The sequence below is a fragment of the Callospermophilus lateralis genome, chromosome 2, assembly GCF_048772815.1.
Source record: "Callospermophilus lateralis isolate mCalLat2 chromosome 2, mCalLat2.hap1, whole genome shotgun sequence".
In the NCBI taxonomy this organism is placed as follows: domain Eukaryota; kingdom Metazoa; phylum Chordata; class Mammalia; order Rodentia; family Sciuridae; genus Callospermophilus; species Callospermophilus lateralis.
Window position 1 is genome coordinate 157,349,346 of NC_135306.1, and position 72,089 is coordinate 157,421,434.

The 72,089-nt window shown below is 35.3% G+C and overlaps 3 protein-coding genes and 1 pseudogene across 3 annotated transcripts; 2 read left to right on the plus strand and 2 right to left on the minus strand.

The window, feature by feature from the left end:
* Positions 1–3,250: 3,250 nt before the first annotated feature.
* On the minus strand, positions 3,251–4,196 carry LOC143391485 (olfactory receptor 5P76-like). Its single transcript, XM_076844185.1, has one exon. It carries the CDS (start codon positions 4,193–4,195, stop codon positions 3,251–3,253), a length of 945 nt encoding a protein of 314 aa, XP_076700300.1. The 5' UTR covers position 4,196.
* Positions 4,197–21,165: 16,969 nt separating this feature from the next.
* Positions 21,166–22,111, minus strand: LOC143391486 (olfactory receptor 5P76). Its single transcript, XM_076844186.2, has one exon. The coding sequence runs from the start codon at positions 22,108–22,110 to the stop codon at positions 21,166–21,168; it is 945 nt and encodes a 314-aa protein (XP_076700301.2). The 5' UTR covers position 22,111.
* Positions 22,112–35,286: 13,175 nt separating this feature from the next.
* On the plus strand, positions 35,287–36,253 carry LOC143391487 (olfactory receptor 10T2-like; annotated as a pseudogene).
* Positions 36,254–52,942: 16,689 nt separating this feature from the next.
* Positions 52,943–53,878, plus strand: LOC143391488 (olfactory receptor 5M5-like). The gene has a single exon (XM_076844189.2). The coding sequence runs from the start codon at positions 52,943–52,945 to the stop codon at positions 53,876–53,878; it is 936 nt and encodes a 311-aa protein (XP_076700304.2).
* The last annotated feature ends 18,211 nt before the right edge of the window (positions 53,879–72,089 follow it).

The following is a 72,089-nucleotide window of genomic DNA, read 5'->3' on the forward strand; positions in this document are numbered from 1 at the left end:
TATTGAAATGAAGACAAATCATTAATTTTTAGCATTTTCCTAGTGCATGAATTTAAGTTTATAATTTTTTTTATAAAATTGTATACCCAATCACAAGTTTATATATATGCATATATATAATTTTCTGATTATTCATTTGTGTCCTAATATCTATTTTGAATTTCTTCTTTGACATGTGGAATATTTAATGGTATATTAATTTATTTGCCAATAAAAGGAGGTTTTCTAGTTATCTTTTTGTTGATGTCTGGCTTTTTTGTACTATAGAATTGAAAATTGAAACCTTTTAAAACAAGTTGTGACTTATGCCCATTACCAATTCTAGGTCAATTTTTAAAAATATATTTTGTTTATTCTTTGCTATAGGTTGGTGTGCTTCAATATATTCTACATATTTTTGGTAAACTATTTTTATTGCTTCTTTTTAGTTATACATGACAATAGGAGTCATTTTGACATAATGATGAAAGCATGGAATATAATTTGTTCTAATTCAATGTGGTCATGAGTACTTTCCCTTCCTCTCCCCTCATTCTCTTTACTCTGTTGATCTTTCTGCTATTTATTCAGAGTTTTTTTTTTTTTTAACTAGGGCCTTGCTGATATACATGATAGTGAGATTCACTGTGGTATATTCATATATGTACATTCTAATTAGGTCAGATTCATTCCACTGTCCTTCTCTGTCCTATCTCTTCTTCCTTCCCTTTATTCCCCTTTGTCTACTCTACTGATCTTTCTTCTATTCTTTTTCAGCCCCTCCCCATTATTTTGGATTAGCTTCTGCATATTAGAGAAAACTTCAACCTTTGACTTTTGGGGACCGTCTTATTTCCCCTAGTGTGATAAGTCTTCAGTTTCATCCATTTACTAGCAAATGTCATAATTTCATTCTTTTTATGGATGAGTAATACTCCACTGTGTATATATGCCACATTTCCTTTATCTATTCATATGTTGAAGGGCACCTATGTTGATTCTCCACTTGGCTATTGTGAATTGTGCTCTTATTAATGTTGTCTATTGTAGTTCAGACTTTTTACACTGTGCTACTTAAAAATTGGTGTAAAATTCTTTTCTGAAAAATGTATCAAGCGGATATGGTGGCTCACACCTGTAATCCCAACAGCTTGGGAGGCTGAGACTGAAGGAGTGCAAATTAAAAGTCAGCCTCAGCAATTCAGCAAGACCCTGTCTCAAAAAAACTATATCAGATTATTACCTTTTATATTTCATTTACCTGAGAGGGGAGTTTTAGTTTTTCCTTAGCTATTACGTTTTTCCTGCCAAGAAGGTTAATATGTGGCAATAACACTGATGAAGTTATAGAAAAATTACTGTAAAATGCATCAACAGCCAAAAACTTACGGTTTTGTTTAACCATTATTTTCTGCATAACTTCATTATTAATAGCTATATTATTTTGGAAAAAGATTTGAGACTGTTCCACAAAAAAAATTACAGAAATGTGAAGATTATAGTGCCTCTTTTATAAAACCTGAAGTTGTTTTATAATTTCTCTGAGAACCATGTATTTGCACACAGAAAAGTGACCTATTTCTCAGATAACAGCATTCAAGGTCTTATATTCTGCCTATGAACCATAATGGATTCTTATACAGTATATTTGTTCAGAATTATAAATCAAAACTGTATAACATTTATGATGCCTGATAATGTGCATTGTACCCTTTAAGAAAAAATGGTTAACAAAATATTTTGTCTTCTCTAAATTTCCATCAATTCCTACTTCCAAAGCATTTTCAGCCTATTTTGTTTTCTGTGAGTCAATTTGACCTTGACTGAATTTCCCACAAATCCTAAGAAACTAAAATATCAAATAGTCAGGTTTTTTGCTCATTGTTTATAACAAAACATTCTAGAATGTCATTGTCAGAGTAATTTTTATTAAACAGAGACAATACCTGTGTAAAAAATGTTTATTAATTGTAAATTGCATCTGGACTGAGAGGACAATACACAAAACACATTCTGTTTTATGCCATATTCTTTCCAGCGTGTGCTGATTTTAACTATAAGCAGCCCTTGCAAGGACTCCAGAACTACCTCTAACATTATAGAATAAACTGGTTCAAGTTAAGGTCATAAGGTTTCTAAGCAAGGATGCTCTTCTGCCTGTACTATCACATGAAATCCTATGTAAAAATCCTCAGCATTATGATACCAGAGGAGCAAACCTGGTATAAGTCTGTGGGTGTGGTGAAGTTTTCAGTTATGAAGTTCTTTATGAATGTTCTGCATGCTTTTTAGTTTGGTTTGTTCTCTGTGATAATATACATTTCAAGTGATCTTTTAGCATTTTACTCTAAGTAATATTATAGTGTATGTTAATTAATTCCCACATTTCAAATCTTTGTGATTTTGTTTATACTGTCCATTATTTCTATTGATTGCTACTTCAAAAGCATTTCCAGCAGATTTTGTTTTCTGTGAGTCAATTTGAATTCTTAATTTTAAAATTTGATTTAGTTTTATTAACGGCAACTCACTATGAATCCTTGAATACTATAACATCTGAAAATTGGACTCTTATATTTACTGAGAAGTTCTACTGTAGAGAATCAGATGTGACTGTGTTACTATTACTGTCCTTGATGGAGTCTGCCTGCAAATGGGATATTCTGTCAAGGTATAGGTAGGTAACAGCAGAAATGCTTGAAAAGGAGGTGTCTGTTCTCATTGGGAGGGCCTGCTCGCAAACTAGAGGCTCCTTCAAGGTTTAGATAAGGTAACAGTGGACATGCTTGAAAACAAGGTGTCTACTGTCCTTGGGAGGACTTGCCTGCAAACGGGATGTTCTGCCAAGTGGGCTAAAAGGGCGCTAAGAAAATTTTTTTATCTGTTCTTAACAAAGAAGAGAACACAACATGCTCCAGGCCAAAAGCAGATTAGCCATGAGAAGCTGGTCACTTCTGATTAAAAAGTAAAACTTCTGTAAGCTATGTTTAATTAGCTGAAAGACCTGATTTATTGCTGTTGGAAGGCTGCCTTCTTTGTTCACAATACTATAAAAAGATTGCTATATACAATAAAGGACTTGTTTTCTTCTGCCGCTTTGCTTGCTCTGCTTCTTCTTTCTTTCTCATGCTGACCTGCGAGTGAATTACTGCAACACTCTACACTGAATATGATGTCGAAAAATATATTTCAAACACAAACATTCAGTTTCTATTCATTATATCTCTGGAACATTTTTACTATATCAAGCCTGAAAAAATAGAAGATATCACTAAGAAAATATTTTTCTGCTAAGCTCTCTCTTCAGAGCTCCCTTAATCTCCTGGTTCCTAAGACTATAGATGAGAGGGTTCAGCATGGGGATCACCACCATGTAGAACACAGACACCACCTTGTTCTGGTCAGTGGAATAGTTGGACCTGGGCATCACATAAATGAAGGTAATGGTCCCATAGAACAGAGTGACTGCAGTGAGGTGGGAGGTGCAGGTGGAGAAGGCCTTGTGGCGCCCCTCAGTGGAGCTCATCCTCAGGATGGTGATGACGATGTAGATGTAGGAAATGGCAATGACAAACACAGTGACCACAATGATGGAGCCAGCAGAAAATGTGGAAACAATTGCAGAGACACCAACATCAGAACAGGAGAGCTCAACTAATGGAGCAAAATCACAGAAAAAATGGTTGACTCGATTTGGTCCACAGAAGAGCAAAGAAAAGAAAGAAATGACAAAGGAGGAAGCATTGAGGAAACCCCCTGTATAAGTCACTACAAATAACTGGAGACAGACTTGTGTGGACATTTTGGTGGAGTAAAGCAGTGGGTTGCAGATTGCCACAAAGCGATCATAGGCCATGGCAGCCAGAAGGAAGCACTCCACTGTTCCAAAGAACACTGCTGAACCAAGCTGGGTGGCACATCCAACATAGGAGATGGCATTCCTCTCCACCAGGAAGTTTACAAGCATATTGGGTGTGACAGAAGACGAATAGCCTATGTCAGCAGAAGCTAAATGGCTCAGAAAAAAGAACATGGGGTGATGGAGCTGAGAAGAGACTCTGATGAGAATGATCGTGCTGAGATTGCCACAGATGGTCACCAGGTAGATGCACAGGATGATCACAAAGAGGAGGACTCGGAGGACTGGATCCTCAGTTAAGCCCAATAGAATGAACTCTGTCACTGCAGAGTGGTTCCCATTGACCAGGGAATCCATGGGACAGTGGCTGCTGAAAAATGACCTGTGGGGAAACACGACATGAAAGTGTTTATAAACATGATGGTTTCATTTTCATTAATGTATAGGGAAGTAAATAAAGATGATCAAGGGCCAATACTTATTTATGTGCAATGGTGACTTAATCAGTGATTTTAAGTTAGTTTTAGTAGAAACTCCAGAAAAACTTTTTCATATAATGTCTTTTCTTTTTCCTATATTATATGGTTTCAAAAAAATCATTCTATAAGGCAGATGAAAATAACAAAAATGAATGCTAAATATATTAGGAAAAAAGAATATTCATTTTTTTCTTTCTTTTCATAGATTTTTCCAAGAATGCAAGGATGACTTCAATAATAGCTAAACTTTATTACTTTATTACCTTTCTTAATTGGCATTAAGAAAATATATATATATATATATATATATATATATATATATATATGACTTATATGTATTGATTATTATATTTTAAGTATATTATAAATTTGCTGGGTGATTTGTATGTATTTAAAGTTAAAAATATTGTTGCATTAAGTGTTTTAGAATATCAATACAATTCCTATGGAAAAAAGACTGATAAATTTATTTAATAAATCACATCATTTTCTACTGCTTTCTAATGATTTCTAATTTGGATTTGGTAGTATGAAATAATATTATTATCAACATAATATACAGCTGAATAAAACATAGAATTAAAAGAAGAATCACAAAACTTCTGACCAGGTTAACCTCCTCTCCAAGTTTACTGAGTATATACACCAAGCTTTTTCTAGGATTACCTCCTAACTAACAGTCAGATGCAAAAACACAAGAAGATATTCTGGAAAGATTTTTTTCTCCTTACATTTTAAAATATTCAATCTAAATACTAAGGAATTCCCAAAACATCTCAACATTGGTAGAGTGCCACCTTTGCATAGTGTTGAAAGACCATAAGTTTCTGTCTTATGGGTAGAGAACAAGGATTTCTGATAACTTGGGCTGTGACTATTTCTTCCTTCCCCTGAAACTAATGGTGAAAAAAGAGAAAATCAGCCAATATTGCCCACTAGCTCATTGGTTGATTACACCTGTTCTCTTTCCACACTACCCTTTCTGAGCACAGATAATTTTAGAGAAAAAAGTTTTCTCAAATTGTACATGAAGTTCAATACATCAGAATCATAAACAAAAGTAAAAGTCTTATATCAGATTAATAAACAAAAGTCAAAAATCTTACCTTTTGAAATGAGAACTCATTCATATTTTAGTAATAGACCAAAACCATTGTGGTTATATAGCTCTTTTCATTTTGTTCTCAGCTGGGGATAAATCTCTAAAGACACTAGAGATTCATATGTGAATTCAAAGGCATCACAGAGTATCATTATTTTCTGTAGTAGATATTGAGAAGTTCAATTCAAACATAAAAACAACCAATTCTTCAAGATTCTGTCAATTCTCAAGTGGTCAATTTGTTCTTTTGTTTTTTCTACCTGCATAGTTCTGTAACCTTTGTTTAATAATTACTAAAGAGCATTATATGACAAATTATCTTATACATAAATATTAGTTCCAAATGAACTCTGATATTTCTGATTAAGAAATACTCAGTGTTGTATTTCAGATATAAAATGCTAACCTTAGCTATTGATCATTCAATATGTGTTTATTGACAAATATTGTGTATTGATATCTGTAACACATGCCATTAAATAGTTGGGGAACCGGAGGTGAAACTGCAAGTAAAGTTGAATTTTAAGTAATAAGTATTTAAAGTCATGTACATTAATTGCAGAGCAAAAGTAGGAAAATAACTGTCTTGAGAGTTGTATAAAAAATACACATTTTTAAAAGATGTTTGGATGACTTCCAGATAAGAAAGATTCTCAAAACATTGCTTCTTGAGTAGTTCCTTGTGGTGTAGCTAGTTCATGGTGGAACACAGGAATCTTCTACCTGAAGACTCAGTCTTACCCACATGTTCTTAATAATTTTAATGTGAGAATCTCCTATCTCAACCTCTGAAACCTCTCATTTGAGGAACGATTTTACCACCACTAATATAATAATAAATAATATTCACATGGAGCTCACTTTATGACAATCACTATGCTGAACATTTTATATATATTTAATTCTCACAACAGTTTCATCGAGTAGGAACTTCTATTATCCTTATTTTTTCTGGTAGTACTGGGAACTAAACCCACATGCACCCTACCACAGAGTTGTATCCCTAACCCTCTGTTATATTTTTATTTTTAGGTTGTGTTTCACTAAGATCCTGAAACTGGCCTCAAACTTTCAATCCTTCAGCCTCAGCCTCATGAGTTACTTGGATTAAAGGCATGCATCATTGTGAACAGCTTATTATCCTCATTTTTCAAGTGAGAGAATGGAGACTGAAGAATCCATACAACCTATTCTACAAGATTCCACCTCACCTTGTTAGATTCCTTCTTCTGGTACCATCCAGCAAAGTGTCTACTTCCAAGCTCCCCTCTTTCTCTGAAGCTTACAACCTTCTGGGAGACCATCAGCCACCTATACAGTCCCTATGCAAGACTTTCTAGATGTGGAAGCAGCTAAGATCCCTGAGCACAACCCCAAATAATGTAGACTGGAATGTAGTGCGTACATATAACCTTAGCTTTCAGATGGACAATTCTGGAAATCCATCCTAAGTTTCCACCTTGTCACAGTTGAATCAAGTTGCAGTTGTTTCAGTTATGTTGTTGATTAAACAACTAGGAAGATGGACATCAGGGGACAATGAATCTCTCACTTGCAAGAATGGATAAAGAGAATCTAAAATGGTGAATACTTTGATATAAAAATCTATTGTATACACTTTAATTTCTTTAAGGTACATAAAAGTCTGCATATTATTTGCATGTATATTATTTGCATATATAATGTTATATGATATTGTATAATATTGATATATTTATGTAGACACATGCAAGAGATACAACAATAACCTAATCAAATAGAATGAGATATACCATATACCAGGATTGGAAAACCCAGTATCACTAAGATGCCAATCCTCAAAAAAATTAATGTGGAGATTCAATGCAAAGTAAGTCATGTTTTAGAAGGACTTTTTCTGTAAATTAGGAAGATTATTTGTGTAGATGTGCGAACCAGTCAGAATAATGAGAGCTGTTTAATGAACCAAGAACAAGTTATGGGGGATTTGCACTGCATGCCTTCAGATATTACAGTAGACAAAAAGCCAGATAAATAATTTAAAGGTTGATATATAAAATGACTAAGGACCTAAAAGTATATATATGAAATGAACTAAGAAAGAAAATACGGGAAGTGGAAGATCATTTCAATAAATAGTTATTGTTATCAAGAATCAAACAGATATCATTGAAATAAAATAATTTACCAAATTAAAATTTAATGAAAAGTATCACTAATAGTTTAGATGATGCAGAAGACAGATTTTTCAGATATCAAAGACAAGATGTAAAATCTTTAAAAATTTGGCACTAAAAATGATAATAGACCATGACCAAGATATTCAGGAAATATGGAACAATATGAAGAGACTAGATCTAAGGATCATTGGCATCAAGGAATAAAGTGAGATACAAACTAAAAACATGTATAAACCTTATAATAGAAAAATTTTCAAACCTGGAAAATGAGATGGATATTCAAATATATAAGATATTCAGAACTTCAAATAGATGAGATCATGAAAAATCCTCTTAAAGGTACATTATAATTATAATATCTAATAAACAGAACAAGAATTGAGTTTTAAAAACTGACAGACAAAAACAGAAGGTCACATTTAGATGTGAATGAATATGAATCACCACTGATTTTTCAGCCCAGACTTTAAAAGCTAAGAAGGCTTTGGAATAATATACACAAAATTTGAAAGATTATACTTGCCAACCAAGATTGCTTTATTCAACAAAAATATCCTTCAAATGGAAGGTGAAATAAAAACCTTCCATGATAAGCAGAAACTAAAAGAAATTTATGACTACTAAACAGACACTACAACAAATGCTTAAAGAAATATTTCATGCAGAGGAAATGCAAGCCAAACTTCAAAGAGAGCAAATGAGGGAATCCCATCAGAAAAGTAGCTTAGTGAAGGAAACCCAAGTGTAAATAAAACATTACAAATAAATCAAAATGACAGGAAATAATAATCATCTCTCTATGATGACACTGTAATGGTCTCAATTCTAAATTAAAAGATGTAGATGGCTGAGTGGGTTAAAAAAACAGGACCCAACCTTATTTTTTAAATTTTTTTCATTAGTTGCTCAAAACATTACAATGATCTTGACACATCATACAAGGACCCAACCTTTTGTTGTTTAATAGAGACTCACTTTATAAGCAAAGACACACAGGCTGAATATGAAAGGTTGGGAAAAAATATACCATGCAAATAGAGTAGCTTCTCTCATATTTGACAAAGCAGATTTCAAGCTAAAATTAATCATAAGAAACAAGGAAGATCACTTCATACTGGTAAAGGAGTCTATCCAACAAGAAAATATAATGATTGTAGATATTTATGCCTAAATGTTAGTGCACCTATTTACATAAAATAAACACTATTAGATACAGTAATACTGTATTATTGTACACCTCTCTCACCAATAGGTCATTCAGACACAAACTAAGTTCAGACTCTTCAGACCTAAAAATATTATCATCAAATGAACCTTAAGGACATCTATAGAATAGTTTGTCTATCAACAACTGATTTCAGTATCTTCTCAGCTACACATGAAAACTTCTCCAAAATTAACCATATTTTAGGATTCAGAGCAAGTCTTAGTCAACCCAAAAAAAACCCAAAATAATAATTTCATGTATTTTATCAGATCATAATAGAATGAAAATAGAAGTCAGTAGCAAAATTAAAACCACAATCATATTAACACATAGTAATTGAAACACTTTTGAATGAGGAATGACTCAGAGAAAAAAATCAGGTGAGAAATTTTTTTAAATTTTAGAAATGAACAAATCAGAGATAGAAGATATCAAAATCCTTGAAACACTATGAAGGCATTTCTGAGGAGAATGTCTAGAGCATTGAGTGCATACATTAAGAAAAAAAGAATTATCTCAAATAAATGACCTAATATTACATCTCAAGGCTCTAGAAAAGCAAGAACAAATAAATTCCAAAACTAATAGAAGACAGAAAATAATTAAGATTAGAGCCAAAATTAATGAAATTGAGAATTAAAAAATACAATGGATCAATTCAACAAAGTATTGGGTTCACTGAATAGATAAATAAGATTGATAAACCCTTAGCTAAAACAACAAGAAATAGAAAAAAGACCCAAATCAACAAAATTAAAGGTGAAGAAGGAGATATCACCAAAGACATTTTCTGAAATTCTAAGGATTGTAAGGAATTATTTTGAAAACTTATACTGCAATAAAATGGAAAATCTAGATAATAGTGGCAATTTCTAAACACATATGAATTACTAAATTGAAACAAGTGGATACAGAAAGGCTAAATAGACAAATAAGATTGAAGAGCAATTAAAACCCAACAAAATTAAAGCAGCAATAAAAACCTCCCAAGAAAGAAAAGCCCAGGACCAGATGAATTGTCAACTAAGTTCTACTAGATCTTTAAAGATGAATTGATGCCAATCTTTTTTTTGTTTTGTTTTGATTGATGACTTTCCTTTATTATGTTATATTTTATTAGTAAATACATTATTTAAGCAAATATTATGGGTTTTTTTTTGTTGTTAGAACAGAGTGCTGTTCTTTTTTTAAATTTTTACCATAATTTATTTATTTTTTTATTATAGCTGTTTCTTTTTTTTAATTGGTTGTTCAAAACATTACAAAGCTGATGATATATCATCTTTCATACATTTGACTCAATTGGGTTATGAACTCCCATTTTTACCCCAAATACATATTGCAGAATCACATCGGTTACACACTCACATTTTTACATAATGGCATATTAGTGACTGTTGTATTCTGCTACCTTTCCTATCCCCTACTATCCAATCTTCATCAAATTATTCCATGAAATAGAAAGGGAGGGAACACTCCCAAATTTATTCTATAAAGCCAGTAACATCCTTATCATCAAAATCAGATAAAGACACATCAGGAAAGAAAACTACAGACCAATAAACCCGATGAACATGGACATAAAAATTATTAATAAAATATTAGCAATCTGATCATAAGTTCAAAGTCAGCCTTAGCAACTTAGTGAGGTCCTAAGCAGTTTTCCAAGACCCTAACTAAAAATAAAACATAAAAAGGGCTAAGAATGTGAATCAGTGGTTAAGCATCTCTGGGTTTAATCCCTGGTGCCAAAAAATTTCCATGCATTGGCAATCTGCATTTAAAAACACATTAATCTGGGCACAGTGACACACTCCTGTAATCCCAGCAACTCGGGAGGCTGAGACAGGAGGATCACAAGTTCAAAGCCAGCCTTAGCAACTGTGAGGTTCTAAGCAACTCAGTGAGACCCTATCTCTAAAAAAAAAATACAAAACAGGGGTGGAGATGTGGCTCAGTGGTTGAATGCCCCTCAGTTCAGTCCCTGGTACCTCCCCCAACCAAAAAAAAAAAAAAAAACCACATTAAGAAGATTGTACACCATGATCAAGTTTATTTCACTTGAGGATTGCAAGGTTGGTTCAACATATGCAAATCAAGAAATTTAATTCATCACAAAAATAGAATCAAGGTCCAAAATCTCATGATCATCTCAATAAATATAGAAAAAGCCTTCAACAAAGTCTAGCCACCATTCATGTCAAAAACACTGGGAAAACTAGGAGTTGAAGGAATATACCTCAAAACTAAAGGTTGTATATAGTAAACTCGAAGCCAACATCATACTCAATGGAGAAAAACTGAAACTCTATCCTCTAAAATTTGGAAGCAGACAAGTATAACCACTCTAACCACTTCTATTCATACAGTTCTTGAAATTCTAGGCAGAGCAATCAAATAAGAAAAGGAAATGAAAGGTATACAAATAGGAAATGAAGAAGTCAAAGTATCTTTTTTTCTGATAATCTGATTCTATACTTCAAAGACCCAAAACACTCTACCAAGAGACTTCTAGAATTAATAGACAAATTCAACAAAGTAGCAGAATACAAGATCAATACACAAAAATCAATCACTATATTTTAATAATAGATCTGCTAAGAAAGTAATCAGGAAAACAATTATATACACAATACTCTCAAACAACAAACAAACAAACCTTTGGAATAAATCTAACCAAAGGGGTAAGAGTACTTTACAGTGAAAATTATAGAACACTAAAAAAAATTGAAGAAAACACATGAAGATACAAATATCTCTCATGATCTTAGTTAGACAGAATTAACATTGTCAAAGTAAACATACTAATTCAAAAACACATTAATCTTGGCACAGTGGCACACTGTGTTACGGAGAGTCAAGGCAATCCTCATCAAAATACCAATGTTCTTCACCAAACTAGAAAAATAGTCCAAAAATGCATTTGGAAGAAGAAAAGAGACAGAATATGCAAAGCTATCCTGAGAAAGAAGAGCAATTCTTCAGACACCACAATAAAAACCCTCAAATTATACTATAGATCTACAATTAAAAAAAAAAAACAACAACAACACATAGCATGGCACTGGCATCAAAACAGATGTGAAGACCAATGAAATAGAATAGAAGACTCAAAGGCAAATATACAGTCATCTGATGCTTCACACAGTTGCCAAAAACATATATTAGAGAAAACAGCATTTTTAACGAATGGTTCTGGGAAAACTGGATATCCATATGTAGAATAAATGAAACTAGATCCCTGTCACCCTGCACAAAAATTAACTCAAAGTAGATCAAAGACCAGAAATACTGCAGCTGCTAGAAGAAAACATACAGTCTACTCCCTATCATATTGGCACAGGCACTGATCTCCTTAGTAAGATCCCTAAAATTTAAGGAATAAAATCAAGAATCAATAAGTGGGATGGCTTCAATTAAAAAGCCTCTGAACAGCAAAAGAAATAACTAAGATTGTGGAAGTTCAGCCTGCAGGATACAAGATATTTGCTAGCTACTCTTCTTACAGGAGATTAATAACCAGAATATATTTAAAACTCCAAACTTTAAAAACCCACTAAATAACCCAGACAATAAATTGAGAAAATGAACTAGATAGTCATTTCTCAAGAAGAAATGCCAGTGTCCAATAAATAGATGTTAAAATGTTCAACATTCTTAGCAACCAGAATAATTCAAATCAAAACTATATTGAGATTTCACCTTACTCCATTTGGAATGGAAATCATTAATAATAATAATAATAATAATAATAATAAAAAATGCGGGCAAGGATGTGCAGAAAAAGCACACTTTTGGTGGAACTGCAAGTTAGTATAACCATTATGGAAATCATTATGAAGATTCTTCAAAAGACCAGGGATGAAACCATTATGTATGACCCAGCTTATTCCATACCTTGGTATTTATCCAAAAGAACTACAATCAGCATACTGTAAGGATACCTGCATATCAATGTTTATAGTAGCATAATCACAATCGCAAAGTTATGGAACCAACCTAGATGTCCCTCAATAGAAAAATATAAAGAAAATGTCATTTTACTCACCCATAAATAAGATGAAATTATGTCATTTGCTGCTAAATGGACAAATCTGGAGGACATCATGCTGAGTAAATTAAGCAGATGCGTAAAGTCAAGGGTGGAATGATTTCCTTTAATATATAGAACCTAGAAAGAAATATGGATTTTTTTAATGGTGGGGGAGATCCTATTAAAATACAAGGCAGATAAGAGGAGTGAAGGAAGGGGAATAAGGGAGAGAGATAATGGATGGAAAATGGAAGGAATAGCAGAATGAAATTAACCAAACTGTCATAAGCATGTATGAACACATCACAGTGAATTCCACTTTTATGTATAACTATAATGCACCAATTAAAAAATAAATTCGTAAAGAAGACTTACTACAAATCGAAAGTGATCGACACAGTATGATACTGGTGACATGAAAACATAAAGATCACAGGAACATAAAAGACAGTCCTAAAATAGATCCACTTATATATTATTATACCTTTGATGCTGGATAAATGTTAATGGCAGTTCAGTAGAGAAAGAGGCAATTCAATGGCCATAGATTTTACAGCATATATTACTTGAACAATTTCATACCCACATGGAAAAAATGAACAACATCACTTAAATCATACCAAACACAAAAATTAACTCAAAATGTTTCATAGACACAAAGATGAAAGATAAAACTATAAGGTTTCTAGAGCTAAATACAAGAAAAAAAATCTTCATAATTTTAGAGCTTGCAAGAATTTTTCAGATAAAGAAAATAAAATGATATATTAGAGTTTATTCAAATATTAACAGTTTGCCCTTAAAACATAAAAACAGAAAACTAAAAAGGAAAAATTTGTTTATAATAACTACATATAACAATGAGCTTACACATAGAATGTATAAGAAACACTTAGAACTGAAGAATAAGACAACAAACAACCTAATTTTTTAAATGGGAGAAATGTACATATGACCAATAGAACATGAGAAGACACTTGATATTATAATTTATCAGATAAGTATAAATTGATGTGACAAAGAGATATCTATATAACTGTTATGATAATTAAAATCAAAGAACAATACCAAATGTGACATTTTGAGCAACTAGGAGTCTCAACATGACCCATGGGAATATAAAACTATACAGCCACTTTAGAAAGCTACTTTGCAATTTTTAAAAAATATAAACATATACAACCTGAGGACCCAGCATGCCTGTTTCTTGTATTTACCTATGACAAGGTAAGACATATCATGCACACACTATCTGAAAGTTCATAGTACCAGATTTATTAACAGAGGACCCCAACTGAATAACCTCAAGCCAGTAACAAGTAAATTACAGAAACACGATATACCTATTTAAGGGGACTCTACTGAGCAATAAAAAGAATCAAATTAATGATGACATGAATGAATCTCAAAATCATTATGCTAGTAAAAGAAATCAGACACAACGAAGCATGTCATACGTGATGATTTTGAGTTCTAAAACTCAAAGTTATAAAACTTTGTAGGAAAAGCAAATCAATCTATATTATCTAGAAGTAAAAACTATAGGTACCTGGAACCAGGGCAGAGGGAAGCAAAAAATGCACATAGATATGAGGAATATTCAGAGGGTAATAGAAATGTTTTAAAAAGTTATTGAAATGGATAATAAAGAGGTTTAGTATAAGAAAAAAATCTTTCTAGAACAACTTCATCAATTATATTGAATTATTTTTGCATCTAAGAAAAAAAGGGCTTTTAAAAATCAAACAAGTTATTGCTACCCACAACAGACTGACATGAATTTTCCATCTACTTTCTCCTTTTGACCCCTTTTCTAAACTCATATTTTCTGTTTTGTGATAGCAGCTGGTAAAAATGATTTAAAAGTTTTGAAGCTATTTGCTGCTATTGTGCTTAAAGGGTAATTGAATTATTCTTTCCTGCTTTAACTTTTTTTTTTACATATTAGTTAATTATAAACTCAAGTTCCTCTTTTTCTGCTCTGAAGATGCTTGAAGATGAATTCCACAAAGGCAAACATCTGTCTGTTTGACACTTACATTTCTGACAGACTAGAACAGTGCCTGGAATGTAATTTCAAAATGAATAAATGAGTGAATGGATGAAATAACTTCTTCTCTAGGTTACTACTTCCAGAAATACAGTTAAAAGTTTTATTTTAAAATGTAACTGGCATATATTTTTTCATAAATGATGGGATAGGATGAAGATAAAGCAAACAGAGAGATTACTGATTCAGGATAGCCACAGAGCTGCAGCATCAACATGTACCCTATCTATCTTGGGCACATTTTAACACAGACCATATAAAATCAGTGTGAACTCAGACTTCATGAACCATCCTCAAAATAGAGGCATAAGAAAAATATATCAATGCCTAGTAATGAGGACCAATTAGCAAGGAGCAGAAATTCTAGTACCACAAGGAACAAGTACAATATAATCCATAGCTAGAAATTCAAATCCTATGACTATATAACTGGCAATGATGGTTGAGTATTATTATAGTTGTTTCCTCAGAGAGAAGAAATCAGGTCCAGCAATCAGAATCAATACTTGTACTTCATTTTATTTTTAAAATTTGAGTCTGCATAATAAAGGACATAAATTATTATGTTGATTGGCACTCCATCGTCTGACAAGTTCTCCAAAAGGAGAGGAAAATGATCTAGTGAAGGAGCAATATCAGGGGAATCCAGTAAAGATGAGAGAAGCATGACAAGGCATCAGGAGACTCTAGATGAAGATACACAATCAACTGAAGTGCACCTTCAGTCGCAGCCCACAGGGAACAGTGGAGCATGAAAGTAACTCAGAGTGGTCCAACCTTGTAGCAATAGGGTATTTTGTTACTGTTGGTTTTAAATCACTGTATTATTCAGCAGGTGGCTATGAGTCATTCTGGTGTAATGACATTCATTTCTGGATTTTCCAGTCAGTGGTGCTCCTTTTCATCAAGAGCAATTAAAAAAAAAAAAAAAAAGAAAAAGAAAAAGAAAATTGCTGTTGATGCAAGGAATTGGATGGTAAGAAGCTTGAGGATATGTTCCCTGCCCTCATAAGATAGGTCCAAAAAGGCAAAAAAAAAACCAAAAAAAAAAAAAACCAAAAACAGGTAATCTTAGCATTGAAAAATTCAAATTAATTGTTACGTACAGTGACTAGTCCAATGTACTAATCAGCTTTGAGGTTTTGGTACTCAGTGGAGTCCATCCCAAGTGTCCCTCCTAATACACTTCCTTCTTAATAGCTGTGCTTTCTGTCTTTATTATTATACATTATGCAAGTAAGTGATTCTTGGAGAAGATGGAATTTGTGCTAGTCAAGACTTGGAATTAGCTACCAGCAAAACAGCTGTGCTCAGAAGGAATATAAGACAGAACAAGGAAAATGTAGAATCCAATCAAGAAAAACTATGTTCAGTAGATTATTATTTAGCCACAAAAAAGAAATCCTGTCATTTGCAACCAAATGAATGGTGTTATGGAGGATGTAAATGGTGTTATGAAGGCAGATCATTATGTTAAGTGAACTAAGCCAGGTACAAAAAGAAAAGTACTATACGATCTCACATATGGAATATAAAAGCTGGTCCCATAGAAGTTGACAGTAGAATGGTAGTTACAGGAGACTGGAGAAAGTAGAGGAAGGGGAAAACTTGGGAGAGATGCATCAACGGATACTGAGCTATAGTTATATAGGACTAAAAAAATTCAGGTGTGCTATTGCATGGTAGAGTGGCTATACATAATGATAATATACTACTTGTTTCAAAAGGCTAGGAAAAAGGATTTTTAGAAATAATGAAGTCTTAAGGGAACATATATGTCTCATCTGACTTCAACAACATAAAATGTACATATGTCAAAATACCACATGGTACCCCAAAAATGTGAACAATTTTTATATTTTTTGTGTGTTACTCAAAAAATAAATTTAAATAAAAGAGTTTTTAAAAGATTACTTTTTAAAAATAAAAACACTTTTTAAAAAGATAAAAAGTGTTGACTGGTTTGCATAAGATATGAAATTTTGAGGACAAATGATGGAGATGAGACTTGGTAATGCAGATGATAGAGAATTTGAGGGACAAGATGATGAGAGAAGCAATTAGTAGCCATTTTCAGATGTCACAGCATGACTAGGGATTTAGATAAAAGGGAATATTCTTTTTAACAAGAGTCTTCTAGAGCAGAGTTGCTTCAAAAGAAAGCAGTAATAAGGATCATACAGAGTGTTCATTTTCTTCCTACCATTTTTGTTAGTTTCTCCTGGGAATAGTCTAAGGATACCTCATTCCTTTGCCTTGTGATTAGAGCAGAAGAGAACTGAAGGACTTCGAAATTTTTCAGAATCATAAAATAAATGGTAGTAAGCAGAGAGTAAATATGCCAGCTGGAATCACTTTCATGCCATGATGCCTTTTTAACAAGCTCATTTTCAGTCATTTCCATAGTCATTCAGAAGAATAAGAACAAACTTGTCAAAAACTCCTATTATATGTCAGAATTTTAAAAGCACACGTGTGGACATTTCAATAGAGGATACAGTCACAGACACAAGACTTCTGGTATCTAAAGCAGTCTCCGGAGAATCATCTCCAGTGGCCCTAGGACTTTCATTAAAATCCTCATGGCTCTAAGCTGTACCTTAAGGAATGAAGAAGACACTAAGTTTAAGTTACAAGAGACTCCAATTTCAGAAGGGACTCCACATATATTCAAAGGGGAAAACTGCCTTAAAATTTAACCCTGAGTTACAACATATATGAAATCACAGGAAGAGCCACAGAAAGCAACCTCTAAGGTGTGAGAGTAAATTCTTCCTACAGCTTAGTTACCTCCTAACTCCAAAAGACTGGAAGGGGATTCTCTTTCTATACAAGGTGGCAATAAAAAAGGGTTTGTTAGGCTGGGATATAGCTCAGTTGATAAAGTGCTGGCCTCACATGCAGAAGGCCCTGGGTTCAATCCCAAGCATCACAAAAAAGGAGGGGGGATGGTTTTCACTTTTTACAATTAGCATTATTCTGTGTCATCAAATAATCAAATACTGATGAGAATTTGTACCTTCACAGAAGGCATTGAAAAAACTGTGGGCATTATGGAGACAAACTGGAAATTAAGAAACTTGTCAGGTCTTTATTCTTGGTAGAGTTGAAACAAAAAAAATGCAGGGTATAAGTTTTGAAAAACTGAAAACAGAGAATAAGATGACAAAACCCAGGTATAGAAAGAAGGGAAGGTCAGGAAAATAAATAGAAGGGTTGAAGCACTCTTACAGACATCTCGTTTCCAATGGCTTCCAGGGTCATTGAGATAAATGGAAATAATAACATGTTGACAAATCCCCTATCACTGCTGTGCTTGAATATTATGAGCAAAGCAGGATTTACCATCAGCATATATAAGAAAATATCATAATTATCCAAAGTTCTCAAGCAAAATTACTGATAAAGCTTGTGCAAATGATACATATTGTTCTATCCTTGAGATTTCTCTCCTTGGGGAGACTTCTCAAGAGCAGTGGTGTAAGTGGAGATGGATTTTTTGACAATGTTCTTCTAGCAATTCTGATATGTCCCCTAGTAGAAGAGCACTCAGGTAGATCAAGTGTGGTTTGATGCTACTGCAAACAGGGGTTGTATTTAAAATGCAAAACTAGTTTCTTTCTTCTTGGCTTTAAATAATCACTGCTGGCTTTGAGGAAGATTTTTTTTTTTTTTAAATAAAGGAAAGCACCTATACCTTCTTTCAGAAGTGCTAGGTGACAGGATTCTTAGAACTCTTTGGAGAACATCCAACTATCTTCAGTATGTCTCAGAATAAAATAAAGGCTAAATCTATCATAGAATGTATTGGGAAGGAATTTGTAAATATGCTTGATTTCTGGAGGATATGGGACTCCATATTTTTCCAACAGCTACTGCACTAATCTTAGGCAAAAATGTACACTCTCTCAAGTTAGGAAGTAAGATGACAGAGACAACATTTTAAAATGAGACTCTTTCCTGCTTTATCCAGATGTCAAACTTGTGGGGGGGGGGGAAACTTTTTTATTATCTCAATGCCCTAAAGTAAGTATGCTCTGGAGGTGCACCTACTGCCCATATCCCCTTGGCAAATCAATCAACTCTCCAGTTTCATTTCAAACAATCATTTTAATAGGATTTCTCTCTTGGAGTAGCTATGAGGATATATGAGACAGCATGCCTGAAGGATGCATAAAGATTAGAAGTTATTAACATTGCATAGCATGTGAGCAAAGGGAATGCAAAAGGCATCTATAATGAAGTGATAGAGCATGATGATAGATTTGATAAAGAACAGCTCCTAGTGGGAGTGGGAGACAGGAGGCAAGAGGCTATGCAAAAATCTAAATGACTAAGAGAGCAGAATAGAGGAGACATTTTGAGTTAGGATCCCTCAGTGTAGAAAATGTGAACAATAAGAGAAACTGAGTTTTCTAATGAATTGAAGCAAGGGCCTGGAAAATGTGTAAAACTCTGGAAGTAAATGAAGGAGGGGAAGGAAACAGGCAGAGAAAACACCATATGCCAAGGAGCAGCCATCTAAAGTATTAGGGTGTATTTGGAAAATGGAGGACACTATTGTCTCACTAAACGTAGAGTAGGTAGAGGTATCTGGTAGAGCTGATGTGTCTTGCTATCAGTTTGTGAAGTGCACTGAAGCTCACACTGGGGTATTTAAATTTCCTCCTATCAGCAGTGTATAGTCAGGCACTGTTGTTGACACAGTGGTGATTTAATATATCCTGTATTTAGGAATCCAGCATCTGGTCACAGTGTGGTTACATGAAATGAAACCATAAGACCCTTGGTACACACAATGAAGGAGGTGCCCCATTCATCTTACGGGGAGGATTCAAGGCAGTAGCAGATGGATTTGAAAAACAGACACAGGAGCCCAGACATCTGGAATTCGGGAAATGACTTCATGAATGTAGAAAAGAGTCAAAGAAACAGAGTATGACATAAGTTCTCTGTCTAGTGGTACATAGGAAACTCAAGAAAGAGGACATGTCCGGTTATGCTCTGGAAATCTTGCATTTAATACATGAAAGACATTCTGACATTGGCGATGTACCAGAGGAAATTTAAGTGTTTTTTCATAAAGAGTGTCATTGGGGAGTGGTACAAAATAATAGTAACTGAAACAATAAGAATGCAAAACATTTTCCTTTAGAGGTTAATAGACTGGGAATCCTTCAGAGGGAAGTGTGTGGGAAGTGCTTTTTAACCTCCTTGTCCCACAACAGGCTGAATTCTCTGAGAATTATTGTTTTTGTTTTACACAGATCTTAGAAGCTCAGAAACCCTGCTCATTCCAACAGAGGAATTCAGCTAGTTTGACCTGATAGAGGAATTCAGAATAGTCAGGAGTGGCTTCTCATGTTCCTCTTTTAGGACCCCACAAATGAGGCCAAAGGTAGAGGCCAGAAACACAGACCAAAATTTTATCGATCCACAGAGCCCATCCCCACAGACAATCATTTTACCAGAGGAATATTTCATGCAATTTTATTGTTTTCTTGGACTTTGTAATGTCTTTCACAATGTACACAGTCATAGCTAAAGCTCTCAAGTTTATCTCAGGATAAGCTGATGTTGAAATGGACACAGGATTGTAGTATGTATTAGACATCTTTCTATTACATAACAAATAGCTGAGGTAATTATCTTAAGAGTGGAAAAGGTGTTTGGCTTGGCTCATTGTTTTGGAGATTTCAGTTAGGGATCAGTTGGCTCCATTGCTTTGGTACTGTGACAGTGTATCCTGGCTGGTATTTGAATTTGCATCAGAGTAAACTGTTCACCTCATGATCAGTCAATGACAGAAGAGAGATAGGAGATATGGTCCCACTACCCCTTTGAGGGCATGGCCCCAGTGAGCTAAAGATGTCCCATTTGGCTGCATTCTTAAAGTTTCCGCCATTTCCTAATAGAACACCAAAGGGATCAAGCCTTCACTACAGGAGCCTTTGCAGGACACTTAACATCCCAGCTATAGCAGGAGTGATGACTTGTTTTTTATGTCAGACAACAATGTTTTGAAAAAATATGAATACAACTTTAAAAGGATTTTCAGCAGATTTTGTGAGCCAATTTGTGTTCTAACTTTAAATTTGATTTGATTTTATTAAAGGTAACTCACTATGAGCTACTGACCTACAATGTCATCTGAAAATTGAAATTGTTCACTGAAGAGCTCCAGACTGGATAATGACATGTTAATAGATAGAGTTCAATTGCAGGCACTCATTTCCTTTTATAATTAAAACTATGGGATATTTTATTATGTCAAGTTGAATAAAATAGAAGTAATAACTAAGAAAAAATTTTCCTGCCAAGCTGTCTCTTCAGAGCTCCCTTAATCTCCTGGTTCCTGAGACTGTAAATGAGGGGATTCAGCATGGGGATCACCACCATGTAGAACACAGACACCACCTTGTTCTGGTCAGTGGAGTAGCTGGACTTGGGCATCACATAAATGAAGGTAATGGTCCCATAGAACAGAGTGACTGCAGTGAGGTGGGAGGTGCAGGTGGAGAAGGCCTTGTGGCGCCCCTCAGTGGAGCGCATCCTCAGGATGGTGATGATGATGTAGATGTAGGAGACGGCAATGACAAACACAGTGACCACAATAATGGAGCCAGCAGAAAATGAAGGAACAACCGAGGGAACACTGACATCAGAACAGGAGAGCTTAACTAATGGAGCAAAATCACAGAAAAAATGGTTGACTCGATTTGGTCCACAGAAGAGCAAAGAAAAGAAAGAAATGACAAAGGAGGAAGCATTGAGGAAACCCCCTGTATAAGCCACTACAAATAACTGGAGACAGACTTGTGTGGACATTTTGGTGGAGTAAAGCAGTGGGTTGCAGATTGCCACAAAGCGATCATAGGCCATGGCAGCCAGAAGGAAGCACTCCACTGTCCCAAAGAACACTGCTGAACCAAGCTGGATGGCACATCCAAGGTAGGAGATGGCATTCCTCTTCACCAGGAAGTTTACAAGCATATTGGGTGTGACAGAAGACGAATAGCCTATGTCAGCAGAAGCTAAATGGCTCAGAAAAAAGTACATGGGGTGATGGAGCTGAGAAGAGACTCTGATGAGAATGATTGTGCTGAGATTGCCACAGATGGTCACCAGGTAGATGCACAGGATGAGAACAAAGAGGAAGACTCGGAGGACTGGATCCTCAGTTAAGCCCAATAGAATGAACTCTGTCACTGCAGAGTGGTTCCCATTGACCAGGGAATCCATGGGACAGTGGCTGCTGAAAAATGACCTGTGGGGAAACACGACATGAAAGTATTTATAAACATGATGGTTTCATTTTCATTAATGTATATGTGAAGTAAATAAAGATGGTCAAATACCAATAGTTATTTATGTGCAATAAATTACTGACCCTATCAGTAATTTTAAGTTGCTTCTAGCAGAAATGCCCCAAAATTTTTTTATATAATCTTTTTTTCATATATTATATGGTTTCCAAAAATACACCTAAAGAAGATTTAAAGCCAAACAAAATACATAACAGATGAAAATGACAAAAGTGAATGCTGAATATATTAGGAAAAAACATACGTAGAGTTTGAAAGACTGTAATTCTAGGTAATATTTATTACATGCTTCCTAATTCTTAGCTGTATGCTAAGAATTATATATATACATATTTGTTTATATATAGTTATTACATTATTCATATACTATTAATCGCTTTTGTTATTTCTAGATTAATTAATAGAGTCTGAATGATATTATGTAACTTGCACAAAGTTACATATCAAATCATCAAATCAGAATATGAACTCTAGGAAATATGATTGTCCATTGTTTTAGTAACTATGTAATGATATCATTTAATACTAGTGAGCATGTAGTCCATTATGCCTGGTAATGAATGAACAGGAAGTTCTGTTAAGCCTCCTTGTAATTGAAGTGCAACAGGATTGCCTAGGTTACTAAATACTTCACAATATGTATAAGTTAAATATGACCATTTTTTAAAAAGAAGCTATAAGTTTGTTCTTCATAAGTGAGACATGAATTTCACATTAGGGTTATAAATGAGGTTGCCTATTATAAACTTTATAAAAAATTTTTTATATATTTGAAGTTGAAAATATTTTTTACTAAGTAGCTTAAAGTATCATAATCACTGTGAAATGGGCGTGATTGAGAGTATATAAATATAATATTCTAGTAAATCAAATCACTTCCTACTATAACTGAAATTTTGTAGCATAAAATAATATCATTGTCAACATACTATATATAGTTTAATAAAGTATAGATAAAAAACTTAAGAAGAATCAAGCTAGGGGCCCAGGTTGACCACCTTCTTTAAATTCTCTGATGGTAAATACACCAAGCTTTTTCTAAAGTTTGCCTTGAAACTAAAGCATCCAGATGCTAAACAAAGTATTTATGCAAAGAATTTTTTCTTTACATTTTTAGATCATCAATGTAAATATTTAAAAATGCCAAAGGATCTCAACATTAGCATTCTGGTAAAGTGCCAAGTTTGCATAGTGCTAAAAGACTTATGTGTAAAGAACAAGAAGATAATGCTAAGTGAAGTTAGCCAATCCCCAAAAAACAAATGCCAAATGTTTTCTTTGATATATGGAAGCTTATTCATAGTGGGATGGGGGGCATTAAAGGAATAGACAAACTCTAGATAGGGTAGAGGGGTGGGAGGGGAAGAGAGGGGGCATGGGGTAATTAATGATGGTTGAATGTGATGATCATTGTTATCCAAAGTACATGTATGAGGACATGAATTGGTGTGAGTATACTAAGTATACAACCAGAGATATGAAAAATTGAGATATATATATATATATATATATATATATATATATAAAATAAGAGTTGTAATGACTTCCACTGTTATATATAAATAAATAAATAAATAAGTTTGAAGAGGAATTGTTAGCTCAACATTTACCATTTACTTATTTAGAATTGGCACCAATGTATTCTTCCTTGCTTGCTTAAAAACTGATTATTGTCAAATTTTTCTTTAAATTCCTATTTTATAAGAAAAAAAATCCAAAGCATTTGCATTATTTTTATTGATATTTGTTTGTTAACAAGACTGAATTTTTTTCTTTGGTTATGGCTCATCAATTTTTAATATATATATATATTTTTGCAAATGGAAAAAAAAAGAACAAGAATCTTGGTAATTTGAGCTGTGACTGTTTCTTCCTTCCCCTGAAACCAATGGTGAAAACAGAGAAAATCAGCCAATATTGCCCACTAGCTCATTGCTTAATTATACCTGCTCTCTTTCCACACTACTATTTGTGAGCACAGATAATTTTAGAGATTAAAGTTATATCTCAAATGGTAAATAAAAATCAATGCATCCGATTCATTAACAAAAGTCAAAGTCTTACCTCTTGAAATAAGAACTCATTCATCTTTCAGCAATAGACCAAAAACATAGTGGTTATATAGTTGTCTTTTACTTTTGTTCTCCTCTGGGGATAAATCTCTGAAGACACTAGAGATTCAAACGTGAATTCAAAGGTATCATAGAGTATCATTATTTTCTGTAGTAGATATTGAAAAGTTCAATTAAAAAAAAAACAACCAATGCTTCAATATTTTGTCAATTCTCAAGTGGTCAATTTGTTCATTTGTTTCTATATACCTGCATAATTTCACAATCTTTGTTTAATAATTACTAAAGAGTATAATATGTCTTATTCAAATTGTTTTATTCATAAACATTAGTTACAAGTGAACTGTGATATTTCTGATTAAGAAATACTCAGTGCTAAACTTCAGATATAAAATTCCAACCTTATCTTTGATCATTCAATATGTGTTTATTGATCATTATTGTGTATTGATATCTGTAACACATGCCATTATGTACCTTGGGGAATAGGATGTGAAACTTCAAGGAAAGTTGAATTTTAAGTAATAAATATTTTAAGTCATATACATTCATTGCAGAGTATATGTAAGTAAATAACTATCTTGAGAGTTATATAAAGAAGTACACATTTAAAAAAAGATGTTTGGATGACTTCCAGATAAGAAAGAGTCTCAAAGCACTGCTTCTTGAGTAGTGCCTTGTGGTGTAGCTGGTTCATAGTGAAATGCAAGAATCTTCAACTTGAAGACTTAATCTCACCCTCATTCTCCTACTAATTCTAATTTAAGAATCTCCCATTTCAACCTCTGAAAACTCTCATTTGAAGAGTGGGTTTACCACAACTTAGATAATAAGAACCAATACACACATAGAGCTCACTTTATGCCAATAACTATGATAAACATTTTACACTCATTTAATCCTCACAACAAATTGATGAGGTTGATACTTTTATTGTTCTCATTGTTTAAATGAGAGAACTGACACTGAAGAATTCAAACAATCTGTCCTAGACAGTTCCACCTCACTGTCAGATTCCTGCTTCCAGTACCATCCAGCAAAGTGTCTGCTTCCAGGTTCCGCTCTTCCTCTCTTTCTCTGAAGCTTATGACCTTCTGGGAGGCCATCAGCCAACTATTGAGTCTCTATGCAAGACTTTCCAGATATGGAAGCAGCTAAGGTCCCTGAGCACAGCCCCAAATAATGTAGGCTGGAATGCAGTGCATACACATAACCTTAGCTTTCAAATGGACAATTCTAGAAGTCCATCTCTGAGTTTCTACCTTGGCACAGTTGAACCAAGTTGCAGTTGCTCCAGCTATGACTTGGATTATACAACCAGGAAAGTGGACACCAGGAGAAGAATAGATCTCTTACTTGCAAGAATGGATAATCTAAAATGCTGAATATCTTGTTAATGTAAAAATCTATTGTAGTCCTTTCCATTCCCTTAAGATAAATAAAACTCAGGGTGGGGTTGTGGCTCAGAGGTAGAGTGCTTGCCCAGCATGTGTGAGGCACTGGGTTCGATTCTCAGCACCACATAAAAATAAAATAAAGGTATTATGACCTCCTATAACTAAAAACAAATAAATACATATTTTAAAAATGAATAAAACTCACCAAATAAACAATTTATATTATTGCCTTGTGGTATATTTTTGGAGAAGTATGTCAGATATAACAATGATAACATAAAGGTAGCATGAAAAAAATAAAAATATAAAGTCTCAGAATCTTTATGTTTCATAAAATTACTACACTATCAACTGTACATAAGCTGTGAAAATTTAAAAACATAAATTATAATCTTGAGAAAAATCATTTTAAAAGTAATGCAAAGAAATATGACTAAAATATCAGAAGACAAATGAAAATGGAAGTAAAAAATTTTAAATTATCCAAAAGAGGGCAGGAAATGGAAAGAGAAAAATTAAAAGTCTGATCAGGAATATCTATTAATACATATCAATCGATATCACTCTTAATGGTGAAGTACTAAATATCTTCTATCTTTGTTGGGGTAAAAGGTAATAAAGTCTACCCTTAACACACTTTTATTCAATATTATAGTGGAGGTGTCAGATATTGAATTAAGTTAATTAACAGCAATGTAAAAAAACACAAAGATTAAACAGAAAAAAGTAAAACTCTCCATTTGTACACAGTTGTTTTTGCAGGAAATTCTAAGAAATCTAAAATATATACTAAAACTTAATCAGTAAGATAACACAATAAAACCATCAAAAATGTCCAAGCAATTTTATTTTTTTTATTATTTTTTTTTTTGGTGGTGCTGGGGATTGAACTCAAGGCCTTGTGCATGCGAGGCAAGCACTCTACCCACTGAGCTACATCCTCAGCCCCCCAAGCAATTTTATTTTTATGGGCTACTATCAAAACAGAAAACAATTATATTTATAATACAACAAAAACATAAATATTTAGGAATAAATTTACAAACATCTGTGAAAATCCTGCTCACTTGCCGCAGTCTCTGGCTGGGCACAAATCACGAGCCACCACACAGCTTGTAGATTCAAACAGCAATTCTTTATTCCCGAACTCACACCGGCCGTCTACAAACACGTTCTGGGGGAATCCACGTTCTCTGCCCAAATCCACTCTCTGCCCAAATCCACTCCACTGGGCTTCTGTCTCCCAAAATATACTGTCTGACCCTAAGAACTCAAGAGAAACTCAGCAGCAGGATACGCCCTATTCTAAAGGGGGAACACCCTAATCTCCTATTATGCTAAACCGCCCTATTCTAAAGGGGGAACACCCTAATCTCCTATTATGCTAAACCGCCCTATTCTAAAGGGGTAACACCCTAAACACAGATCCGCCCTGGTCCTTGAGCAAGGTCACCTTACATGCAATGTCCTGCAAAATGTCCTATTTCCATGAGTCCTTCCACTAAAGAAACATGGGGGTACGCTGGCATGGAAATTGTCATACCTACTTGGCTGTAGGCTCCCAGGACTCACTAACAATTTTAAAGAAAAATTAAAGAAGAGCTAATTAAATAGAAAGAGATATACCACATTCATGGGATAGAAATCAATATCATTAAGTTGTCAATGCTTCAAAAATTGATCTATAAATTCAATGCAATGTGATTAATATTCTAAAGGCACTTTTTGTATAAATTAGCAAGGTAATTCTGTATAGATTGCAAACCAAACAGAATAGTGAGAGCAAGTTTAGAAAACTCACAAGTTTACAGGATTCACATTGCATGACTTCAACATAACTACCTTTATGTTATCATTGTTATATCCGACATACTTCTCCAAAAATATACCACAAGGCAATAATATAAATTGTTTATTTGGTGAGTTTTATTCATTTTTTAAAATATCTATTTATTTATTACCACAACCTAAATTTATCAAGACATATGATATTGGTGAAATCACAGACATACAGATCACAGGAACAGAAAAGACAATCCAAAATACGTCCATGTTTATACCATGTTTATATCTGACCTTTGTTTTGGGACAAATGTAAAGACAATTCAGTGGAGAAAGAGTTTTTAGCATATATTACTTAGACAACTACATACCCATGTGGAAAAAATGAATAACTATTAACTCATACAAACCACAAAAATTGAATTAAGATATTGCATACATAAATATTAAAGACAAAATTAAAATATTTTTTCCATTAAATATATAAGAAAATATAATTTTAGAAATTGCAAAAATAAAAGAAATTAAAATGACATATTATATTTTGTTAAAATGTAAAATGTTGGCTCCTCAAACAAAAAAATGAAAAACTGAAAAGGAAAAGCAAACATTTGCAATATATATGTGACAATGAGCTTGTATATAGAATCCATAAAGAAATCTTAGAATTGAATAATAAGATAATAAAGAACCCATATTTTTTAAAATGGGGGAAATATTTCAACAGGTACTTCATAATAGGGTATACACCTGACCAATAACACAATTAGAACTTCAGTAAGTCCTAAATAATTGTTCCAGATATTTAATTTGATAAGCTGTACCTATTAGCTTTGAGGTTTTGGAACCCAGCGGAGCCCATCCAAAGTGCTCCTCCTAATAGACTTCCTTCTTAATGACCATAATTTCTTTTTTATTATTTCTTACATACATCACAATAGAGGAGTGCATTACATTCATAATTTTTTTGCATTGCAATTCTTAATATACCTTTATGCCACAATTTATCAAATCTCTGTTTGTATAAAAGGTATGCTGACAGCAGATTCACATCTTCATACATGAATTTTGTATGATGATGACCATAATTTCTGTTTTTTGTTATTACATATTATGCAAGTAAGAGCATCTTGGTTGATATGGCATTTGTGTTGAATAATTAATGATTGGCAAAATTTGAGATTAGTCAAGTTCCAAACATCTTTCTAGATGTAAGAAATATGACAACAAGAAAAATGCAGAATTCAGTCAAGAGATACTGTGTTCAATGGAATACCATTTGATCATGAAAAAGATAAAATCCCGTCATTTGTGACAACATACATGGTATTATGTATGCAGGCTGTAAAAGGTGTTATGCAGACAGATAATTGTGTTAAGTGAACTAAGCCAGGCACAGAAAGACAAGTACTATAGGATCTCGGTCATACACAGACTATAAAAAGTTGGTCCCATAGAAGTTGAAGTATGAATAGTGGTTACAGGATGCAAGAGGGAAAGTGGAAGAGATTTATCAATGGATACTAAGTTATACTTAAATCGGAATAAGAAATTCTGTTGTGATATTGCACTGTAGAGAGACCATATATAATAATAATATAATATATATTCCAAAAAGCTAGAAAAATGATTTTGAAAGTTTTTACCATAAAGAAATGATGAATGTTGGAGGAGATGGATGTCTTATCTGATTTCAACAATATACAATATACATATGTAGCCAAAAGCCACATGGTACTCCACAAATATGAACAATTACTATGATCTTATGTATTACTCAAAAATAAATTTAAGAAGTTTTTAAAAATATTTTTTTAAAGATAAAAAGTGTTGACTGGTTTGCCATAAAATGTAAAATTTGAGAACAAATGTTGGATAGAAGACTTGATAATACATTGGGTTGAAGATAAGACAGATGATAAATAATTTGAGGGACAAGATGATGAGAGAAGCAATTAAGAGCCATTTGCAGATGTCACAAATGTCATTGTATAACTGCAGATTTGGATAAAAGTGAATATTCTTTGTAGGCAAAGTCTTCTACAGCAGAGTTGCTCCAAGATAAAGCAGTAACAAGATTCATACTGAGTGTTCATTTTCTTCCTACCTACCTTCACTTGTTTCTCCTGGGAATAGTCTCATGACAACTCATTTTTCTGCCCTGTGAATAGAGTATTAGAGAACGGAAGGACTTTGAAACTTTTCAGAATCATAAAATAAAGATAGTAACTGAGAGTAAATACGTGTGCTGGAATCACTTTTATGACAAGATATCTTTATAACAATTCATTTTGAATAAGAACAAACTTATCAAAAAATCCCATTATATGTTAGAGTTTTTAAAGCACATGTGTGGACATTACAATAGAGGATAGAGCCACAGACACAAGACTTCTGGTATCTAAATCAGTCTCAGGAGAATAGTCTCCAGTGGCCCCAGGACTCTCATTAAAATCTTCATGGTTCCAAGTTCCACCCTAAGGAATGAAGAAGACACTAACTTTAAGTTACAAGAGACTCCAATTTCAGAGGGGACTCAACACAGACATTCAAAGGGGAAAACTGCCTTAAAACTTATCCCTGAGTTATAACATATATGAAATCCAGAAGAGCCACAGAAGGCAACCCCTGAGTTGTGAGACTATACTCTTCCTACAGCTTAGTTACCTCTCCTAACTTCAAAAGGCTGGGAGGTGATTCTCTTTCTTTGCAAGGTGGGAATAAAGGGAGTTTATTTTTTCACTTCTTATAATAGACATTATTCTATGCCTTTAAATAATATAAGGCCTATGAGTGTGATAGAAGGTATTGAAATATCTGTGGAAACAGGTAAGTTGTAAATTAAGGATATTGCCAATTCATTCTTGGTAAAGATGAAAATTGTATGGGGAAAAGACTGTAAGAACTGAAAACACAAAATAAGATGGCAAAACTCAGCTGTATAAAGATGGTAAGGTGGGGAAAACAAATAGAAAGTTTGACACAGTGTTACAGTCATCTTGTTCTCCAGTGGCTGCCAAGGTCACTGGGATGATTAAAATAATGTCATACTGACAAAGCTCCTATCACTTTTGTACTTGAATAGTATGAGCAAAGCAGGATTTATCATCAGCATATATGACACGGATCATAAATCAAAGACTGTTTAACCAAATTCACTGATGAAGATTGTGTAAACTACACATACCCTGATATCTTTGAATCTTCTCTCCATGAACTCTTCAAGAGCTTGTGATAAGTATGAGTGATGCTGAAGTTTGAAGAATTTTTTTCAGCCTGTTTGTTTTTCACCATTCATTCAATTGAGCAAAAATGGGGAAAACATCAATCCGTGCATTCACATTACTAAGTGATATGATTCGGAGATGTTTATAGCAGTACATTTCATGTTTATAGCAGTACAACTCACAATAGCCAAGTTAAAGAATCAACCTAGGTGTCCATCAATAGATGAATGGATAAAGAAAATGTGGTATATATACACAACAGAATTGTAGTCATTCATAAAGAAGAATGAAATGTTGGCATTTGCAGAAAAGGGGGTATAATTGCAGAATATCATTTTATGCAAAATAAGAAGACTCAGAAAATTAATGCACTTATGTTATTTTACATGTTTCTTTTCTACAGAATCCAGAGAGGAAAAGGCAGGGTAGCGGGGGAGGGATCTTATGAAAATAGAAGGGAGATCAGTAAAGTAGATAAAGGGAATTAGGAAAAGACAGGAGGAACTGGGAATGAAATTGATTGAAGTATGTCATGTGCATGTATGAATATGTCACAATGAAACCCACTGTTGTGTATAATTATTGTGCACCAATTTAAAATTGCCTAAGATAACCCAAGCAATAAAGAAACTTCCAATTTCTCAGAAAACTGCTTATAAAAATAAATAAATAGCCAAGTGCGGTGGCACACACCTGTAATCCCAGCAGTTCAGGAGGCTGAGACAGGAGGATCACAAGTTGAAAACCAGCTTCAGCAATTGCGAGGCACTATGCAACTCAGTGAGACCCTGTCTCTAAATAAAATACAATAGGGCTGAGGGTGGGGCTCAGTAGCCGAGTGCATATATACATATATAAAGAAAGAAAGAAAATTGCCTTAGACAAGAAAGTCAATGGCAATATTGACTAATAACATAACTTAGGTCAGTAAAGTCAGCAGAAGTAAAAACTATCCATTTGGAGAACATCCAGCTATCATCAGTATGTGTCAAAAAGTATTTACTAATACACTTAAGTAAAAATCCTGGAAGCATTTCTGGAGAATATGGGATTCTGTATGTTTCCAATAGCACAATTCTTAGTCAAATATCTACATTAACTGACTTTGACTGTATAATGAGGGATGCAACATTTTAAAACTAGTCTGTCTCTTCCCTGCCTTATACAGATGTCAAGATATGAAAACAAACTTTTTTGATTTTTTTCCATTCTCATCACAGTACAATAGGTTGGGAAACAAGAAGAAATGACAACACTGCCAGGGAGAGTTGAGAGGCTTCCCAGGGCAAGTGACATTTGAATGGTCTTTTCAGTACAGTTAGGTTTTCATCCAGGCCAAAAAAAAAAAAAAAAAAAAAAAGACAGAATGAACATTTTAAGTAAGACAAACAAGATGTGCAAAGTAGAAGAACGAGGAACTGACTTCCTGAATTTGGAAAACAACAGACTATTCTCACACAGGGGAGGCTGACAGCAGGAAATGAAGAGGGACAGGTGAGACCTTGAACCCATGCTACAGTGAGTACACATGTGGAAACTTAAAATCAACTAGCCATGCAAGTGGTTCTTCATACTCTCAACACTCTGCAGCAAGTATGCTCTGGAGGTGCACCTACTGCCCACGTCACCTTGGCAAATCAAGCACGTCTCCAGTTTCATTTCAAACAAGACCATCTTAATAGCATTTATATCTTAGGGTAGCTATGAGGATCTATGAGACAGCATAGCTGAAGCATGCATACAGATTAGAAGTTATTAGCATTTTATGGCATGTGAGCAAAGGGAACTCGAAAGGCATCTATAATGAGTGATAGAACATGATGATAGACTTGATATAGAATAGCTCCCAGACAGGAGGCAAGAGGTGGTGCAAAAATCTAAATGACCTTTTGAGCCTAGAAAAAGTGGACAATAAGAGAAACTGAGTTGTCCAAAGAATTGAAGCAAGGACCTGGAAAACATGTAAAACTCTGATAGAAAGTACAATGAAGGAAGGAAAGGAAGCAGGCAGAGAGAACACCATATGCCAAGGAGCAGTCATCTAAAGGATCAGGGTGTATTTGAAAAATAGAGGACGTATTGTCCCACTTAAACACAGGGCAGGTAGAGGCTGAGCCAGGAGATTTATCTTGCTATCAGTTTGTGAAATGCACTGAAGCTCACGCTGGGGTATTTGAATTTCCTCCTATCAGCAGTATATAGCCAGGCACTGTTGTTGACAGAGCAAATATAGCCTGTATTTAGGAATCCAGCATCTGGTCACATAAAATGAACCTGTAAGAAAGAGACTTGTGACACACAATGAAGGAGGTGCTCAATTTATCTTATAGGGAGGCTTCAAGGCAGTAGCAGTGGGATTTAAAAAACAGACATAAGGAGTCCAGACATCTGGAATTCTGGAAGTGATTTCATGGATGAGAAAAAGTAAAAAACAGAGCTCATGATAGCTCTCTGATATCTACAAATAGCTCAAATAGGAAACTCAGGAGGAAGGATATGACTGGTTCTGCTTTGAAAATTTTGCACTGAAAATCTGGTGTTGGAGAGATTCCAGGAGAAATTTTAAGTATTTTTTCATAGAGACTGGAATTAGAGGGTGGTAAAAAAATAAGTGGTAACCCAAACAATAAGAGTGGAAAAGATATTCCTGTAAAGGTTACTATAATCGACTGGGAACCTTCAGAGGAAAGACTCTTTGTGGAATGGTCTCAAAGAGAAGCTGTGTGAGTCTTGGTTCAAGATTGCTTGAGTAGACCTGTGGCCCACCTTCAGGTCTTTATGGTAGCTGAGACTTGTGTCTATAATGTTCTCTCCCCTAATCTTTATGTATTGTTTACAGATTGTCATTCGCCTCTCATTTAAGTATATCGCATCCTCAGAGAGGGCTTCCCTGACTCCATAAACAACAAGAGTGATACACTCCCATTTGACAGAGGTGCTACATGTCTGGTACCAATGTGTTTCCCATGCAATGAATCTAATGGCATATCATAGACATTAGTCAATAGACATTGAATGAATTCATGACATTTGATAGCCAATTAAACACTCCATACCTCACTTTCATCTTTTGTAAATCCAAATGATAATTCCCACTTCACAGACATGTGAGGATTATGTGAGGTAGAGTTGCCTAACCCCAGCATGTTTTCTGGCACATTACCAGTATTGAATAGTTGCTAGTTAACTACTGTTCTATTCTATAGCCAAAACCAAATAGAAAACATCAGCTCTTCAAATAACAATATAGTTTCGTCTTTTGTCTTCTTTTTCCTTAATCTTTATAAATCCTATATTTACAGTGTCTCTTTCTCTCTCCCTCTCTCTCTCTCCCTTCCCCCACACCTCCATTTTCCACCCCTGCTTTCTTATTATTTTTCTTTCCCTCATCTTTGTTCCAGAAGTTAAAATCAAAATTCTTTGGAGATTCATCATATTGGTTTCCTGCCTGTGTCTCCCACATGAACTGATATTTGATGAATAAATGAAATAGAAATGTGACTTGAAAAACTGATCTAAGGAATTTGAGTCTATTCCTTTCAGGTCTTGAATGCAAGGACCATTTACCAAGCATACTAGTTAGAAAATATCCTGGAGATTCTACCCAAAATTCAAAAGTTGATCCAGATATCATGACCAGAATATGACATTTTGGAGTGAGATAGTATCTTCAAATTCATTTGACTCCAAGGTAGCCCATTATATTTTATGAGGCTGTTTGAAAAGAATTTTGATGAAAATTTCCTAAGAACTTTAAAATCATTGATGTGTTTTAAGAACTTGTTAAGAACTACTAATAGAGTATATTACAAGCATCAAATATTATCATGGACCTGAACCCAGCAGAAGTAGCAAGTTAAGTACATTTATCAGGTCTAGTAATTTTCACAATGGAATCACTCTGGAAGCCACTGGATGGTGGGGTGCTCTGATTTAAACAGAATTGCACTGAGAACAATATCAAAGTTCTTTTAGAAATTTTCACTGATGTCTTCAAAATGTTTAAATGTTACACACATCATTTTAAATAACTTAAATGACTGAGTTATTTTATTTATTCAACTCCAAGTGCCAGTGTACCATTAGATTACAAGAAGTATTTGAAAAATATGGTATCACAAAACCAGTGGATGAAAGCAAAGAGATTTTATTCATATTTTCCCTCTTCCATGCAGATCCTAAATGGAGAAGGGAAGGATCAAGAGCAGCTGTATGAGTAAAATCCAAGAAGATATTTGGTCCCTCTCTGTGGCGTAATAATTCTGTGCTAGAATCATCACTTGAGCTCCTGACCTTGATTACAGTTAGGTATATTTAACTCCTTCTTTTCCAGCTCTTTCTTAAGAATTGTCTTACCAAAAGTCTGGTATGGTGGCACATGCCTATAGTTGCAGCTACTTGGGAGGCTGAGGCAGGAGGATTGCTTGAGCTCACAAGTTTGAGACCAGCCTATGCAACATAGTGAGACTCCAACCAAAAGAAAGAGAGAAAATGAGTCTAACACTTGCTCTAGATTAATGTACAGGTGACATCAATACAGCTTTTTATGAACATCTCAGAGTCTTGACCTCAAGCACATATACACCTACCATGTAAAGTTACTCCCACCAAGAAGATGGGCAATCACTCAGCAGTAAGCACATTCCTTCTGTGGGGATTTTCCAGTTTCCCAGACCTGCAGAATCTCCTCTTTGTAGTGATTTTTCTCTTCCCATGTGACCATCCTACTTGCAAATGTGTCCATAATGGTGGCCATCAAGTTCAGTCACAACCTCCACACCCCCATGTACTTTTTCCTCTTTGGTCTGTCCTTTTCAGAAACCTGTACCACGATGGTGATCATCCCCCGTATGCTAGTGGACTTGCTCTCAGAGAGCAAGACGATTTCTCTTCCTGAGTGTGCCACCCAGATGTTTTTCTTCTTTGGCTTGGGAGGCAATAACTGCTTCATTTTGTCTGCCATGTCCTATGACCGTTACACTGCCATCCACAACCCACTTCATTATCCCATCCTGATGACAAGAAAGTTCTGTTTCCAGCTCATGATGACTTCTTGTATGGTTGGGTTCTTGGTTTCTCTGTGCATCACCATCATTATATTCAACTTCTCTTTTTGTGACTCTTACATCATCCAGCACTTCTTCTGTGACATCTTGCCCGTGGCCAGCCTTGCTTGTGATTACAATTCCTATCATGCAATGGCTATTTTTATGTTCTCTGCCTTCGTGTTGGTGGGCAGCTTTATTTTAATTTTGATATCCTACATCTTCATTTTGTCCACAGTTTTGAAAATGCCTTCTACAAAGGGGAGGTATAAGGTCTTCTCGACTTGTTCCTCTCACCTCACCGTGGTGTCCATTCACTATGGATTTGCTTGTTATATCTACCTGAGACCAAAAAACATCAGCTCCTTCCGTGAAGACATGCTGATGGCCGTGACATACACAGTGCTGACACCTCTGCTGAACCCCATCGTCTACAGTCTAAGGAACAAAGAAATGAAGATAGCCCTTAGGAAAGTACTAGGCAGTGGCAATAGGTTTATTTTTTAGATGGTAAATAAAAGAGCCCTGAACATTTAAAAGAAAATTACAGAATGTTGATAAATAAAAAAATGGGAGTTCATAACCCACTTGAATCTAATGTATGAAATATGATATGTCAAGAGCTTTGTAATGTTTTGAACAATCAATAAAAAAAAACACAAAAAAAGTGGATGAAGTGGAATACATCTAATAAAAACCACAACTTTTGTACAAAGCAACTTAAATATTATCTGATTACCTGATATGTCCTTGGTTTACCATTTTTCTACTACAAACATAACACAATTTTAAAATATTTTCCAACATTATAATACATATGCACATATAAATGTAATAAATATAACAAACATATTTGGAACATAGGACTTTCATAATAGCAGTTGCCTATAGGGAAGGAAGAAAATTATAAGATTGTCTAAAATTTGAATGGCAGTATATTGATTGGGGATCCAGTCATAGTGTATTTATTCTTTATCAAGTCCCAAATATCCAGATATTTTATTCATTTTAAATATCTTAAAGGGTTGAATTATTTTATTTTCATAAAATAACATTCTTTTATTCTCTCGTGAAATAGCTCAGAGTTAACTTCATTTTATGTTTTATTTTTCTTCTGACTTATTCCATGGGTAACAGGGCAAAAGACCTGGGATAATTTTCTTTCTTTTTTTTTTTTTTAAGAGAGAGAGTGCGAGAGAGAGAGAGAGAGGAAGAGAGATAATTTTAATATTTATTTTTTAGTTTTTGGAGGACACAACATCTTTGTTTGTATGTGGTGCTGAGGATTGAACCCGGGCCGCACACTTGCCAAGCGAGAGCACTACCGCTTGAGCTACATCCCCAGCCCGAGAACAAATTCTATTATATGTGTTTCTATAATCACAGTGGTTTTATCAGAATAAAAACAAAATTTTATGGACATCCCAGTGAGTTCTAGAATCAGGAGAAGGATGGTTGAGGAGGAGATACTAGCCTCACCTCCCTTAAACACACACACACACACACACACACACACACACACACACGCACACCAAACAATAAGGAGACAGTTACCACAAATAGCCATAGGAAGGCTCCAGTTCAATTAAGAGCATAAAGCAACACAATATAACAAAAATGATAAATAAGAAGGAAGGAAGGGGAAGGGAAGGAAAAAAAAGAAAAAAAGTGAGAATAACCCCACAGAAAGGATAGCTGGAGAGACTGGCTTAGTGGATTTGTCTGGAGAGGGAGAGAAACAATGAAGAAATGTGGGCGCTATCTGTATTGTTCAGTGGTTGTCACCATGGTGCCCAGTAGCCTGCTTGGAGGAGGCTCTTCATAGTCTTTGCTGCTGAAGACATTAATAGTCCCCAGGACAACTGTGAACTCTCCACAGCTTTCACAGTAGAGGGCCCTGCAATGTTCATTGGCACTGACCCCAGCAGCCAGCTCTGCAGGGGACACGCGCAGCTTTCACCACTAAAGTAACCAGCCCTCACTGCTGCTATGGACCTCCAGGAGAGGGAGCACTCCTCTACCCCTACCCTCATCAGAATTAGCTACCATTGTACAACCTGGGGTCAAGAGCTGCCACACACTCAACCCTACACTTTTCCCAGATCTGTGTGTACTGCACTTCAGACTCTGTCTCTGTGGCTGCTCTGTGTATACCCATAATCCAAAATCCAGCTCTGTAGTTATTCTCTACATTTAGGTGCCTAGACACAATTGCATGACTATTACATGGTCACTCACCCATCAAACATTCATGCCACCACCACCACTTGGGAGCCTATAAGCCAGACCTTGTGCAGAGTGTATGGTTTCAGCCATGAAACATCTACACTCCACCCAGCTATCACCTTGTACCCCCCAAAATCAGTCAGTGAAGTCTGAAAGAGGCAACTGCTCCATCAACTGCACATTGATCGACAGAAGGCTACAAGAAACAAGAAACCAAATAAATGATAACATTAAAGTAACAATAATTTTCAAGAGAATGATTACAAAGAAATGAAGACCTAGGAATTCAAAATAATGGTTTCAAGGAAGTTCAACAAGCTACAAAAGAACACTGATTGACATCTTAAAAACTGAAGATGTCAAGAAAACAATACACAACAAAAGGAAAAGTTCAAGAGATAGAAAGAAACCATAGAAAATGTCAATAGTATGGTTTAGATGTGAGGTGTCCCTCAAAAGCTCATGTGTGAGATGATGAGAGAAGGTTTAGAGGTGAAATGATTGGATTATGAGAGCCTTAACCCAATCCGTGAATTAATCCTCTGATCAGTATTAACTGAGTGGTAACTGTAGGCTGGTTGGGTGTGGCTGGAGGAGGTGGGACCTTGGGGGCATGCCTTTGGGGAATATATTTTGTCCTTGATAAGCAGAGTTCTCTCTGCTTTCTGGTGAGCTGCTTTCCTCCACCATGATGTACTGTCTCACCTTGAGTTCCGAGGAATGAAGCCAGCCATCTATGGATTGAGGCCTCTGAAACCATGAACCCCAAATACAATTTTCCTCCTGTAGTTGTTCTTGTCAAGTCTTTTGGTCAGATCAGCGAAAAAGCTGACTAAAACAATCAACAAAACTAAGTGTTTTTTAGAAAGAAATAAAATCACTAAATCTTTAGCTGTGTATCATGTGCATGTCATGTATGTAGCCTATGTATACATTTTAAAAAGAACTCAGATGATTCTTCTATTTCATGGTATTGAGAAATTAATTGGTGAAGGAGCATAAGAATTTAAAGAAGTACTGTTGTAACTATTATTTGTAGCCCAGGGATATGAAAAGGAGATACCACATCTAAAATGAGACCCAATTTCAATGATACCAAAGCCCCAAGTAGCAGAAATCATATGTGTGCTAAAAGCACCACATCAAGGTTGATAGGACAATCATAATGACATCTAAAAATGTTTGACTTACAGAAATCTTTGAGGTGTTATCCATGGGTGGGCAAATCAGTAAGGCTTTACTCAATGTGTATGACTCAACATACTCTAGGGTCAAAGAGCAGAGGCCTGATTTGAAACACCATATAATGTGCTGAGATCTCCTCCCTTCATTCTCAGACCTAAATCAATACATAGATTCAGAGTCCTATGGATTAAGGAGAGGCTATGGCCTTGAGTAAAAGTCTTGCAATAATATCACATATACATTCTGTGACTCTCATTCTTCATCTATTCCAAATAGATTTAAGGACTTTTAAAGGTAACTATTAATGATAAAGAAAAATATCCAGAACTTTCAGGGGTTCTTACACACTAAGAACTTTCTGAACATACGTTGTTCTGAACTACACTCATCTTTGAAAGTCCACTATAGTCCACCAATCAGGGAAAATGCTTACAGGTACAAGATAAGCAGAATTTTTACTTAATTTTTACCTTATTGTGAGCCCAATACTGCCCAGATCTATAATTGAAATATATTTACTGCCAAACTTAGTGCCATATTAGCTCCTTCATCCATGAAATTGGGCTACTACATGAGAAAGTCCAAATGGATGCTCCTGGATCTGCTCATCCCAGCCAATAGGGGCAATCAAAGGAAATTAGAATCAAATACACCCAATAAAATTGCACACAGATTCTAGCAGGATTTTTGGAGCAGTAGGATAAAGTGCCTGGGGCAGTGGGGCTGATGTTAGTGTCCTCAGCTTCCAGCATGAGGCATGATAGCACTTAGGGCAACAATCTGCAGCCTGAGTCCTTAGCAGCAGCTGCAGTGGTGTCCTCACCTGACCAGTTCTTCACAGGGATTGAGGCACAGTTTGAACCTGACTCTCCAGTATTCCTGGTCACTCCTAATTTTCTGAAAATATCCAGAGTCTGTTTCTGTTGCCTGCAACTGAAGACTCTCACTGACTGATATGCACACACACAGTAATGTTTTCATAAGCTAGTCAATACATAGAGAAGAGCAGCAACATTGCTCACTGAGTAAAATCAAATGGATGAGAGTTTTTATTTAGATATTCCTCAATCATTTATACAGAATGATTACAAATGGAGTTATTTAAATGTGACAGTATAAATGAATGTACAGTAGTTAATATCATTTTAAAAGCACCATGTAGCTGATAGGAGGCAGAACAACATTAAAGAAGAAAGATCTGAGCTCTTTCTTCTGGCTGCCTGTTTCAAATCCCACTTCAACCACCCACTTATTCACCTTGTGATGTTAGCCAAGTTTCTTTAAGTACTCAAATCCCTTATCTAAATAGTGAAGACAATAGACATATTGTTGATTACCTGAGATCATATGTGTAAAGAATTTAGAAGAGTGTTAAGAACATAGCATTTGGCACAATGCTATGTTCTTAACATTATATTAGATAACATTAATATCATGAAAACAACAGCGCACTTTTTTTTAGAGAGAAAGAGAGAAGAGAGAGAGAAGAGAGAATTTTTTAAAGAGAGAGATTTTTTAGCATTTATTTTTTAGTTTTTGGTAGACACAACATCTTTATTTTTTATTTTTTTTTAATGTGGTGCTGAGGATCGAACCCAGCGCCCCTCACATGCCAGGTGAGAGTGTTACCGCTTGAGCCACATCCCCAGCCCCAACAACAGTGCATTTAATGTTTTAATTAATTTAATGTTTTCAACACTCCACTGATAAGTATTGTTATTATCTCAACTTGACAGCTGAGGAAGTAGAAACACAAAAAGGTTAAGTAACTTGCCAAAGATCATATGGGTCCACTTATTAGTGGACAAGCTTGGATTCCATTCCTGGTGGTATGGCCTCAGAGTTTTCACTTCTAATCACAAAACTAGAACTAATTTATTAATATTACTACTGATTGCTGTTACCTTTGTTTTATTATCGCTTTCATTCAGCCCTACTAGCATACTGGCTCTGATCTCAAACAGGGGCTAACATCTTATGGCAATCATAAACAAAGACACTCTCAAGCTCATTAGGACAATAACTTCCCTTTGATCTTGTTTACCTGAAACTAGACTTCAGGTTTGGATAAGCTGGCTCAGAGTAGATGGCTTAATGACTCTTCAGGGAACAGAGCGGCAATTGCTCATAGTCAATTTTAGAGATGATATCGAGTTTAAGGATTAGTCCAGGGACTCATATCTCCTATATTTAGAACTGAAGATGAGGTACAGAATTGAAGACAAACCCCAGAGGACTCAAAGATGAGATACTATCTCTGCCCATCCCTACTTCCCCAGTACTCAAACTGATACACCTGCAAGTCATTCCATATCCCAAGACAATGGGACATTAGAGCAATGACGGGGGATGTCATTAATTCTTAGTGTGTGTGTGTGTGTGTGTGTGTGTGTATAGTCAGCCCTTGGTATCCATAGGGAATTTGTTCCCTGATCCTCCATGGATACCAGAATCTGAGGATACTCAAGTCCCTTATATAAAATGTTGTACTATTTGCATATAACCTATGTATATTCTCCTATGTACTTAAAATCATATCTAGGTTATTTGTAATACCTAATACAACATAAATGTTATGTAAATAGTTGTTATACTGTATTGTTTATGGACTAATGATAAGAAAAAAGTCTGTACGTTTTCAGTACAAATGCAATTTTTTTCAAATATCTTCAGTTTATAGTTGGTTGAATTCATGAATGTGGAACTACAGACACAGATGACCAACTGCATATATATTTAAACAGGAATTACAAGTTCTAAGAAACACTCATTTTTCCCTTTTAAATCCTGAACATATCTGGCTTTTTGAAATTAAATAAATCTGGCATTTTTAAACAAAATTTTAAAAATCTCTGCTACATGTTTTGTTGATGACTGATAAATACCATCTGAATCTATAGTTTGGCCCACCTCTGAAAGAGTTTCATTCAGGAATAGATGGCAGGATTGAAATTAGTCTTTGGGTCAGTCACATTCTGAGCAAAGGTGAGAAATCCAGAAGAATCCAGGAATGGTAGAAATCTAGGCTTTAAGTAAATAGAAGTTGACTTACAAATAGTGAAAGTGGAATAATATAAATGAGACCTTTTAAAGAAAGTATTTTTAACCACACATTGAAAATTGCCTTTGTACCCTGAGGGGAAAAAACGGGGAATGTTGGAACTGTCACAATGATTGATTTGAAAATATACTTCAAAGCCATAGTAAAATATAATAATATTAGTAGTATGGTACTGATATACAAATAGACACACCGACCAATGGAACAGAAATAGAGGACACAGAAATACACCAATGCAGCTACAACCATCTGATTGTCAAAGGGGTTAAACACATACATTAGAAAAAAGACAGCCTCTTTAACAAATTGTGGTTGGAAAATTGGATATCCATATATAGGAGACTGAAACTAGATCCTTCTCTCTCACCCTGTACAAAATAATCAATTCAAAATGGATCAAGAATCTAAGTATAAGACCCGAAACTTTGAAATTGCTAATAGAAAACACTTCAAGATACACACACAGGCAACAATTACTGAAGATTCCTAACAGCTCAGAAAATAATATACCAAGAATTGACAAAAAATGATTGCATCAAATTTAAAAGTTTCTGCACAGAAAATTAAAAAAAAGTTAACATTGTGAAAGGACAGCCTACAAGGGCGAAATTTTCTGCCAGCTACTCTTCTCATGGAGAATTAATTTCCAGAATATATAAAGAATAAAAAAAAACTTAACACCAAACAACCAAATCAATAAATGGGCAAATGAACTGAATAGACACTTCTCAAAAGAAGTACAAATGACCAAAAATAAATTTAAAAAAATGTTTAACATCTTCAGCCATAAGAAAATGCAAATCAAAACTACAATGAGATTCCATCTCACCCCAGGGAGAATAGCAATCATCAAGAGTACAAATATCAATAAATTTTATGATGAGGCTGGGGGGAGAGGAACTGGTGTATACTATCAGTAAGCCACTATGGAAATAAGTATAGCGGTTTCTTAAAAAACTAAAAGTAGAACTATCTTCTGATCTTGCTATAGCACTCCTCTCTCTCTCTCTCTCTCTCTCTCTCTCTCTCTCTCTCTCTCCACACACACACACACACACACACACACACACACACCTGAAGAAATTAAAGTCACAATACCATTGAAGTACCCACATTTATTGCAGCACAACTCACAATAGTCAAGGTATGGAATCAACCTGTGTACTCATCAACAGATGAATGAACAAAGAAAATGTGATCTATGTACACAATTGGTATTACTCTGCCATAAAAAAAGAATGAGATCATGTAATTTGTGGGGAAAATGAATGGATGGAACTGGAGATCATCATGTTAAATGAAATAAACCAGACTCAAAATGATGGTTACCTCATGTGTGGAATATAGGAAAAAAGACAATATAAAAGTAGAAGGGAAACTATCAGAGCAGAGGACTGGGTGAAAGGATGGGAGGGGAGGGCCAGGTAATAGGGGAGTGGGAATGATCAAAATGTGCTCTGTGTATGTACAAATATGCTACAGTATGCACAAATATGCTACAATAAAACTCATTCTCTACATAATTAATATGTATTAATAAATATTTGCCTTTATAGAAATAATCCTTGACCAAAGAAATTTCAAAATATAATACTATCTTGTTCTATAATAAAATGCTTAAGCCTCAAACCAAATTAACAGCACATGGGCTACCCCAGGGCAAATTCAGTAATTCAGAGTCTCCACCAACTCTCATTCCTATGAAAGAATCGTCAAATCCATATGGGTTCCTGGTTGTGGGAGAACAAAATGTCTCTTGTTTTGAGTTATACCTTTGGCACTTTTACTGGTCACCCTTAAGAATTAACATTTCCAAGATTCTTATAATCTAGAGAATGCTCTTTCTCAAAGAGTGTCCTCTGATGAATGTGTGAACTATGTATGCAACTTCCTTTAATACAACTCCTTCCTCGAAACTAGAATTGAGTTTCATGACCCAGCAGTTCCTTAGAAACATCTCTCCCTTCTTTAGAACCTCACTGGTGATTATCTGACTCTCCTAGACTAGGGACCTCTCTTTCCTGGTTTAGCTGAGCAGTGGAGCATAGTATCATGGTCACTCTCCTCCCTGAAACCCAAAGTATCAATTTCTCCTTCTTTTTTTCCCCTACTGACACTCACCCAGACAAGATCTGTATCTGCTTCCTGCAAACCCAGCCTTTAGAAGACTTGCCTAGATTTTCCCCAAGATATTCAATTTCTACAATTGGCTCATTATGGAATGAGAATTCCATAGAAAAATCAATTCTGCAGAAAATACATTGATCTAACATTTGAACCGGGACTAGACAGTGAAATGATAGTGAGGGAATGTAACATATATGGCAGTGGTTCAAATGACCCCCTGCCTTTGTCCATTGCTCCAGCCCCTTCAGTCACTAAACAAGATAGAAGTACAGTCCTAGGACTCCAGAAATAAAAGGCCCCATTACTGTCATTAAGGTAGACTATATTGGAATCAAATACAGCATTTGCAAAATCATGGACTTCTTAGTTAGTAAATCAAATTTATATTTCATTCTCCACTTAGAAATTCTCCACTCTAACTAGAATGGCAAGTCATGGATTTGTCTGCTACAAGTTCCTTAAAATGGAAAACTTTACTAGAAAAGGCCACTCACACCACATCTTCAGATCTAACTCAAGTAGACTTTTCTTCCAGCTCCCCCACCTTCTCTGGTATGAGTTAATGAACTTAGGAAATGCTGAGGGATATAAGATGTGCCTTCTAATTGGAGAAAGCTCTGCTTTGCCTTAAATGCCAAGGTTGAAAACCACATACTCTGCACTTTACGGGATATAGTAGAGGACTCGATTCTAACCCTTTATTTCCAAGTGACCACAAGGAAAGACCAGATGCATTGAGAAACTGATCCTGGCCACATCAGGAGGTATTTACTGACCCAATATCAATCCAGAGAGGAATGGGGTTAAGGGAGAGAAACAGGAAAGCAGGCCTAAGGGACCACTAAAACATTTAGTCTATGTTGTGGTTTTGAGTATGATTTTATTCCTTAATTTGGTTCATAATAAATAGGAGAATTAAAGACTACTTTTCTCTAACATTACCAGTTGTGATACTCTAGCAAAGATCATCTTTTCTTTGCAAGCAAATATATACAGTATGTGTAAGAGAAGGACCACCATAGGGATAGGGGCAAATGCACTCCTAGGCCTTGACCCAGGACCTGACATCAGGCCCCAGGATGCCTGGTGTGTGCCACACTCAACCAGCTGTGCATCCTTGAGGTCAGGGTGCCCTGTATGCATTCTCTTGACCAGCTACAGTAACTCATCTTTAGCACAGGACAAAATGTTGGAACTGATACACCTAAAGCCAATTCACATTCCCACGCCTATAAGCAATCAATAAAATGAGCTCCCTTCTCTAGTTCAGGGAGCCAGCCTGACAACTTCTTTCAGAGCTATGTCTCCCTTCCTTTATGGAAGCCCCAATAAAAGCCTTCCCTGCATGTTTGCTCACCTGCTTCAATTTGGCTTCCATTGTCATTGAGTCAAAAGACCCCAGAATCTGGAATTATATGCATGCTAGGTGTATAATCTTTGGATATTATTACCTGGCTCCCCATAAAATATTCATGAAACTCGTACCTCAGCTGCAACTTCAAGCCCACCTACTGCAAGGGCAAGGACTGTATCTTAGCATGTCTTAGTCTCACACCAAAGGTTCTGGACTTGGGAGTTGTCCTGGGCCAAAGCATCACAGCCTGAGGCATAGGTAGCTACCAGGATGATTCATGGATTTTAATTCCCAAGGGTGATTTAAATCAAATGTAAAATGTCTTACAAAACTCTGCATAAACTGTTCCCTTGGTACCCAGAAAGCTCTGGAATAACAAGAGGTAACAGACTCATTACCCTTTATAAATATTTACAGGCTTGTCAGTGTGGAACACAGAACCAAGCCTTCCAGGCAGACATGAAGAGGTTTGTTTGTGGAACTGGAAACACACCAATTAAATGCTTCTGGTGCATTCGGAATCCTGATTAACTGTCCAAAAGGTGTCCGGTAAGTTGTATTTACTTCTAAGGCAAAAACCACAAGCAGCCTAGAAAAGGGTATCAGTGACAGGGCTCTGAGGAAGATGGGATGTTTTGCTTCTGTCAGGGATGAAGTGTGAAGGATGGTTGGCTCTTACTTGGAAAAGCTGGGATCTTTTTTTGTCCATGAGTTATTCTGTGAGGAAAACATAGAAGGGACCTAATAAACTTATGAAGCCTTTGAAACTGCATGAAAATGTTTATGAGTGAAAATTTCCTAGGAACAGATACTTAGCTTTCATCAGATTCTCAAAGTAATTCATGTGCCCCTCCTCTGCAGTTTAATACTTCTTAGGCTACTCAACAAAGTTGTCTGAATCATTCATATATAGTAAATAATGATAAGGAACAGAACAACATTCTGAATTATCATACATTGGATGTATCAGTTAAGCTCAATAATAAATGTCAAATGGGCCTGAACAAATCAAGAGGAAGTGTTATTGAACTCATCTTAATATGCCTCAAATTATCTCATATCTTTATAAGAAAATGCTCATGAAATAAATAAATACTGAGAAATCATAAATGGAAAGACAGTATCATTTAGGCTGAGAGATCTAGAATTAGCCTGCATGTCTTAAATTCTGTCTCTATGACTTTATGAATTTGACAAACTACATCTCAATTTCCTCTCTAAGAAAATGGGGAAAATAACAATTTTATATTAAATAAGATAATATATAAAACAGAATGAATTTTGATGCATTTAAAGTATTCCAATAGCCATCAGTTATTATCATTTGGTTTGAGTTCGTTAAATCACAGTAGCCAGAATTTTCTTTTTAAGGGGGGAACCATAAATTTTTTCATAGGTAGAAAATTGAAAGTCAAATATTTACTACTAGAGTTTTATCTTATTTTGTTGTTTTTCCAGAAATTTATCATCAGGTCTAGTTGTATTCTAAGAACTAATAGATTAAACATTTATATTATCAGTAATCCTCAAACTTAGAAATGAATTCAAGTAGAAGTTTTTCGGATTGCAGAAGAATATTTCCATATGATGAATGATGAATAAATATTTAGGCAATGGCATAGTAATTTTTTAATTTTTTAAAACTTCCAATTAGAATGTTTTAACCATGTCTTTAGGAACTATATAGGCAAATATGAAATCACATCAATAAGAGCTAATAGAAAAGATCTTCTGTCATGTGAGAGCTGTTAAATCCAGCTGGAATCTGCACACTGGCCTTTGGACTCTTCCAGAAGTACTAAACCTTCCCAAGCCTGTTTGAATGGGAACTGTCACATTTTGAATGCTGGGAAGGCTTGATCAATTCTAGAACTGAATCCAAAAGAATGCTTTTCCACCGTTAGATAGCACAGAATTCTGAAAACAAATATTTTACAGGCACCATTTCACTGAGGAGATGGTTTAAGAGATTGGCTGAAGATTTCAAGCTTTTGTTGAGAGAGGTCACATATGCCAAAAGCCAGGGATGTCAGGAATGCCTATATTTAAAAGACCCTTCCCTAAAACCTGATGGAGCTATCCTGCACATCCTGGGGCACCTTTTCTTCCCTGCTGACTCCTCTTGTCAGCCATTAATGATCCATTCTCCCCAAAGTTCTGTCCTGGAACATTTGTTTTCACCTGTTACTTTCATATGTATCTCTCTCTCTCTCTCTCTCTCTCTCTCTCTCTCTCTCTCTCTCTCTCCCTCACTACTTAACAAAGTTGTCTGAATCATTCATACTCAGTGAATAATGATAAGGAACAAAACAACACTCTGAATTATCAAACATTGGATGTATCAGTTAAGCTCAGTAATAAATGTCAAATGTGCCTGAACAAATCAAGAGGAACAAATCTCTCTCTCTCTCTCTCTCTCTCTCTCTCTCTCTCTCTGCCTCTCTTCCCACCCTCCCTTCCATTCCTCTCTCCCTGAGTGATCTTAGTTGTTCCCACATCTATACCAGTGACTTCCAAATCAGGATCACCAGCTCTTACTGTGCAATGGTGTCCACCATGTCCTCAAATAACTTTCAAAATTCTTTTCTCCTAATTCATTCTTGGACCAGACTTTCAATTGCTACTAAAATCACTACCTTACAGCAACATTGTTAAACAAATACAGTGGAGGAAATTCACTTCCTTTTCTTTCTCTCAATTACATCTTCTTCTTTTGAACTTTATAATATGAATTTTGGTACACGTGTACATGTGTGAGTTTGTGTGTGTGTTTGTGTTTGTGTGTGTGTGTGTGTGCGTATTTAAAATGTGTCATATCTCCTTATGAAAGAGATGTGGCAAAATTAAACAGTCAATTCAGTTCTCACATTATCATTCTCCTGGTCTCCTTGTTTCAATCAATTACCATTGATATAGACACTGTGTTTGAGATATTGCTCATGCTTATCTCCTTTCTTCATTCCTATCTTTGGTCTTTAGTTCAAATCCTTATCCCTCTTACATAGAAAACATATCAGCTGGTGTCCTTACTGATAGCTCTCTCTCTGTCTCTTAAGTCCACCACATAACACAATATCAAATTAATTCCCTGAAAGGGTAATAATGATCAGGTCATTCTAAGTTCAAATGTTTAGTGGGTCCATGTTAACCACTGAACTGGTTATTAAATTTCTTTAGCATTCAAAGCTTTTCACAGTATGGTCCCAACCCCAACAGTTTATCTTCCACTAGTCTCTTCTATATATACTTGCTCTTACCCAAAAGGATGTTCACAGTTCCCTGAATGTGCTCTGAGCTCTTCTGACTCAACTTCCTACTTAGTTGTTCAACCTAAAAAACTTGCCTTGAATATCTTGCACTCTCCAAGAGTACTTCCATATTTCAATGGCCATCTCAGTTTATTTCAAAGGCTGCCTGTTTCCTATATGGTATGAACCAAACACAAAATGGAATATCAGACCCTCAGTCATTCAATCTAGATATGCATCCCCAAACATGTTTCTTATCATTCACTCACAAGCAGTATTATTCTTAGATCCCAACATGAAGGAACCCTGCCTTGTCCCCAAATATTAAAGCTATTTTGAGACACTTCCTACTGTACCATATGCCATGGGCCAAAGAATCTATGAGGCCAAAGGAATCTGCTCGCTCAAAGCTATTGCTAACCAGCCCTTTTAGACCACCTTGCCAGTAATAGTATCCTGCAATTCCGTGTCCAAAAGGCTCCAGCTCACTCCTTGAGCCTACAGAGCCTCTTTCCCAGATCACCCTTAAAAGGGTGAATCATGCTGTTGATATTCTCACACCTAGACCTAGGTTGGCCACGTGTTGGCTGTTTACAGGGGTGTGAACAAAGCTCATCCTTGCTAGCTGGCATGTCCTGGCCTATGCAGCCCTGTGTCAGGGTTGGAAATAGTTCTCCTCATACCACTGCATTACAGCCCAGAACTGTAAGGATCCCAAGGATTCTGCTTTCCAGGGCATTTTAAATGTATCTTTGTTAAGGGGGAGAACAGAATATATTTTATTAATTTGCTGTATTGCTCATTAACTTTTAAATATTTTTAGCACATATAGATTCGTGGGCCTCCTTTGTTGTTGTTTCTTGCTTTGTTTTGTTTGTTTTTCTGCTGGGGATTAAAACCTAGGGGTGTTTAACTACTGAGCAACATATCGAGCCCCTTTTTCATTTTTATTTCTAATTTTATTTTGAGGCAGGGTCTCACTAAGTTGCTTAATCCCTCTCTAAGTTGCAAAGCTGGCTTTGAACTTGCAATCCTCCTGCTTTGCCCTCCCAAGTCAGTGGGATTATAGGCCTGTGCCACCGGGCCCAGCTCCATTTGTTATTCTTGCACTAAGCTCAGCCAATGTCAAACACATGCTCACTCCTAGGAAGACTGCTCTTAACTACACCACATATTTACAGTTTTTAATGTCTGGTCTTTTTCACACCTCAATAACATAGGGTATTCCCCTCTGTCTATAAGCCCTGAGCATCTCCTTGTATTTCTGAAGATAAAAGGTAAAAATTACCACCATTGACACTAATTTTTTAACATTGCTCTGGAAGTACTAGCTAATACAAGCAGAGAAGAGAAAGGAATGAAAGATACTACTATTTAGAAATGAGTAAAGAAATTCACATCTTTTTCATATTATAGGAATATGTATTTGAAAACCCAAGATAATCAACTGAAGAAACCATTTTAAATGATAAGAAAGGTAGCTATCATTTTATTTATAAAAATTAATAGCTTTTCTTTTTTTAGTTTTTTTCTTTTCTTTTTTTTTAAATAATTTTAGGTTGACACAATATCTTTATTTATTTTTTATGTGGTGCTGAGGATCGAACCCAGTGCCTCGCACATGCCAGGCCAGCGCGCTACCACTTGAGCCACATCCCCAGCCCAAAAATTAATAGCTTTTCTATATGTAAACAGTACTTAGACAACAACATGAAAGATAAAATAAGAAAATAAGACTTCATCAGTAGTGACAAAAAGATAAAATATCTATGAATACACTTTAAAGAAATACATATGGTATATATCTAAAAAGTTTAAAGAAAACATTAAAACTCTGTTTAAGTAAAATTTTAATAAATGAAATGTATACCTTATTTATAGGAATGAAAATTACTTTTTATTATAATGATGTCAATCCTTCCAGAATTAATATCTCAAGTCAATTAAATTGCATTTAAAATGCAAATGGTATAGAATTTAATAAAATAATGCTAAAGTTAATATGGAAAATTATACATATGAGAATATCTCTATCACATATTAAAATGAGCATAACTATTATATTCAAAGTTTGGTCATTGTTCTAGATGACACTGCAAAATAATTGACTCAAGTGCTTAAGGATATTTTAGTATACAATAAGGCTAGAATTTTAAATCAATAGAATTGGCAGGAAAATTATTTTATCAATAAGTTGCATTAGGACACTTGACTAACAATTTGGAGAAATAAATATAAAGAGTTGATTACCTCACTGGTTACATCAGAGTTAAATTCCAATGAATCTAGTGATGTAGGACATAGGTGGGAGATTGAATATGGATGGTGATTCAAATCTAGAATAAAACAAGAAATAATTTTTTTAATAATATGAAATTGAAAAATGTTTATCTACTGTGTCATGAAAATCAGAACTCAAAAAGAAAAACATTTGGGCTGGGGATGTGGCTCAAGCGATAGTGCGCTCGCCTGGCATGCGTGCAGCCTGGGTTCGATCCTCAACATACAAACAAATATGTTGTGTTCGCCAAAAAAACTAAAAAATAAATATTAAAAAAATTCTCTCTCTCTCTCTCTCTCTCTCTCTCTCTCTCTCTCTCTTAAAAAAAGAAAAGAAAAACATTTGACATCAAACCATTTAAAACTTCCTGCCTAGCACAAAGAAAAACTGCCATGCCAACATTAAAGTTCAAGTGAAAAACTGAAAAATAATTGTAATATGCAAATCAAAGAGCTGATTTAACTTGTCAATCACCATCAAAAGAAAAAAATGAATGTATACATTTTGACCCATACTCTACTTTCAAAAGTAATCCTCTATTCATATACGTGCATGTGGATGTTTATTCCAGCTTTGAAATAGAAAAAAAAAACTAACAAAAATTATAAACATTTAAATTCCAATAAGAGGGAATACATTATTAAGTTATGATACAGCTACAAAAGGAATATCATGAATTTGGAAATACTGCAAAGTGTAAAAAGAAGCAAGGTACAAAATTATATGATCTCATTTATGTAGGAAAAATGTGTGAATGCATGTGTGTGTATCAAATCTACATCAAATCTTTAGGATACAGAAGGAACTGTTCGTCATTAAGCAATTATATTGGAGGTAGTATGGAGAACACTGGGGCGGGGGAGGGGTTGTTTTTGTTTTCAGGGTTTTTTTTTTCCCTTTTATTTATATCCCTCTGTACTATGTGAAATTTTTACCAAGTGAACATATTGCATTTATAATTTAAAATATTCAGCCTAATAGTGAATATAATTCAGTGTTGTCTCTTTAAAGATTTTTGATGCTACACACACACACACACACACACACACACGCACAACACCCTTCCAGTAGACAAGTGGAATTAGGGGATTTCTCTCTTCATAGTACTATCCACACTGAATTGCAACTAGTTATTTATATATGTTTTTCCTACTAGCCTGTGAACTCACTAAAGACAGACATGTTTTATTCATTTTTGTGTCATCTTCATTTAGGGTAGCATCTGGCACATAATAGATGGGCAATATGTTTGGTAAGTGGACAAGAATTGAATGAAGCTTTTTCTATTTACACCATCCCCATTCAATCTCTCCCTCCTAAGTCCTACATCACTTTGTACATCTCTAGTCATACCCAGGTGGCTCTTCTTTGAAGAATTAGACTCCATGAGAATAAAGACAATGTAGCATTCGATCTCCACCCAACACCAAGCATGCTATCCTGTCCCAAGTGGGACCCAGAGATACACATTTATTGAAAGGAACTGAAAGTATTTACACTGTTAACATGAAAATAGACCCTGTTCTAGAAAAATCATGCCCCCTATTCCATAAAGAAATGAGCTCAAACATTCTAAATGTGTTTTAGCAAAATAAAGTCCCATGAAAGGGACAACCTTTAACTTTTAGAAACGTAAAGCCAAATTTTTATCATCTGGTACTGGAACAAAGACAAAGGAGCTTTTGTTTTTAAGTATCTAATTATGTTTTAATTCATTCTTTTCCACAGTAGGCAAGAGACCAAAATGGCAAGAAGCAATCGAACCACAGTGACAGAATTTGTCCTCATGGGATTCACAGACCATCCGGAGCTTCAGCTCCCCCTCTTTGTGATGTTCTTGGTAATCTATCTCATCACCCTAGTGGGAAACCTTGGCCTGATCCTGCTCATCAAGGCGGATTCGCGCCTCCACACCCCCATGTACTATTTTCTCAGTCACCTGGCATTCATTGATCTTTGTTATTCATCTTCCATTGGACCCAAGATGCTGCAGAATTTATTGGTGAAGAAAAAAACTATTTCCTTTTCTGGCTGTTTTGCTCAGCTGTACTTCTCTAGTGCTTTTGCCACTACCGAATGCTTCCTCTTGGCTACAATGGCCTATGACCGCTACATGGCCATCTGCAACCCTCTAATTTACACAGCCATTATGACACAGCAGGTCTGCAAGGAGTTGGTGATAGGAGTCTACACCTATGGCTTCCTGAACTCTGTGATACAAACCGTCCTGACTTTCCAGTTGTCTTTCTGCGACGCCAACATGATCCTCCACTTCTACTGTGCTGACCCTCCTCTTCTTGCCCTTTCCTGCTCTGATACCCACAACAAAGAGAAGCAGCTCCTGATCTTCTCTGCAGTGAATCTCATTGGATCCCTCCTGATGGTCCTCATCTCCTATATCTGTATCCTCTTCTCTATTTTAAAAATCCAGTCTTCCGAGGGCAAGTGCAAAGCATTTTCCACCTGCGCCTCCCACCTCACTGTGGTCACCATCTTTTATGGGACATTATTTTTCATGTACCTGCAGCAACCGAAAACAGAGAGTTCGTGGAAATACAACAAAGTGATCTCTGTGTTTTGTAGTCTTGTGATTCCCATGCTTAATCCTCTGATCTACAGCCTGAGGAACACGGAAGTAAAAAACACCCTGAAAAAAATGCTAGAGGGCAAAGAATCATAGTGAGTAAGTTATCAGAATGTGGTGGTATGCAAGTGTGATATACTGACACGGTATAACCAATGTGACTGAAAGTTAATCCACCAATCATCATGAACTAATCAGGATTAATTTACAAGCTATAATGTCAATAATTGTCTGTCTTTCATCTATTGAAAATGAAGTGGCTACTACTAATTTTACAACAATATAATCTCTCAATTTTAAAAAAAATCCTCAAAAGCAGCATTCTGGGTGACTATACATTAATAAACATGGGTATAAAACCCTTACAATTAAAAAAAATGCTATTAGAAACATTTTCTAGCTTAAAGCAGGTTATATTGTACCAAGTCATTTGTTAGTCTTAAAAAGCATTTCTTCATAATATATCGCTACAGGTAGTGGTTACATTTCAAGACCAGCTCACAAAAAGTGTATTTAATCCAAATATAGTTGAAAATTGCATGCTTTAAGTAAACAAAAATAATATTGTAGCCATAATAAGTAAAGAAAAGAAAAACTGTAGTTCAGTTATATGTGGGGTTTGATTTTAAAAGAAAGTTTAATTAGTAGAGGTAAAGAGAGGGTTTAGGGTAATTTCAAAGATATTAAAGGAAGTCATTTATTCAACAGCCAGGGTTTAATTTTTCTAGTCTCTGCAAAGTACAGCTAAAGTTTGTTTTTTCTTTTCTTTTGTGGACAGTGGGGGAAAGTAAGGTGAAAAAGAAAGGAAAAGAGGAAAGATTCCTGAGGTAGCCAGGTCAGGGTGTCCATATCTGAGAAATAAAATTGTCTTAAATAATTTGAATGACTAGAGAAATGCATTAGTTTGCAGCACTTTCCATGTTCTTTTTTCTGTTTCCATAGGCCTCATGTTCCAATTTCTTGGAAATAAACCTACACAAATTCTTGTATCTTGTGAGAATAGGTGAAAAAACAAATTTTCTTTAATTTTGTTTTTATTTAGGCAAGAATATGAACACTCCATGGTTTTTCTGTCTCATTTCAACAGTCCTTTCCAAATAACTCTTAAGATACACAAATTGCCACAAACCATCAATTGTTTCCCCTGAGCTGTTTTCAGAGGTGATTACTATTATGTGATTTTATAAATGGTTAAGAAAATATTTCACCAATTGATTCCAATTAAGTTTTAAATTAATCAAGAAACTAATTCTGTTTTCCCCAAGTTAACCCTTCAGATGATAAGATGGGATCTCTGTTTTATTGTGGCTTATGATTAACTTAGAAGAATAAAAATATTTAAATATTTAAAATTGTTTTTACTTACTTCAGAAAGATTCTCTGAAGAATGGGTTACAAGTTGTATTCCTAGTCATGCGGAGATGAAGTGTTAGTGCTAGTTAAAAAGAAAAATACCAGGCAGAGGTTGTGACTCAGCGGTAGACAGCTTGCCTAGCACATGTGAGGCACTGGGTTTGATCCTCAGCACCACATAAAAAAATAAATAAATAAAGTTATGTCCTTCTGTAACTAAAAGTATCTAGGAAAAAAAAAAAAGAAAAATACTAGCAGGGTAAAGGAACAGAGTGAGTAAAGGTAGGTAGCAAGTCCATAAGGCAGGAGAGGTTGCAGAGGGAATGAGCAAGAGAGAATAATCAAAGTGGAGCAGGAATGCTGAAGGATAAGAGCCTGGGTGCTAGTCCATGAGTTTCTTGAGGCCAAGTAGGTTGTCTTCTGCACTTTGTACCCCAGCACCTACCACAGTTCCTGGCACAGAATGGAAACAACATAGCTGTTTGCTGAGTTGTATTTAACTCATCTGTATTTATTCCTGACCCCACTGGATGGGTGGACATGGTGCCCAATGATGATTGCTGGTTCTGTGGTGGGAAAGTGGTAGAGAAAATGGAATTACTGGAGTTAAGATAGGAAGTCTGTTTTCTAATATGCCCCCACCAAGGCTATTATCTATAAGGCAGGAAGACACAAAAAGGAAACAATACAATCTGACCAAGGAAAGTGATGCATTTGGGAAGTTGATAATTAAGAAAATGGTAGGAACTGAATATGTTAATGGACCACAACAGGCAAAGGACTTTTGCTATAGGAAAATGTGACTAATGGAGATAAAGAAGATGAGCTGGTACCAACACTTAGATGGAAAATTGTGATTTTAATCAAAAGCTACATTTATTTCTTAATTTTTCTCTCAAATTCTTTCTGAGTCAGTTTAATTTAAAGAGAGAAAAAAAACCCTACTACGTATCACATTTTAATACATGCCTCTCAGCAAATTAATTATATTCATGATTTCAAAAGAATATTGATATAAAGTTTTCAATGCTTTGTTCCCCCCCACCACCCCGAGAAAACTAAAGAAGATAAGTCATGAAACCTCTGCATGAGATTTTCCAGTTGTTGAATTTGTATACTTTGCTCAACATACTTCCTTGATTCTCCTGGAAAACAAAGCATAAAGTATTAACAAATTGTGAAGTGTATAAATCCATATTTTCCTAAATTTCCCCAAAGACCTTAAGAGCAAAGAATAAAGTATGAGGAAGGATGTGAATCAGCTTACTTTTGAGCTTCTTTCTCTTTTCTCATTGAGACTCCTTGCCTTACAAATTTATCTCCCTGACTCTAGCCTTATAAAGAAAGTTCTTAGGTCAAGAATTTTCCAACTAATAATCTACATTTTTTCCAAGTATGTAGAGCATTACATATATACATAATATTAAAATGATAATATTTAAGCTATAAAAGAAAACAACATGATTATGTACCTTTGTCTGCTTATAATGTGAGGCTGTTTGACTAAATACACTTAACAGTTATACTAATTCCTAAACCCTAAGTATTTTCTGAATATGTAAATGTTATCAAAATAATGGAAGATTTACTAAATTTTAAGAATGCAATATTTCACTGAAAATGAAAATAAACCTGCTATCAAAAATAAATAAAGTGCAAATTCTCTTTCCTCATAGTGATCCTAAACATGAATTTTATTTACCAGTTTTCACCACGTAGGTACTTTTCACTAACAAATCAAATATGTAACTGAAATATATGACATATGCATATGTATAAACTGATTTTTCCACAAAATGCTGAATTTTTCAATCAGTGTAGATTTAAATTTCTTATTTCTCCCCATGACTACTCTGTTGATTTGTCGTGACTAGAAACCATGCCAAAAGGATTTTGTTATTATGTTGATCATAAAAAGGAAACATGAAAGGACCAAGAACTTTTCCATTTTCCTTCACGTTATTAGATATGTAAGTATTTGAAAAACTTAGGCATTTAAAAATCTTAAATGTAAGCCCTACATTTTCAACTCTGCCCAGGATGTTCTGGCATTCTTCGATGAGAAGGTAAAAAAAGGAAAGTGTTAATCCCATGCTTTAAGAGTGGCTCTGCCTACAATTAAGTAATACATCCACCAGAGATGAGAAGACAATGATGTCAGAGTTTAAGCTCCTGGGAAAGTAACAGGTGTAACCTACTCTGCCATCCAGGTTGCTATGAAAATATAAACATTTTATACATAACCAGAATTTGCACCTCTGACAAGACAGGGCAGACTGAGATCATTATTTTTAAAAGCCAAATGGAAGCAGCTTGACCATCCTGACAGTTTCCAGAAGGTTTTATTCTGTGGTCTGAAAAATAAATGTTTTATCCCCGGAAGCTGCTTTTCTTGTGTGAAGGCATTGACCACTCTGGCACTAGGACACCTAACAACCAACAGCTTGGTTCTTACTATGGTGATAACTTTTGCTGACTTCATTAGATGTGGTATGAAGAGAAGGGATGGACCCACAAGGCTCAAGCACTCTCCAGCTCACCTCAGCTAGGAATGCTACCAACTTTGGCAGGAGTAGAGAGAGCTCCTGGATCCATCTCTGGGTTTTCCAAAGAAAAAAAATTTAATCCCATTTTGTTGTCTTTTCTCTTAGAACCACTTTCAACTTTCTTTATCCCTATATCCTATTTCATATGAAACCTATCATAAATCATTTTTTACTTCTCTTACCATTTGCCTTAGTGAAACTAGCAATTAGCTTTCCATAGAAATCTTTTAGTTGCAGAGTTTAAATTAGTCAATTATAATAAAGCAGTAAAAAAAAAGAGAAAGGAATCTGATTAATATTATTTGTATGGCGGAGTAGTCATTTTATGAAGAAAGTATACCTTTTAAAATTTCTGGATTATCTTTTCTTTTTAGATTTACCACACAAATGGATCCAAAAGTGGCCGCAGGTGCAAAATGGCAATTCTATCAGTTCTAGCCTAGGAATGGGATTCTCCTCTCTGGTTTAATTAATTGTCAAAATATATGTGGTAAGCTTTTATCCCCTGGCTTACTTATATTTCCTTGTATATAAAATTAAATTTATCAAAAAAGGCTCTGCCCATGTGATCAAATCTATAACTGACTCTTGACAGTGCCTATAAATCTACATTTAGGGAAGTGTAAGAGAACATTAGTAGATTCTTGCAGGCCAAGCAAGCAAAATAAATGATGCTGGCTACTAAAAATGTGAATGGTCTAGGAAGTGGATATTTTGCTTACCAAAGAAAAGTGGTGGGGGGCTTGGTGAAGCAGGCCTCTGAAAGTACATGTGGGAGACAGGAGATTGGACAGGGAAATTCAAGGTGAGAGGTTGAGTCCTGGATTTGCTCTGAACTGCACCATCAGTTAAGTGGCTTGTCCCATCTGAGCTTTACCTTCTTCATCTGGAAAGTGAAGAAAATAGTATCTCACAGTTACCATAAGGACAAAATAGTATAGAGGATGCTAAACTATAATGCAGACATTATAAATGTACAAGCTTTCACTTTTAATAACCAGACTCTACCAATTCTGACTACTGTTCAACTTTTAGAATCTTTGATTCAGAGCTACTATTTGTATTATTTGGGAAAATTTGCCTGAAAAAAATTAAAATTTATTTTTTAGTTATAGGTGGACACAATATCTTTATTTTATTTTATGTGGTACTGAGGATGGAACCTAGTGTCTCACGCATGGTAGGCGAGCACTCTACCTCTGAGCCACAACCCCAGCCTCTGAAAAAATGTTTTTACATCTATTTTTATGATAAAATGTGAAAGTTGCATATGTCTCCAATAACAGAAATCCTTCACCTCATCTGCATGTCTGGAAAACACTAGTACAGCCATTTCCAACTTCCAGGAGCACCAATCCCCACGTCTGTTTGCAAGTCAGTGATTTGAAATATGGACAGTGTCTCCTGGAAACAAAGCTGTCCTCTAGACTCATAATAATAAATCCATAATAAGCCTTTACTGACCTTTCTTTGACCCTGAACCATGCAGCTCACAGGCTGAATTGGCTGTGAGAAGTGCCTCCAAAAGTAACAGCTGCAGCTGTGGAGGGCAGCATTCCGTTTCCCAGATCAATGACAGCTCTGAGCTTCTGCTGATCTCCCCGCAGCCTCTGAAAGAGCAATTCAAGGTGAGCAGTGGGGTGGTAGCCTGGGTGTTTTGTGGGGCAGTGATAGAGGAAGCATCTCACTTCCTCCTGCTCCTTTCATGGCTTTTCTTGGACTAGCACTAAGTCCAGAAATGAGGTCGAGGTTCCACAGACACCTCTTCCTCCATGCCCTTTCCCTGCAGTGCTCAATACCTTCCTCCAGCAGGGCTGCAAGAATGGAAATTCCACACCCTCTCTGATCTAGGAGGAGGGGGATCAGGAGCCTTAGAAGAAGGATCCCAAAGCTGGCCAGGAGGAGAGGAAAGAGAGTAGGGAGAGGAACCAGAAGACACTGGTGCACCAGGCTGACCCTACTGGGAGGTGCTGCCTATGATTCTGACACTCCTGGAGGTGCTAGCTGCCGCTTTACTGCTCCAGAAAGAGAGTAAAATCTTTCATATGTTGACAAATCATGCAGAAAAATGCAGTGCTGCCTTTTAAATATAGGAGATGCCTAACAAAAAGTTAACTAAAACTTGGTTTGATCTGCCTGTACTCTCTTCCTTGCTCGCTGTCACTCTTTCTCCCTCTCCATAGATATCACCACATAGATACTCTATTGGGACCATAAACTCAAATTTTTAATAATTAATTGATGATCACATTCTACTTCACAGCCCACTTCTGTTTTCGCATTTTTGTACATGGCACTTTCCACCAGTTTCCTGGTTCAAAACAACAGTATAGTCACTTTGACTTCTCCTGATGACTGTCACATTTCAGAGAGAAGACAAGATTTATTCACTATTCATCTGTGCATTAATGGGGAGCTGCTTGCATTAATCCACTTCCTTCCCATTCCTATTACCACCTTTGTTACTTTGCACCTGGACCTCCCTGGTGTCTGCTTCTAATCTCCTCATATCAAAGATCCTTAGTTGGTACCTATGTACCTGATGGAGTATATGATAATATTAGCATTTCACATCAGTGGGGGAAAGGATGGATTCATCAATAAATTGGAGCCGTCAATTCAAGCATAAACACAGTTCTGTACCTTATACTTAATATTAAAACAAATTCAAGACTGATTTGATCTTAATGTAATAAGTGAAATCTTAAAAGTACTTGAAGACAAGTGAATATTTCTAATTTTAGAATAAGAAAAGCCTAAGAAAATAAAAAATAAAAACTGCAACTAAAAAATGTCAGATTTAATTAAATCATAACTTTAAGTTTCTATGACAATATTCAGTAAACACAGACAAAATCAAATGGGAAAATATCTACAACATATATGACAGAAATATACAAAAAAGAAGATAAAGCAATGAAAGTGTAGGTATAACATATGAACAGATAATGCACAACATAAGAAATATAAATTACCCAAAATGTCCAAAGGATGTTGAATTTCAATAGTAATCAAGGAAGTACAAATTAATGCATTAAAGAGATCACTTTTCAGATTGGCAAAAATGTTTGAAAATATTAATAACCAGTGTGATAGTATAGGGAAAGAAGAAGCACACTTACAGACTGCTTTGAGGACTGTAAATTGGTATAAAATTTCCCAGAGGGTAATTTAACAATAGTCATCAAAAGTTTTTAAAATTAAACATTTTTTGATTCAGTGATTCCTTCAAAAGAAATTATTTAATGAAATGACTTCAACAAATCCACAACAGAAAAAAGAAAATCAGTAGCAATATAAACATATACCACCGAAGGACTGGTTAAATAAATTAAGAAATTTATTTATTTATGACACTATCATATATAATGTACCAGTCAAAATGATGATGTAGACATATTTTATTTTCATAAAAATATTTATGATATTTGTGTAAGGGTTTCCGATTATACATATGACATCATTTTATTTTTAATATATGTAAAATATTAAATATACAGATGGCTGACAGTGGTTCATATTGGTTCTTTCTAGATGATAGAATCATAGATACTTTTAACTGATAGAATTTTTTGTTTATTTCTAAATAAAGGTATCAGAGACCAAGCCCATTCAAGAAATAGTCTTAAATCCTCAGTCAAGAGTCTATCCTATGTTATTAACTTCAAATTTTCTTCCCAATGCCCAGTGCCAAGCCAGCCAGGAGTCAAATTAAAAAGATGTAATCACAACCTGGGTGGATAAGGATAGTGGGAAGAGGTGGAGAAAGAGACCATAGAGGAGTCAATGAAGATGCTGGAGCTCCCGACCTGAGTGGGAGACCATTGACCAAAAAGAGGAATGGTTTATCAGAAAGATCCTGAGTCTTTACACACCCAATACAGAGTCTTAAGCACAATAGTTATTTCATTTTTTAATGGAAGATTGTACTTCCATATGATCCTTAACATGGTCAGTTTTATCCATGCTCCATCCAAAATATTTTCTGGAGATTCCAGATAAGAGAGGCAGTTTGATGCAATTAAGGAAAGGTCAAAAAAGGGGTCAAGAGACCTCTTTTACCCACTAAGTAGCTGTAAGTTTCTGGGCAAGTCACTACCCTTTCCTCTGCCTGGAAGTCCTCTTGTTCTGCACAGGGACTTGAATGCCATTTTTTCAGAGAGGGCTTCCCTGACTTTCAGACTTCAAGAAAAAGAAACTGAAACCTCCTGTTCTTACTTCTCTGATTGTCAGAATCCAGTTGGTGCCTAGAAAGTCACAGATCTCTGAGTTTCCTGCCTGGGCTTGCCACTGACATGTTTAATTCCTTTATCGTGTTTTGAACTTAGCTGACATAAGGAATACATAAAGGAATCTGCTCGAAATATCCCAAGAAAACTGCAGAAAACCTGGGGTCCTCAACCCTGCACTTACCAAGCATTGGACCTTCCTACCCTTAAGGCACTGTACTAAGCACTTTGCATACTTGGGTGTATCTCACGTGACTTGGTGTCACCAGTCACCATCAGATGTCATTTTGATTAATCACAACACAGATAAACAAAGAGGCGCTTAGAGAAGATTAAATGACATCCTGAATGACATAGTGAGCAAATGGTGGAGGTCAGAATCAAACTTGAGAAAACTGGCAGGGGATTGCTCAACTGCTTTTATCCATAGAGGAACAGATGCTACTCCAAAATCTGAGGCCAGCCTGCGAGGTTTTGCAACTTTCTTCACTCAAGTTTTTCATTTTCCTTCACTACACTGTGTATGTAAATACCAAGTCATGACATTGTACCCTTGAATATATAAAGCCTTTGTCATTTAAATATTTTTTAAGAAAAGAAGGAATGGGATATACAGTGACCCGGGTAGCATCTCTGGTGGAGTAGGGGCTGAATCTAGCACAAAATCCCTGTGGTTTATAACTGTACATCTAAATGGGGCTGGTACGGGTTTCAACCTGCTTCTCTGGAGCAGTATAGGGACTGTAGCCTATTGCACTTATGTCCAAAGGGACTGAACTGCCTCCCTGCTGTTCTCACCATGAGAAAGCTCAGAGCTGGACTTGCCAGGAGCCCTGCGAACATGGGGCTGGTCTGTGTGTCAGCCTGTTCTCAGTGTTTATCACAGCATAGCAGAGCTTGTCACACTCAATCTACCATCTGCACCAGAAGCCTAGCTTGCTTTTGTCCAAAGTGTTCTCAGGTACATAAATACAACATGGAATTGAATAAAGCACCTCTGTTAACTTCCTGCAGCCTTTATATATTCTCTCCAAAGAACACACCCTGAGTCTCTATTCGACAAGTGGCAACTGGTGAATAATTTGCATCAGAGTAGATGTCTGAGCCCTGCAATTCCTTTCATTTCTATATTCTCTGTATTCTTAAGCTACAGGATCAAATTACTGTCATGATTCAAAAAGCACCTAGAGTGAACCCAATTTTTTTGACAGTTTAAATCCCATTTGAACCTTTCAGTTTTGTAGTGAAAACCAATTTCTGAGGTGTGATAAATGAGGACCTAATAATTACAAAAATTGAGCTATATGAATAAAAGAAAAGAAAGGAGTAGCCTCTAAATCTAAAACCTTTGCTTAGTTAGCAAAGGAGCAACAAACAATTCAAAAGCCCCTGTAACAAATTATACAACTAAGAAGAAAAACTTTCTTTAAGACCCTTGAAAGTGTTTCCTTAAAAAAATGCTCCAAGTTACGATACCTTAACTTTGCAGAAGTTAATTATATTATAATAAAAATATTGATTTAATGTTCAAGTTAAACTAAACTGTCAGATATACTGCATACTCCTGATGAATTTGGGTCTTGGGTTTTTTTTAACTTCCTTAAATTAAATTCAATAGCTGTGAGTTATAATTTTCAAATAACTTTTTTTAAATATCTGAGGTATTAGAGCTAGAAACCACTTACTTGCAAGCCCTTGTTATCTCAAATGTCTTGTTACCAGGTTCACACCATGGCATAAATGGGGGGAATTTGTTGATTCTGAGTTTTAAATAACTTGAGAAAATGGGTTCTTGCAACTTTCCCCTGGGATTTAATACTAATCCTGTTATTGAGAAAATTATGAGGATATTATTAGGAAAGTTACAGCACTTGTGCCCCTTGAAAAACATGAGCTCTTGCAGCCACATGAAGTGCAGTCTTCCCAGCCTTTTTAAACTCTCCATAAATAGTGGATACGCTCCGTGGATAGTTTTATTTGTATATCTTTCTTAGTCATAAAAACAGTGTCAGACTGAAGAGACAAACCCTGCAAAAATAACGCAAAACAGGAAATGAGGCCAGGCCAAAAGGAAAATACCCTCTTTCTCCCCTACAGGTCTTCTTCACCACAGCTACTGCCTTTGTTGAGAGCCATGCTTATGCATCTGTCACCCCCACTGGACTGAAAGTTCCTTGAGGACAGGAGATGTGTCTTCATCATCTCTGGATGACCCATTTCTCTCTTTGGTTGGCCTTCACGTCGTCCTCCATTCACACAGTGCAGTCTTGGTCCTTAATAGAACAGTATGTAGGAGGTTTCATGCTCCAGAAACTAAGCTTTGTTTAGAAGGAGAATGTGTCAGCAAAGGAAGCAGAAAGGAGAGAGAGCAGGGGCCATAGATAGTGTCATCAGAAATTATCCATCGGAGGGGGCACCTATGGGTCCAAACCCAATAACCGTCTCTCTTGGTTTTAGGAATGGACACATCAAAATCCCCCCACCAGTTGCCGTTTAATATCACATCATAGCCGAATTCCCCAAAACTGATTCCAGGCTCACTAGCTAAGTGGGGCCAGGGAGAGGTTTCCAGGTCACTCGAACTTAGATTTCTAATTTTTCTTACTGTAATTGACTAATGTGTCATCGGCATCTGACCATATCCATTAACTTCCTTTGCTAGGGCAACTCAGAAGGCCTGAATCAGATCAATTCTGGGGCCAAGATGGAGAGCCTCTATGTGTGAAGGGTTGAAGAACAGGTCTTGGATTGTAGCCCTTTCACACATTGTCCCTTTTTGATGATTTGCCTATCTCAAAAAACATTGTCTCTCACACTTTCCTCAGCCCAGGGTTGGATGTTGAATAGATACAGTTCAGATAAACTTGATCTGACTGCAAGAATCTCACAATCTACCACATCCTGTGTGCTGTGATACCAGATTAGTTTATTCTCTTATGAATCCCATTTCCACTTTTTTTTTCATATTTTCCATCATTTTGCTGAAGCATTTCCTCAAGCAACTCCCTTGAATGTAATGAGAAATATGTGTTGAGTTCCTGGATTCTTAAAATAACTTTATTCTAGTTTCATTCTAGATTGATAGTTTGAGGTAAAATAAAATTTTAGATTGAAAATCTTTTTATCCTCAGAAATGTCAAAGCAATATTCTATGATTTTCCAACAATTGGTGTTCCATACTGATACTTGTTTTTCTTAAGAGATATGTTTGGGGATTTTTTTCACCCTTTCTATAAAATCTTAAGATTTTTTTTAATCCTTTGTGTGCTGAAATATTACCATGTTGTTGCAACAGTCTGTTTTTAATCTAACAAGCATTTTAGCCAGGCATGCTGGTGGACTGGGAAGGTCAAGCAGGAGGATTACTAGTTCAAAACCCTCTGGGGCAACATAGAGAGACCCTGTATAAATAAATAAATGAACAAGGAGCTATTTCAATCTGAAAATCCATTCTTATCGGGGACTTTCCCATGTAATTCTTTTTACTGTTAATTTCCAAGAGTTCACTTAGTCAAGCATGGTGGTGCATGCCTGTAATCGCAGCAACTCAGGAAGCTCAGGCAGGAGAATCACAAGTTTGAGGACAGCCAAGTTTGATACCAGGAATTGGCACCAAGGGCACTTAACCACTGAGCCACATTCCCAGTCCTTTTTATTTTTTATTTTGAGACAGGGTCTCACTAAGTTGCTTAGGGCCTCACTAAATTGCTGAGGCTAGCCTTGAACTTGCATCCTCCTGCCTCAGCCTCTCCAGTTGCCATGATTACTAGAGTATACCACCACACCCAGCCTGTTTTTACTTCTTTTTGTTTTTTAGTTGTCAATGTACCTTTATTTTATTTATTTGTATGTAGTGCTGAGAATTGAACCCAGTGCCTCACACATGCCAGGCAAGCACTCTACCACTGAGTTACAACCCCAGCCCCCGTTGTTACTTCTTAATAGCTTCATGTACTTATTTCATACAATATCTTCTTAGATCTCCTCTGTTCCTTGCATTATCTGTTTGTCCACATCCCTATCTGCTGCTTTTGCCTTCTTCTCAGAGGCTTTTCTCAAATGTCTGATCCTTTCTGGTCCTTCCTTAACAGTGAGGGACTGAAATGGCTGTTTGATCTCTGTGTATGTAGGTAAGATTTCCAACTGATAGGCTTTGGGTGATTAGTGGAAAGGCAATTCTTTCTCTCTGATAAACTTCTAAATATCAGAATTTAAATGCTTTTCTTAAGCTTTAATTTTTTTATATAATGAAGAAAAAATTTTATCTACAAGGCTTATGAACATTCTGCAAAGATGCTGGGAATACGGGAGAGGATCAGTTGCCTATAAAAAGGGAAGGAAAAACTCTTGGAATTAAGGTTTTCAGTCCATTTATCCATCCAACAAATATATATTAGGTACCTATTGTGGAGATTTTATTCTCATGGTAGCAAACACAAACAAATAAATAGATGGAAAAGACTCAAATTTGTATAGCAGCACTAATTCAATTTTATGCAATACCTGTGCTTCACTTTCCTGTATGCAAAGCAAATCGTATTAATTTTTTATTGTTATTTGTTTATTTATTTATTATTTTTTGATACTGGGGATCTAAGCCAGAGTCTCTTACCACTAGGCTACATCCCCAGCCCTTTTTAGTTTTTATTTTAAGACAGGGTTTCCCTAAGTTGCTTAGGGCCTCACTAAATTGCTGAGGCTGGCTTTGAAGTTTTGATCTTCCTATCTCAGCCTCCCAAGCTGCTGGAATTACAGGCATGTGCCACCTGTCTGGCCATATTATGATTATTTAGATCACTTTCATTCTTTCTTGCTTATAGTTATTACATCTCAATTATCATTTCTTCACTAGAATTTTTTTCTTTTTGTCTTTTATGTATTACTGATTAGCATATGTTTTTAATGTTCTATGAAGAAAAGCATGTTGTTACCCAGATATTCTTCATTTTCTTATCTAAAAATTTAGTCTTCATGTTACTGTGTTTTTGATATTACCAGGTACCTGTACCACCCAAAAAATTGACTGCTCATCTACCTGTGAGCCATACTTCCTCTGAAAACCTCTAAACACAACTGAGCAAGAAGTGAGGTTAAATAAGTTTGTAATAATAATAGTGGCAGCTAACAAATAAATTTTTAAATTTTAAAAAAATTGTTGACATAAAAATAGAATAAAAAAATAGTGGCAGTCACATTCATTTGAAATATCTAGCAAAAGCTGATGGGGAAGATAGAACTTTATGTACTTCAGCTTCTCAGAGATCTGTCAGTGCAGTGTAAATAAAATAAAGCTTAAATAGAGCTGATATAAATAGGGTCAACACTGTTAAACCTTTGTGAACAGAAAAACTATTTTTTTACAATGAAATTGTCACACAGAATTCCAATAAGGAGAAAAATAAGAAAAAAGGCAATACTGAAAATAATTCTTCCATGAACATGAAAATCAAACAAATTATATCTGAAACTGACACCTCCTCTGACTCCCTACTGGGTGATCATATTAATGAAGGGGAAAACCAAACAGAAAACATGTGATCCTAAAAATCAAAGCACAAAAATTCATTCTCAAAATGTAAGAAACAGGAGCTGGGGATGTGGCTCAAGCAGTAGCGCGCCGGCCTGGCATGCACGGGGCGCTGGGTTCGATCTCAGCACCACATAAAAATAAAATAAAGATGTTGTGTCCACCAAGAGCTAAAAAATAAATATTAAAAAAAAATTCTCTCTCTCTCTCTCTCTCTTAAAAAAATGTAAGAAACAAGAAAGAGTATCACCATGATCATAGCCATCAACCAACACAGTTCAGGGGAGGCTAGCCATCTCCAAATATCAACTTTCTTCATTATCTACTATGAAATATAACAAATAATACAAGATTATTATTTTAAAATATTAAATTTAAAAGATAAGTAATAGAGACTTCCAAAATCTTACTTCCTAGAGAAAACTGCTATTGAAACTTCTTGTATTTTCCTCATTTTTTAAATTAAATTTTTCTAAATTACTTAATAAGTACATTGTAAAAACTATAGATTCTAACAATACATTGAGAAAAAAGGTAAAAACTCCCTCTTCCTCCTACCTACCATTACTTACCCTACATATGCTTTTACAATTTTATGTGCATTCTTCCAAAACTCTTTTCTGCATTTTATATATAATATGCAAATACAATATTTCTTAAATATATTCAATCAAATATGGTCTATAAATATGTATATATAAGCATGGATACCTGATATATATATACAAACACATAGGTATACATGTGCACGCATTTTAGAAATACATGTTTGTCTGGCTTGCTTTTTTCACTTAAACTTGAACCTGAACCATTTTAAGCCTGGAGTAGAGAAGGCCAACTGAATTCACCCAGACAGCTAGACGCTGGTAGATCTCCCCACAGTGGAAGAGCTTCCCCTAGAGGCCTTCCCGTAGAGAACACAGAACACACCCTTTGGTTCTAAGAGGGAATAAAAAAGACTAGTTCAGATTTCTATGGTCTCCACAGTTACGTCATTACTCCTCTCATATCTTCACATGTCACTGGGGGAAAAAATAAGTATGAGAATCATTTTACCACGTTTTTAAAAAAATAAATAGTATTGTTTCTTAGTCCAAAGAAAGAAGGTAGAAAGACTCATAACTCCAATTACACATGACATAGCATGTAGCATGGAGTACCACAATTTAATTTATCATTTGCTTATTATTTTTATTTGGTTTTATTTTGAGATGTGTCTTGCTAAATTGTCCAGGTTGGCCTCAAATGTGTGATCCTCCTGCCTCAGTCTCCCTAGTAACTGGGATTATAGGCGTGCACCACCACACCTGGCTTCATTTGTGTATTGATAGACAATTTTTTCACTACAAATATTGCTGCAGTCCACAGTTGTAAAGAGAATGCTACTGGGAAAAGACTCCTAAGAAGCAGAATTGATTGGTCATAAAGCATATACAATTTTAGTTTTATATAGTTTCATACTCTAATTCTAAAAGTAAAATATGCACATGTTTTAAAAAACTCTAAAAGTATAACAGAGTGGAAAATTGAAAAGCAATAATCTTCCTCTCATGTTTCTATTGGCCACCACAAAAACTCAGACATTTATGATTTTCTTGATTTACCCTAGCTGTTGACTCCAAGCTTTGAAAAACAAAAAGGCAGGGCATTTATATATGGTCCATCTTCTCTCACATCAAAGTCAGAGTCTATTCTCAATATCTCTCTTTGTAGAATATAAAGAATATAATACTTAGTGAAAGGTCATATAAAGACCCAGTAGACCATATAAAAAGAGATGTATACCAAGGCTTAGTGTTTTGTAACTTCAGACAAAAGGGGCAGAAAATGGATTTTGCAAGATTCCAGAGACAAGAAAGTAAAGAACAGGCTTCATTAGCAATCAGAATGGCATCAAAACTATACATAACAATGTAAAAGCTAGAAAACAGTGAAAGAGTAATTCAAAATTCTTCTTTAAAAATAATTTCCAGCCAGCTATGGTGGCACATGCATGTACATGCAGCAACTAAGGAGGCTGAGGCAGGATGATCACAAGTTCAAGGCCAGCCTGGGCAATTCAGTGAGACTCTGTCTCAAAATAAAAAAGTACAAAGGGCTGGGGATATAATTCAGAGGTAGAGTACCCCTGAGTTTCACCCCCATTGCCACAAAAAAAATTTTAAATGATTTCCAATTTAAAATTTCATAATTAGCTAAGGGCCAGGGTAGATTATAGATATTTTCAAACAACCAATACCTGGAAAAATTTACCTTCCACATATTCTTTCTCAGGAAGTCACTTGAAAAATGCCTTTTAACAAAATGGAGGGGTCAAGCAATAAAGATATAAGATACAAGAAAATGAAATCTAATATAAAAGAGAAAAACACTCCCAAGAAGAGACCAATGCATCAGCCAAACAAGCATGGGAGCACATCTGAAAACCCCCCTGCGGGTCCTCTCCCAAATAATAAAATCTGTAGATTATCTAATGTGAAATAAAGTTTTCTGAGAATTTTTAGATAGCCAAATAATAATTTGGAGACTGAAGAGAAGTATAGTTTCTTACAGTTAACCTCAAATTTGCTTTTTCTCTGTGTGTGGTGCTGGGGATTGAACCCAGGGCCTTGTGCATGTGAGACAAGTACTCTACCAACTGAGCCATGCACCTAGCCCTAATAGTTACTATAGAAAAAAGAGAAAGCTCTTCAGTTAACCTGACTCAAGGAAGAAGAAAAATTATATTTACCATACCTTTCTGTTATGAATTACATAAGCAGTTAATTAATTATTAAAGACTAAATATTGGTCTAATTTATATTAGGAGTGTAAAGTAATAAGAAATGATCATATGTATACTACAGAGAGACAGAGAAGAGAGGTAAATACTCATTTCCGAATAGGAAGTGAATGGATATTACTTAAAACAGAAAAATCAGGAAATACCAATGCAAGTTCAATTTTTAAAGATATGATGAAAATTACCAAACTTTTCAAATAAAATAATTAAAATTGGTTATTTGGGGGCTGGGAATATAGTTTGGCGATTGATAAAGCTCTTGCCTAGCATTTTGATTTGAAGCAACACACACACACACACACACACACACAAAAGGTCACCTCTGAGGAAGGAGAAAATTTAGAAGAAAGAAGACTAAGTACACTGATTTTTTTTAACTTTTAAGACAAGTTATTCTTTTAAAATGTACAGTTTTAACTTTGATTAAAAACATATTTTTTTGAGAATTTTAATATAGTGTTATTCATAATTATTCCATTCACAATAACAACAAATGGAGCATCATAGGGAATGTTCAAAACATATGTGAAAATAAGCAAGCAAAAAAATCATACAATTTTATGCAGAAACATAAGGATTTTAATAAATAGAAAAGACAGACATATCATTTTCCATAATGATAAAATTCAGTATTACAAATATTACTCTCTCCTATTTTTCTTAGACATGCAAATAACTTTTCATTAAAATTCCAATGACATTTCAATAAATAATGTCAAGATAACTGGATGTCTCTATGCAAAAGAATGATTGTAGACCTCTCTACCTTGGACCATATATAAACATTATTTCAATATGGATCAAAGACTTAAATAAAAGAGCCAAAACTATAAAATTAAAACCATCCAAATGCTCATCAACTGATTAATGTATAAACAAAATTTAGTGTATTCTACAGAAGACTTTTATTATGGCAAAAAGTGGCATGAAGTACTGATTCATGCCCCAACATGAATGAACCTTGAAAACATGAGTGAAAAAGAAGCAATATTAGTATGATTCCATTTATATGAGAAGCCCAAAATACACAAATCCATAGAAGCAAAGTAGATTAATTGTGTGTAACTGAGCAGAAGGGATATTGGGGAGTGACCACTAAAGGGTACAGGTTTCTTTTAAGGTGATGTAAGCATTCTGAAATTTAATAGGGATGATGGTTGAACACCTTATGAATATACTAAGAGTCACTGAATTGCATGCTTTAAAGTGGAATATTTTATGGTATGTAAATTGTATCTCAATTAAGCAAAACACCAATGAAATAGTCTTTGAAACTTGAAATTTACTAGAAAAATATAGAAGACTAGACATTTAATTTTGAATAATAACGTTGTATATGTTTTACAACAAAATTTGCAATTAACCTACATTATCTAGTTATGTGGTAATATCCTTGATAAAGAAAATAGATCAATGAAACAGAATAGACCCAACAACAAATGTTGTTTTTCAAGAAAGTATTTCAAGTTATTGCAGATAAAAACATGTTATTCAAAAGTAGTAGCAGACAACTTATTTTGGGAAAAAAAAATCTCTAGCTTATAACATAGCTAGATAAATGTGAATGTGTCTGTGGAAAAAATTAGAATCTATTTTTTATAAATTTTATGTTAAAAAGATTTTTTAAGGTGATGCCAAGACTAGGATTTCTAAAGGAAAGTTATAACATTTTTGATCACACACATTTGAAATACTATTAGAAATAAACTATAAAACAACAAATTGTGGAAAATATTTGAAATCTAGTAATTTAGTTTAGATATGAGGTAGCCCCCAAAAAGCTCATGTGTGAAACAATGCAAGGAAGTTTAAAGGTGAAATGATTAAGAGAATTTTAAACTAATCAGTGAATCAAACCCCTGACAGGTGT

Bases quoted from the DNA above. Each gene is read 5' to 3' on its own strand.
- LOC143391485 (XM_076844185.1), bottom strand. From the start codon at position 4,195: ATGGATTCCCTGGTCAATGGGAACCACTCTGCAGTGACAGAGTTCATT.
- LOC143391486 (XM_076844186.2), bottom strand. From the start codon at position 22,110: ATGGATTCCCTGGTCAATGGGAACCACTCTGCAGTGACAGAGTTCATT.
- LOC143391488 (XM_076844189.2), top strand. From the start codon at position 52,943: ATGGCAAGAAGCAATCGAACCACAGTGACAGAATTTGTCCTCATGGGA.